General features: G+C 43.3%; 2 protein-coding genes and 1 long non-coding RNA gene across 3 annotated transcripts; 2 read left to right on the forward strand and 1 right to left on the reverse strand.

Annotated features, from left to right (window-relative positions):
• Positions 1-1,278: 1,278 nt before the first annotated feature.
• LOC127342788 (probable glutathione S-transferase GSTU6) lies at positions 1,279-2,266 on the forward strand. Its single transcript, XM_051368797.2, has one exon. The coding sequence runs from the start codon at positions 1,387-1,389 to the stop codon at positions 2,086-2,088; it is 702 nt and encodes a 233-aa protein (XP_051224757.1). The 5' UTR covers positions 1,279-1,386; the 3' UTR covers positions 2,089-2,266.
• Positions 2,267-31,327: 29,061 nt separating this feature from the next.
• On the forward strand, positions 31,328-33,421 carry LOC127342789 (uncharacterized). The gene is made up of 3 exons (XR_007876880.1): positions 31,328-31,472; positions 31,573-31,638; positions 33,118-33,421. It is a non-coding gene; the product is annotated as an uncharacterized lncRNA (long non-coding RNA).
• A 17,829-nt stretch (positions 33,422-51,250) lies between these two features.
• LOC127342790 (uncharacterized) lies at positions 51,251-53,400 on the reverse strand. Its single transcript, XM_051368798.2, has 3 exons — positions 53,120-53,400; positions 52,404-52,484; positions 51,251-51,908 (listed from the first exon to the last, which is right to left on the reverse strand). Exons 1-3 carry the CDS (start codon positions 53,279-53,281, stop codon positions 51,549-51,551), a joined length of 603 nt encoding a protein of 200 aa, XP_051224758.1. The 5' UTR covers positions 53,282-53,400; the 3' UTR covers positions 51,251-51,548.
• Positions 53,401-72,089: the final 18,689 nt, after the last annotated feature.

Consider the following 72,089-nt stretch of genomic DNA (forward strand, 5'->3'; position numbering starts at 1 on the left):
AGAAGAGGAACACAGACTTGGCGTTCCTCATGGGCGGCGGCGACATGGAACTGATGGACGAGGAGACGAGGAATTGGTACCAGGGCCACCGCAGCGACATCCTCCGAGCCACTCCGGCCAGTCCTTCGTCATCTCCACCGGCTCCTACCTCGTCTGCCTCACCATCTACCTCGTCGACTGCGGCTGCTTCGACGTCCACTGCCGCTGCTTCATCGTCGGCCGCCGCAGCCGCTTCGGCCGCGACGTGTGAGGAAACTGGTCCGTCGGACACCGCCGTGCCGGCCGGGACTGCCGACGAGCCTGTCTCCGTGTAATTTCCCTCCGATCGCCGATCTGTGGCTGATCCTTTTGCTCCTTTTGCCGATCAACTGGCCGTACTTGTAGCGCGGGACGGCGATTTGTTTGAATTTAAACTCTATCCGCCGAACTCCGGGTGGACGGCTAGAAATACGGTACTCCCCACGACTTATTTTCGTCCAATCCGGCGGTTGTTTCGTCCGGATTTGAGCGTGGGGAGCGCCAACGAGTGGGGATGCTCTAAGTCGGCGAAACCATGGGCTATTTCAAACTAACTAATTCGCTAGAAAAAAACTAACAACCAATTTAGCCTATTTTTACTTCGAAGCGGGGCTGATCAGGCGCCGGTTCGCACCCTTACCTGAAATCCAGCAAAGAAATCATGAGATGCTCGCGTACATTATCCATGTTGCGTTTCCTCAGTAGTAATTTGTAAGTATCATGGATAGTACTTACCTTTTAGTAATATATACTTCCTCCGGTTCTAGCAGTAGAGTCTCATCACTACACAGGTCGGCAGAGCAACAGGCAACAGTTCGCAAAGCATCCAAGCTGAAAGACTGGGTCGTACTAAAGCGTCAGATGTGACGCCGTGCTAGTCAACCTTCGGCTTCAGGGGATGGAGAAGCACTGACGCACGCGCGAACGTTCCGTTCACAGGAAGAAGATTATGTGCTAGCAGCAGGTGATCGGGAACGTCATGATCAAATTAGTGCCTCTTGAATCAAATTAGTGCCTTTAGTCTGCTTGGACAGAATTGGTTCCCCTGAACTTGTTTGAAAGAGATTCTTCTCCACCCATACGATGCATACACTTATTATCCAGGTTCGTTTCCTCTTTCAAAGATAAATAAGTACATATATAATATATTACGTCACCGCTGAGCGCTGATGCACCCATGTATGACCTCCCAAGGCTCTAGCAGCCGTAGCTTTGCACATGCAACGAACTGGTCAGCTTACCAAGCATTATATAAACAACAAGAAACGGAGCTACAAATGCAAATTCAGGCAAGAGCTAGCTAGCACATCAACAGCAGAGCTTACGAGAGCACCAAAGACGAAGAAGAGATAGCCGAGGAAGAAGACGATGGACAGTGAGGGAGATGTCAAGGTGCTGGGCACGGTGGTGAGCCCGTTCGCGCTCCGCGTGCGCATGGCGCTGTACCTCAAGGGCGTGAGCTACGAGTACCTGGAGCAGGACCTGTTCGACAAGGGCGAGCTCCTTGTCGCGTCGAATCCGGTGCACAAGAAGGTCCCCGTGCTCATCCACGGCGGCAAGCCCGTCTGCGAGTCGCTCGCCATTGTGCAGTACGTAGACGAGTTCTGGGCCGGCACCGCCTCTATCCTTCCCGTCGACCCGTACCATCGCGCCGTCGCTCGCTTCTGGGCAGCCTACGTCGACGACAAGGTGTTCCCTGCGTGGATAGGCATCCTGCGCGCCGCGACGGAGGAGGAAAGAGACGAGAAGCTCGCTGCCACGCTCGCGGTGGTCGCGCCCATGGAGGACGCCTTTACCGCGTGGTCGGATGGGAAGGCCTTCTTCTCGGGCGGCGACTCTGTCGGGTATCTCGACCTCGCCCTCGGGTGCCAGCTATTCTGGCTCGAAGCGCTGCGGTCGATGTTCGGCGTGACGGTCATTGACGCCGGCAGGACTCCGCGATTGGCCGCGTGGGCTGAGAGGTTCCTGGAGACGAAGGCGGCCAAGGCAGTGGCACCACCCGCCAACAGCATGGAGGAGTACGCCGGTAAGCTGCGAGCTATCTGGGCTGCTGCCGCAGCTGCCAAATAAGTACTTTTAAGATCAATGTGTGGCGTGGTCGCTGCGTCGAGGAATGTCTGAACTTTGCTCTGAAGGTTGTAATCGTCACCTCACGTTGCCCGGTAGTGTTTTGTGAATTTGACCATTTTTTATTTGTCTGTCCCATTTTATTACTTACACAATAAAACAGTTGTGCTTTTCATACCAAGTTTATGTCTCAGTTTATCTAGCTCAGAGGATTTTTCGTAACGTTTTCTTGAGATGAGTTAAATGCATAAATATTTAGGGCATGTACAATACGGTGACGTCAGTCTTCCCTTAGAGCTGCTACGTAGAATATTTGCTGAGTTGAAGGAAAGAGAATAGAGAAAGAGAATGGTGCCTTCCCTTAGTTAAGGGATGATCTCTTAGGATATTAGAGAAGACCATTTGCTCCATTGTACCACATATTTTCTCATAGCAACCTAATTTTTTACCAAATTTAATTATTTCTCATTAATTGCAAGGGATAACACTAAGAGATAATGCATTGTACACATTATAGTTATTATCTTCTCTACATGACGCGGAGGGCTAAGGGTACGTACAATGAGGTGATGTCAGTTTTTCCTTAGAGTTGTCACGTCAGTTTTTTCTTAGTTGGAGGAGAGAGAATGAAGAGAGAATGTTGTCTTCCCTTAGTTAAGAGATCATCTCTTAAGAAATAAGGGAATATTATTTTCTCCATTGTATCACATATGTCTTCCCTTAGCAACAATTTTTCTACCAAAATTTAATTATTCATATTAATTGCTAGAGATGGATGTAAGAGATAATGCATTGTATGACTTATATCTAATACTCCTTATTTCACAGTTTATTAGGCATGTGTGTATCTCTAGATCGTAAATTTGATCAAGTTAGCATTAGTTATATGTTATAAAAATTATATTATTAGAAAGTTTAGATGTTCTATTTTCTAATGATATAATTTAAATTATATAGGTCAAATTGGTGACATAGAGATACGGGAAAGACTAATAAACTGAGACGGAGGGAGTACCTTCTCTAGCTGATGTAGCGGGGTAAGGAAAGGCATGCCTTCTCTACGATTGTACATGACCTTATATAGCCATCCAACTTACCACAATGTTTTCTTGGAGGATTTCAACTCTTCAACTTTGAAACAGATCCATTTTAGTTTTTTTAGACGGAAGGCTCGAGCAGAGCCCAGTTTTAAATTAATATAGCCTCAATGGCAGCGTACATCACGAACAAACAAAGCATAGTATGGACATACACACATCAAAGTCATACAACCGACGAAAAACTAAAACACAAAGACATCTATGGCAAGCAAGTGCCCCAACACTGCCTAAGCTACCACCGGAGATACACGACCATGGAAGGAGGGCTGCTACTCGCTGTCCCTAATGGTCGAGTGGAGGGTGCGAATCCGGCCAATCACCCACTCCACAGCCTAGCGATCCTTCCTCCTAGCCACTGGCTTCCACACCTACAAGTACATAGACATTTTGTATAAACCATCTGCATGTTGGCGAGGGAACACCCCGTCAATCGTAAACTTGTTCCTAAGGTTCCACACCTTCCAAACAAAAGCGGTACATGCCATCCATAGAACCCGTTTGGACTGCCCCTCTTGTACACGAAGCATCCTAAAGATATCCGCGAAACAAGTGGAGTTCCACATGCATCCGAGCACTTCCTTAACTGCACTCCACATGAACTTAGCGAGGGGGCATGAGAAGAAGATGTGGTTATTCTCTTCCACCTCCCCGCAAAGGGCACACAAGCCCAAAGTGGGCCCCATACACGGCCTTATGTTATCATTGGATGGCAAGCGTTTTCTGGCCAGCTGCCACAGGAAGATACGCACCTTCCCTGGGACCGTGAGCCGCCAAAGGTCACTGAAGTGCTTGGAAGGGGTACCCTGGCAAAGCTTAAGGTACAATGAGAGAACTGAGAATCTCCACGAAGATTCTAGCGCCCAGGTGACCTTATCCTGCAAGTCCGAGATGGGGGGCACCGTGACCTCCCGCATGAGATTAACCCACTCGACATGGTCACCGAAGCCTAACTCGCGTCGAAGGGGAAGGTGCCAGGTCTCCCCACGGTGGGCAGAGTCAATCGAGGCCTCCTGCTCAGTCACAATGGCAAAGAGCAAGGGGAACCTATCGCACAGGGGTCTCGACCCCTGCCACCAGTCCCGCCAGAAGCTCGTCGTCTTGCTAGTATGCATTGTGTGTTTTGCCCCCAAGCGAAACAGGTGTTTGAGATTTTGGATAGAGTTCCAAAACTGCGAGCCCAGTCGGTGTGTGTTGATACGTCCATTTTGCATTACTATTTTATATCATAATTTACTGTTATTCATCGATATATTTCGTATTTAGAGGTGATACTTATGTTATTTCATCTATTTTGCATGTTTCATGATTATTGGAGAATCGCGCACCGGAGTCAGGATTCTGCTGGAAAAAGCGCCATCAGAATGCAATATTTCGGAAGATCAACAATTGACAGAAATTATATGAAAAATCCTATTTTTCCAGAAGACGAAGGGAGACAAAAGGAGGAGCCGAGGAGGGCCACCATGGGCCCCCCTCACAGGCCGGCGCGGGCCCTGCCCTGGCCGCGCCGCCAAGTGGGGAGGGGCCCCACACCCCCCTCTGGCCTCCTCTCATTCGCGTACTTCTTCGTCCCGAAAACCTAAACTCTAGAGGATAGTCGCGAAGAGTCACAGCCGCCTCTGCGGGGCGGAAAACACCAGAGAGAAAAGAGCTCTCCGGCAGGCTGAGATCTGCCGGGGAAATTCCCTCCCGGAGGGGGAAAGCGACGCCATCGTCACCGTCATCGAGTTGGACATCATCTCCATCGTCATCACCATCATCTCCATTATCATCACCGCCATCTCCACCGCTGCACGTCGTCACTGCTGTAACAATTAGGGTTGGATCTTGATTGTTTGATAGGGGAAACTCTCCCGGTATTGAATTCTACTTGTTATTGATGCTATTGAGTGAAACCATTGAACCAAGGTTTATGTTCAGATTGTTATTCATCATCATATCAGCTCTGATCATGTTCCATATGATGTCTCGTGAGTAGTTCGTTTAGTTCTTGAGGACATGGGTGAAGTCTAAATGTTAGTAGTGAATTATGGTTGAGTAATATTCAATGTTATGATATTTAAGTTGTGTTGTTATTCTTCTAGTGGTGTCATGTGAACGTCGACTACATGATACTTCACCTTTATGGGCCTAGGGGAATACATCTTGTATTCGTTTGCCAATTGTGTGGTTGCCGGAGTGACAGAAACCTGAACCCCCGTTGGTATATCGATGCAGGAGGGATAGCAGGATCTCAGAGTTTAAGACTGTGGTTAGATTTATCTTAATTACTTTCTTGTAGTTGCGGATGCTTGCAAGGGGTATAATCACAAGTATGTATTAGTCCTAGGAAGGGCGATGCATTAGCATAGGTTCACCCACACAACACTTATCTAAACAATGAAGATTAATCAGCTATATGAAGCGAAAGCACTAGACTAAATTCCCGTGTGTCCTCAATAACGTTTGGTCATTATAAGTAAACAAACCGGCTTGTCCTTTGTGCTAAAAAGGATTGGGCCACTCGCTGCAATTATTTATCTCGCACTTTACTTACTTGTACTTTATTCATCTGCTACATCAAAACCCTCTGAATACTTGTCTGCGAGCATTTACAGTGAATCCTTCATCGAAACTGTTTGTCAACACCTTCTGCTCCTCGTTGGGTTCGACACTCTTATTTATCGAAAATACTACGATACACCCCCTGTACTTGTGGGTCATCAAGACTATTTTCTGGCGCCGTTGCCGGGGAGTGAAGCGCTATTGGTAAGTGGAATTGGTAAGGGAAACTTTTACTGTTTGTGCTGATTTTATTTCTGCCTGCTGCTATAATTCATTATGGAGAGATCTTCTCTTGAATTTTTATTTGGAAAATCTACTACTACTGCAAAGGTAGTGGATGAGGCGCCAGGTGAGAAAGAGGTTCCATACAAAATACCTATGAAAATTATTGAACGTGTTGTGGATAACCGCTATGAAGGGGATGGAACTGTCCATCCTGGAGATCATTTACTGTTCTTACATGAATTATGCGGTTTATTCAAGTGTGCAGGTATTGCTATGGATGAATTTAGGAAGAAACTATTCTCTATATCGCTGTCTGGGAAAGCGGCGCATTGGTATAAATTACTGAATAATGGGGATTCTCTTGAATGGAATGATATTGTGCCCCTATTTTATTCTAAGTTCTATCCTCCAAGTGAAATTCACAAAGACCGGAACCGCATATATAATTTCTGGCCTCATGATGGAGAGAGTATTGCCCAAGCGTGGGGGAGATTGAAGTCTTTAATGCTCAAATGCCCCATTCATGAGCTTCCTGGTAATATTATCATTGATAATTTCTATGCAAGACTTTCTTTTCAAGACAAGACCTTGCTGGATACTTCTTGTTCTGGATCATTTACACGCAACAAAGAAGAGTTTAAAAGGGACCTTCTTGATCGGATTCAGGAGAATACTGAAGGATGGGAGAACAACAAAGGTAGAGAGTCAGGTATAAACTATGATTATAAATGCATTGAAGCTTTTATGGATACTGATAAATTTCGTAATATTAGTGCTACTTATGGTCTTGATTCTCAAGTCGTTGCAAATCTTTATAAATCTTTTGCCTCTCATTATGAATTGCCTAAGAAGAATTTTGATAAGTATCATGAACCGTATAAAGATAAAATTGATTCATCTATAAATAAATGTGTTGTAATTGAAACTGTTGATCATGTTATTCCTGAAGCTTATATTGAAAAAACTCCTTTCCCTGCTAAAATGAAGGAGTATTCTGTAATAAATAGTGCGGTTAATAAAAGTGAAAAGAAACCTATAGAACCTGAAGAGCAAATAAAAGTTGAACCTGCTGTTGCAATAGTTAAAGATCTTGTGACTGAAAATGTTGAAGATGGTCATATTATTTTCTGTCAAGATGCTTCTAATATTGTTTCACATCCTAATAAGTCTAGGAAAACTAGTGTTCCTATGCTATCTGTTAGAATAGGTGATCATTGTTATTATGGTTTATGCGATATTGGTGCAAGTATTAGTGCTATTCCTTATGAGCTTTATACGGAGATCATGCACGAAATTGGTTCTTGTGAACTTGAAGATATTGATGTGGTTATTCGGCTAGCTAATAGAGAATTTATCTCTCCAATTGGTATTGTTCGAGATGTGGAAGTTCTATGTGGTAAGATTAAATATCCTGCTGACTTTTTGGTACTTGGTTCTGCTGCTAGTTGATACGTCTCCGACGTATCGATAATTTCTTATGTTCCATGCCACATTATTGATGATATCTACATGTTTTATGCATACTTTATGTCATATTTATGCATTTTCCGGCACTAACCTATTAACGAGATGCCGAAGAGCCAGTTGCCGTTTTCTGCTGTTTTTGGTTTCAGAAATCCTAGTAAGGAAATATTCTCGGAATTGGACGAAATCAACGCCCAGGGGCCTATTTTTCCACGAAGCTTCCAGAAGACCGAAGGGAAGACGAAGTGGGGCCACGGGGCGCCGCCACACTAGGGCGGCGCGGCCCAAGGGGGGCCCGCGCGGCCCTAGCGTGTGGGGCCCCCGTGATGCCTCCTGACCTGCCCTTCCGCCTACATATAGTCTTCGTCGCGAAACCCCCAGTACCGAGAGCCACGATACGGAAAACCTTCCAGAGACGCCGCCGCCAATCCCATCTCGGGGGATTCAGGAGATCGCCTCCGGCACCCTACCGGAGAGGGGAATCATCTCCTGGAGGACTCTTCACCGCCATGGTCGCCTCCGTTGTGATGAGTGAGTAGTTCACCCCTGGACTATGGGTCCATAGCAGTAGCTAGATGGTCATCTTCTCCTCATTATGCTTCATTGTCGGGTCTTGTGAGCTGCCTAACATGATCAAGATCATCTATCTGTAATGCTATATGTTGTGTTTGTTGGGATCCGATGGATAGAGAATACTATGTTATGTTGATTATCAATCTATTACCTATGTGTTGTTTATGATCTTGCATGCTCTCCGTTATTAGTAGAGGCTCTGGCCAAGTTTTTGCTAGTAACTCCAAGAGGGAGTATTTATGCTCGATAGTGGGTTCATGCCTCCATTAAATGCAGGACGATGTGAGAAAGTTCTAAGGTTGTGGATGTCTTGTTGCCACTAGGGATAAAACATTGATGCTATGTCCGAGGATGTAGTTATTGATTACATTACGCACCATACTTAATGCAATTGTCTGTTGTTTTCAACTTAATACTGGAAGGGGTTCGGATGATAACCTGAAGGTGGACTTTTTAGGCATAGATGCATGCTGGATAGCGCTCTATGTACTTTGTCGTAATGCCCAATTAAATCTCACAATACTCATCATATCATGTATGTGCATGGTCATGCCCTTTCTATTTGTCAATTGCCCAACTGTAATTTGTTCACCCAACATGCTATTTATCTTATGGGAGAGACACCTCTAGTGAACTGTGGACCCCGGTCCATTCTTTTTAATCGAATACAATCTACTGCAATACTTGTTCTACTGTTTTCTGCAAACAATCATCATCCACACTATACATCTAATCCTTTGTTACAGCAAGCCGGTGAGATTGACAACCTCACTATTTCGTTGGGGCAAAGTACTTTGGTTGTGTTGTGCAGGTTCCACGTTGGCGCCGGAATCCCTGGTGTTGCGCCGCACTACATCTCGCCGCCATCAAACTTCAACGTGCTTCTTGACTCCTACTAGTTCGATAAACCTTGGTTTCTAACTGAGGGAAACTTACTGCTGTACGCATCACACCTTCCACTTGGGGTTCCCAACGGTCGCGTGCTGTACGCGTGTCACTAGTAAACATTGTCCTATCATTTTTGGTAGACCTTTTCTAAATACCTGTGGAGCTGTTATAGATTGCAAGAAAGAGAAAATTGTGACTAAATTTGCTGGTGAATCTTATGAGTTTAATTTCTCTAAATTCGCCAAAACTCCTTATAAAGCTGATTTGCCTAATAATGATTTTAGAGTTGAACAGTGTGCATCTATTGCTCTTGCTCCTAATAATCCTTTGCAGCAACATTTGGAGAATAGTGAGAGTGAAGTCTTTAGGGAAGAAAGAAATGAGCTTGATGAAATTTTCCTTCGTCAACCTATTCTTAAACATGACTTGCCGGTTGAAGATCTAGGTACAACACTACCACCAAAGGAAGATCTTGTTTTTGATTTAAAACCATTGCCTGATAACTTTAAATATGCTCATATTGATGATAAGAAAATATATCCTGTTATTATTAGTTCTAAGCTTTCAGAGATTGAGGAAGAAAGGTTATTGGAAATATTGAAGAAACACCGAGGAGTTATTGGCTACACTCTTGATGACTTGAAGGGGATTTCTCCCTCTATTTGCCAACATGCCATTAATATGGAAGATGATGCAAAGCCTTTTGTTGAACATCAGCGTCGTCCAATTCCTAAGATGAAGGATGTGGTAAGGAATGAGTTATTAAAACTTCTTGAAGCTGGTATTATATATCCTATTGCTGATAGTACATGGGTTAGTCCTGTGCATTGTGTTCCTAAGAAAGGAGGAATGACTGTTGTGCCTAATGATAATGATGAACTCATCCCTCAAAGAGTAGTTGTAGGGTATAGAATGTGCATTGATTATCGAAAAGTTAATAAGGTTACTAAGAAAGATCATTACCCTTTACCTTTTATTGATCAAATGTTAGAAAGGTTATCTAAAAATACTCATTTTTGCTTTCTTGATGGTTATTCTGGGTTTTCACAAATTGTTGTTAAAACTAAGGATCAAGAGAAAACCACTTTCACTTGTCCCTATGGAACTTATGCTTATAGACGTATGCCTTTTGGCTTATGTAATGCTACTGCTACTTTTCAAAGATGCATGTCTGCTATTTTTCATGGCTTTTGCGAGAATATTGTAGAGGTATTCATGGATGATTTTTCTGTCTATGGGAATTCTTTTGATAATTGCTTGCGAAACCTTGATAAAGTTTTGCAGAGATGTGAAGAAACTAACCTTGTTCTTAATTGGGAGAAATGCCACTTTATGGTTAATGAAGGAATCGTATTGGGACATAAAATTTCCGAGAGAGGGATTGAAGTTGATAGAGCTAAAGTTGAAGCAATTGAGAAGATGGCTTATCCTAGGGATGTTAAAGGTATTCGTAGTGTTCTTGGTCATGCTGGGTTTTATAGGAGATTCATTAAAGATTTCTCCAAGATTTCAAAACCTCTTACTAATCTTCTTCAAAAAGATGTACCTTTTGTTTTTGATGATGATTGTAAGGAAGCTTTTGAAACTCTAAAGAAAGCCTTAACAACTGCTCCTATAGTTGAACCTCCTGATTGGAACTTACCTTTTGAAATTATGTGTGATGCTACTGATTTTGCTGTAGGCGCTGTTCTTGGACAGCGAGTAGATAAAAAACTGAATGTTATTCATTATGCTAGTAAAACTCTTGATGCTGCTCAAAGAAATTATGCTACAGTTGAAAAAGAATTGTTAGCTGTAGTCTTTGCTTGTGACAAGTTTAGATCCTATATTGTTGATTCAAAAGTTACAACTCATACTGATCATGCTGCAATTAGATACCTTATGCGAAAGAAAGATGCTAAGCCAAGGCTTATTAGATGGGTGCTTTTGTTGCAAGAATTTGATTTACATATTATAGATAGGAAAGGTGCTGATAATCCTATTGCTGATAATTTCTCTAGATTGGAAAATATTGCTTATGATCCTGTTCCTATTAATGATAGTTTTCCAAATGAACAATTGGCTGTAATAAAGGTGAGCTCGCGAGACAGTCCTTGGTATGTTGATTATGCTAACTTTATTGTTTCCAAGTACTTGCCTCCAACCTTTTCAGCCCAGCAAAGGAGGAAATTCTTTTATGACTTGAGGCATTATTTTTGGGATGACCCACACTTATATAAAGAAGGAGTGGATGGTATTCTGCGAAGAGGTGTTCCCGAATATGAACAACAAGAGATATTGAGTAAGTGTCATTGTAGTGCTTATGGAGGACATCACGTCGGAGATAGAACCGCGCAAAAGGTTCTGCAATCAGGTTTTTATTGGCCAACTCTCTTCAAAGATGCAAGGAAGTTTATTTTATCTTGTGATGAATGTCAAAGGGTTGGTAATATCTCCAGACGCAATGAAATGCCTATGAATTATACTCTTGTTATTGGACCATTCGATTGATGGGGATTTGACTTCATGGGACCTTTCCCTTCTTCAGAAGGTAACACTCATATACTTGTTGCTGTTGATTATGTTACTAAATGGGTGGAAGCCATACCCACAAAAAGTGCTGATGGTGAGACTTCTTTAAGAATGCTTTTAGATATTATTTTTCCTAGATTTGGAGTTCCTAGATACATTATGACTGATGGAGGTTCTCATTTTATTCATGGTGGTTTTAGAAAAACTCTTGCTAAATATGGTATTAATCATAGAATTACTTTATCTAGTTTGCTTTATTTACTGTTTCTCAAATGGGTACTCCTGAAAATACTAAGTTGTGTGACTTCACAACCACAAATAATAATGATTTCTTATGCACACCTATTGCTCCGCCTGCTACTACAGCAGAATTCTTTGAAATTAAACCTGCTTTACTGAATCTTGTTATGCGAGAGCAATTTTCTGGTGTTAGTTCTGATGATGCTGCTGCCCATCTTAATAATTTTGTTGAATTATGTGAAATGCAAAAGTATAAGGATGTAGATGGTGATATTATAAAATTAAAATTGTTTCCTTTCTCGTTAAGAGGAAGAGCTAATGATTGGTTGCTATCTCTGCCTACGAATAGTATTGATTCATGGACTAAATGCAAGGATGCTTTTATTGGTAGATATTATCCCCCTGCTAAAATTATATCTTTGAGGAGTAGCATAATGAATTTTAAACAATTGGATAATGAGCATGTTGCCCAAGCATGGGAAAGAATGAAATGTTTGGTGAAAAATTGCCCAACCCATGGACTGACTACTTGGATGATCATCCAAACCTTTTATGCATGACTGAATTTTTCTTCGCGGAACCTATTGGATTCAGCTGCTGGCGGTACCTTTATGTCCATTACTCTTGGCAAAGCAACAAAGCTTATTGATAATATGATGATTAATTACTCTGAATGGCACACGGAAAGAGCTCCACAAGGTAAGAAGGTAAATTCTGTCGAAGAAACCTCTTCCTTGAGTGATAAGATTGATGCTATTATGTCTATGCTTGTGAATGATAGGACTAGTGTTGATCCTAATAATGTTCCGTTAGCTTCATTGGTTGCTCAATAAGAACATGTTGATGTGAACTTCATTAAAAATAATAATTTCAACAACAATGCTTACCGGAACAATTCTAGTAACAACTATAGGCCATATCCTTATAATAATGGCAACGGCTATGGTAATTCTTATGGGAATTCTTACAACAATAATAGGAACACACCCCCTGGACTTTAAGCTATGCTTAAAGAATTTATTAGTACACAAACTGCTTTTAACAAATCCGTTGAAGAAAAGCTTGGGAAAATTGATATACTTGCTTCTAAAGTCGATAGTCTTGCTGCTGATGTTGATCTTTTGAAATCAAAAGTTATGCTTAATGAAAATCAAAATAATAAAATTGTTACTACAGCAAATGCCATCCAAGTTAGAATTAATGAGAATATAAGATTGATGGCCGAATTGCGTGCTAGGTGGGAAAGAGAAGAAAATGAAAAAGAAGATAATATAGCTAAAGTTTGGACTATTACCACCACTAGCAATGCCAATGCTACACATGTTGCTGCACCTCCTACTATTAATGGTAAAAGAATTGGTGTTTGCAATGCTTCCACTTCTAATGCAAAGCGCGAAAAACTGCCTGAAACTGCTAAAACTGCTGAAACTACCTGTGATAAAACTGCTGAAATTTTTTTCAACATTGGGGATGATGATCCCATTGCTTTAGATTATAATGGTTTGGATTTTGATGATTGCCACATCTCTGAAGTTATAAAGTTCTTACAAAAACTTGCTAAGAGTCCTAATGCTAGTGCTATAAATTTGGCTTTCACGAAACACATTACAAATGCTCTCATAAAAGCTAGAGAAGAGAAATTAAATCGCGAAACTTCTATTCCTAGGAAGCTAGAGGATGGTTGGGAGCCCATCATTAAGATGAAGGTCAATGACTTTGATTATAATGCTTTATGTGATCTTGGTGCAAGTATTTCCGTTATGCCTAAGAAAATCTATAATATGCTTGACTTGCCACCATTGAAAAATTGTTATTTGGATGTTAATCTTGCTGATAACTCTACAAAGAAACATTTGGGGAGAGTTGATAATGTTCGCATTACCGTTAACAATAACCTTGTCCCCGTTGATTTTGTTGTCTTGGATATTGAATGCAATACATCTTGTCCCATTATATTGGGAAGATCTTTTCTTCGAACTGTTGGTGCTATCATTGATATGAAGGAAGGTAATATTAAATATCAATTTCCTCTCAAGAAAGGTATGGAACACTTCCCTAGAAAGAGAATGAAGTTACCTTTTGATTCTATTATTAGAACAAATTATGATGTTGACACTTCGTCTCTTGATAATACTTGATGTACACTTTCTGCGCCTAGCTGAAAGGCGTTAAAGAAAAGCGCTTATGGGAGACAACCCATGTTTTTACTACAGTATTTTTATTTTATATTTGAGTCTTTGAAGTTGTTACTATTGTAGCAACCTCTCCTTATCTTAGTTTTGTGCATTGTTGTGCCAATTAAAGTCGTTGATAGTAAGGTTCATACTAGATTTGGATTACTGCACAGAAACAGATTTCTTTGCTGTCACGAATCTGGGCCAAATTCTCTGTAGGAAACTCAGAAAATTATGCCAATTTACGTGAGTGATCCCCAGATATGTACGCAACTTTCATTAAATCTGAGCATTTTCATTTGAGCAAGCCTGGTGCCTCAATAAAATTCGTCTTTACGAACTGTTCTGTTTTGACAGATTCTGCCTTTTATTTTGCATTGCCTGTTTTGCTATGCTTGATGGATTTTTCGATTGCATTGACTTTCAGTAGCTTTGTGCAATGTACAGAAGTGTTAAGAATGATTGTGTCACCTCTGAATATGTAAATTTTGATTGTGCACTAACCCTCTAATGAGTTGTTTTGAGTTTGGTGTGGAGGAAGTTTTCAAGGATCAAGAGAGGGAGATGATACAATATGATCAAGGAGAGTGAAAGCTCTAAGCTTGGGGATGCCCCGGTGGTTCACCCCTGCATATATCAAGAAGACTCAAGCGTCTAAGCTTGGGGATGCCCAAGGCATCCCCTTCTTCATCGACAACATTATCAGTTCCTCTAGTGAAACTATATTTTTATTCCATCACATCTTATGCACTTTGCTTGGAGCGTCGGTTTGTTTTTGTTTTTGTTTTTGTTTGAATAAAATGGATCCTAGCATTCTTTGTGTGGGAGATAGACACGCTCCGCTGTTGCATATGGACAAATATGTCCTTAGGCTTTACTCATAATATTCATGGCGAAAGTTTCTTCTTCGTTAAATTGTTATATGGTTGGAATCGGAAAATGATACATGTAATAATTGCTAAAATGTCTTGGATAATGTGATACTTGGCAATTGTTGTGCTCATGTTTAAGCTCTTGCATCATATAGTTTGCACCCATTAATGAAGAAATACATAGAGCATGCTAAAATTTGGTTTGCATAATTGGTCTCTCTAAGGTCTAGATAATTTCTAGTATTGAGTTTGAACAACAAGGAAGACGGTGTAGAGTCTTATAATGTTTACAATATGTCTTTTACGTGAGATTTGCTGCACCGGTTCATCCTTGTGTTTGTTTCAAATAAACCTTGCTAGCCTAAACCTTGTATCGAGAGGGAATACTTCTCATGCATCCAAATCCTTGAGCCAACCACTATGCCATTTGTGTCCACCATACCTACCTACTACATGGTATTTCTCCACCATTCCAAAGTAAATTGCTTGAGTGCTACCTTTAAAATTTCTATCCTTTACCTTTGCAATATATAGCTCATGGGACAAATAGCCTAAAAACTATTGTGGTATTGAATATGTACTTTTGCACTTTATCTCTTATTAAGTTGCTTTTTGTGCGATAACCATGTTCCTGGGGACGCCATCAACTACTCTTTGTTGAATATCATGTGAGTTGCTATGCATGTCCGTCTTGTCTGAAATAAGGGAGATTTACCGCTAGAATGGTTAGAGCATGCATAATGTTAGAGAAGAACATTGGGCCGCTAACTAAAGCCATGATCCATGGTGGAAGTTTCAGTTTTGGACAAATATCCTCAATCTCATATGAGAAAATTAATAATTGTTGAATGCTTATGCATAAAAGAGGAGTCCATTATCTGTTGTCTATGTTGTCCCGGTATGGATGTCTAAGTTGAGAATAACCAATAGCGAGAAATCCGATGCGAGCTTTCTCCTTAGACCTTTGTACATGCGGCATAGAGGTACCCCTTTGTGACACTTGGTTAAAACATATGCATTGCAATGATAATCCAGGTAATCCGAGCTAATTAGGACAAGGTGCGGGCACTATTAGTATACTATGCATGAGGCTTGCAACTTGTAAGATATAATTTACATAACACATATGCTTTATTACTACCGTTGACAAAATTGTTTCTTGTTTTCAAAATCAAAGCTCTAGCACAAATATAGTAATCAATGCTTCCCTCTGCGAAGGGCCTTTCTTTTACTTTTATGTTGAGTCAGTTCACCTATTTCTCTCCATCTCAAGAAACAAACACTTGTGTGAACTGTGCATTGATTCCTACATACTTGCATATTGCACTTGTTATATTGCTTTACATTGACAACTATCCATGAGATATACATGTTACAAGTTGAAAGCAACCGCTGAAACTTAATCTTCCTTTGTGTTGCTTCAATACCTCTACTTTGAATTGTTGCTTTATGAGTTAACTCTTATGCAAGACTTATTGATGCTTGTCTTGAAGTACTATTCATGAAAAGTCTTTGCTTTATGATTCATTTGTTTACTCATGTCATTTACATTGTTTTGATCGCTGCATTCATTACATATGCTTACAATAGTATGATCAAGGTTATGATGGCATGTCACTCCAGAAATTATCTTTGTTATCGTTTACCTGCTCGGGACGAGCAGAAACTAAGCTTGGGGATGCTGATACGTCTCCGACGTATCGATAATTTCTTATGTTCCATGCCACATTATTGATGATATCTACATGTTTTATGCATACTTTATGTCATATTTATGCATTTTCCGGCACTAACCTATTAACGAGATGCCGAAGAGCCGATTCTTTGTTTTCTGCTGTTTTTGGTTTCAAAAATCCTAGTAAGGAAATATTCTCGGAATTGGACGAAATCAACGCCCAGGGGCCTATTTTGCCACGAAGCTTCCAGAAGACCGAAGGGAAGACGAAGTGGGGCCATGGGGCGCCGCCACACTAGGGCGGCGCGGCCCAAGGGGGGCCCGCGCGGCCCTAGCGTGTGGGGCCCCGTGACGCCTCCTGACCTGCCCTTCCGCCTACATATAGTCTTCGTCGCGAAACCCCCAGTACCGAGAGCCACGATACGGAAAACCTTCCAGAGACGCCGCCGCCGCCAATCCCATCTCGGGGGATTCAGGAGATCGCCTCCGGCACCCTGCCGGAGAGGGGAATCATCTCCCGGAGGACTCTTCACCGCCATGGTCGCCTCCGGAGTGATGAGTGAGTAGTTCACCCTGGACTATGGGTCCATAGCAGTAGCTAGATGGTCGTCTTCTCCTCATTATGCTTCATTGTCGGGTCTTGTGAGCTGCCTAACATGATCAAGATCATCTATCTGTAATGCTATATGTTGTGTTTGTTGGGATCCGATGGATAGAGAATACTATGTTATGTTGATTATCAATCTATTACCTATGTGTTGTTTATGATCTTGCATGCTCTCCGTTATTAGTAGAGGCTCTGGCCAAGTTTTTGCTAGTAACTCCAAGAGGGAGTATTTATGCTCGATAGTGGGTTCATGCCTCCATTAAATGGGACGATGTGAGAAAGTTCTAAGGTTGTGGATGTGCTGTTGCCACTAGGGATAAAACATTGATGCTATGTCCGAGGATGTAGTTATTGATTACATTACGCACCATACTTAATGCAATTGTCTGTTGTTTTCAACTTAATACTGGAAGGGGTTCGGATGATAACCTAAAGGTGGACCTTTTAGGCATAGATGCATGCTGGATAGCGGTCTATGTACTTTGTCGTAATGCCCAATTAAATCTCACAATACTCATCATATCATGTATGTGCATGGTCATGCCCTTTCTATTTGTCAATTGCCCAACTGTAATTTGTTCACCCAACATGCTATTTATCTTATGGGAGAGACACCTCTAGTGAACTGTGGACCCCGGTCCATTCTTTTCAATCGAATACAATCTACTGCAATACTTGTTCTACTGTTTTCTGCAAACAATCATCATGCACACTATACATCTAATCCTTTGTTACAACAAGCCGGTGAGATTGACAACCTCACTGTTTCGTTGGGGCAAAGTACTTTGGTTGTGTTGTGCAGGTTCCACGTTGGCACCGGAATCCCTGGTGTTGCGCCGCACTACATCTCGCCACCATCAACCTTCAACGTGCTTCTTGACTCCTACTGGTTCGATAAACCTTGGTTTCTAACTGAGGGAAACTTACTGCTGTACGCATCACACCTTCCACTTGGGGTTCCCAACGGTCGCGTGCTGTACGCGTGTCACTAGTAAACATTGTCCTATCATTTTTGGTAGACCTTTTCTAAATACATGTGGAGCTGTTATAGATTGCAAGAAAGAGAAAATTGTGACTAAATTTGCTCGTGAATCTTATGAGTTTAATTTCTCTAAATTCGCCAAAACTCCTTATAAAGCTGATTTGCCTAATAATGATTTTAGAGTTGAACAGTGTGCATCTATTGCTCTTTCTCCTAATAATCCTTTGCAGCAACATTTGGAGAATAGTGAGAGTGAAGTCTTTAGGGAAGAAAGAAATGAGCTTGATGAAATTTTCCTTCGTCAACCTATTCTTAAACATGACTTGCCGGTTGAAGATCTAGGTACAACACTACCACCAAAGGAAGATCTTGTTTTTGATTTAAAACCATTTCCTGATAACTTTAAATATGCTCATATTGATGATAAGAAAATATATCCTGTTATTATTAGTTCTAAGCTTTCAGAGATTGAGGAAGAAAGGTTATTGAAAATATTGAAGAAACACCGAGGAGCTATTGGCTACACTCTTGATGACCTGAAGGGGATTTCTCCCTCTATTTGCCAACATGCCATTAATATGGAAGATGATGCAAAGCCTTTTGTTGAACATCAGCGTCGTCCAATTCCTAAGATGAAGGATGTGGTAAGGAATGAGGTATTAAAACTTCTTGAAGCTGGTATTATATATCCTATTGCTGATAGTAGATGGGTTAGTCCTGTGCATTGTGTTCCTAAGAAAGGAGGAATGACTGTTGTGCCTAATGATAATGATGAACTCATCCCTCAAAGAGTAGTTGTAGGGTATAGAATGTGCATTGATTATCGAAAAGTTAATAAGGTTACTAAGAAAGATCATTACCCTTTACCTTTTATTGATCAAATGTTAGAAAGGTTATCTAAAAATACTCATTTTTGCTTTCTTGATGGTTATTCTGGGTTTTCACAAATTGCTGTTAAAACTAAGGATCAAGAGAAAACCACTTTCACTTGTCCCTATGGAACTTATGCTTATAGACGTATGCCTTTTGGCTTATGTAATGCTACTGCTACTTTTCAAAGATGCATGTCTGCTATTTTTCATGGCTTTTGCGAGAATATTGTAGAGGTATTCATGGATGATTTTTCTGTCTATGGGAATTCTTTTGATAATTGCTTGCGAAACCTTGATAAAGTTTTGCAGAGATGTGAAGAAACTAACCTTGTTCTTAATTGGGAGAAATGCCACTTTATGGTTAATGAAGGAATCGTATTGGGACATAAAATTTCCGAGAGAGGGATTGAAGTTGATAGAGCTAAAGTTGAAGCAATTGAGAAGATGCCTTATCCTAGGGATGTTAAAGGTATTCGTAGTGTTCTTGGTCATGTTGGGTTTTATAGGAGATTCATTAAAGATTTCTCCAAGATTTCAAAACCTCTTACTAATCTTCTTCAAAAAGATGTACCTTTTGTTTTTGATGATGATTGTAAGGAAGCTTTTGAAACTCTAAAGAAAGCCTTAACAACTGATCCTATAGTTGAACCTCCTGATTGGAACTTACCTTTTGAAATTATGTGTGATGCTACTGATTTTGCTGTAGGCGCTGTTCTTGGACAGCGAGTAGATAAAAAACTGAATGTTATTCATTATGCTAGTAAAACTCTTGATGCTGCTCAAAGAAATTATGCTACAGCTGAAAAAGAATTGTTAGCTGTAGTCTTTGCTTGTGACAAGTTTAGATCCTATATTGTTGATTCAAAAGTTACAACTCATACTGATCATGCTGCAATTAGATACCTTATGCGAAAGAAAGATGCTAAGCCAAGGCTTATTAGATGGGTGCTTTTGTTGCAAGAATTTGATTTACATATTATAGATAGGAAAGGTGCTGATAATCCTATTGCTGATAATTTCTCTAGATTGGAAAATATTGCTTATGATCATGTTCCTGTTAATGATAGTTTTCCAAATGAACAATTGGCTGTAATAAAGGTGAGCTCGCGAGACAGTCCTTGGTATGCTGATTATGCTAACTTTATTGTTTCCAAGTACTTGCCTCCAACCTTTTCAGCCCAGCAAAGGAGGAAATTCTTTTATGACTTGAGGCATTATTTTTGGGATGACCCACACTTATATAAAGAAGGAGTGGATGGTATTCTGCGAAGATGTGTTCCCGAATATGAACAACAAGAGATATTGAGTAAGTGTCATGGTAGTGCTTATGGAGGACATCACGCCGGAGATAGAACCGCGCAAAATGTTCTGCAATCAGGTTTTTATTGGCCAACTCTCTTCAAAGATGCAAGGAAGTTTATTTTATCTTGTGATGAATGTCAAAGGGTTGGTAATATCTCCAGACGCAATGAAATGCCTATGAATTATACACTTGTTATTGGACCATTCGATTGATGGGGATTTGACTTCATGGGACCTTTCCCTTCTTCAGAAGGTAACACTCATATACTTGTTGCTGTTGATTATGTTACTAAATGGGTGGAAGCCATACCCACAAAAAGTGCTGATGGTGAGACTTCTTTAAGAATGCTTTTAGATATTATTTTTCCTAGATTTGGAGTTCCTAGATACATTATGACTGATGGAGGTTCTCATTTTATTCATGGTGGTTTTAGAAAAACTCTTGCTAAATATGGTATTAATCATAGAACTGCTTCCGCTTATCATCCTCAAACTAGTGGGCAAGTAGAACTATCAAATAGAGAGATTAAATCTATCTTGCAAAAGACTGTTAATAAATCTAGAAAGAATTGGGCTAGTAAATTGAAGGAAGCACTATGGGATTATAGAACTTCTTATAAAAATCCCATGGGTATGTCACCTTATAAATTGGTTTATGGAAAAGCTTGTCATTTACCTTTAGAACTAGAGCACAAAGCTTATTGGGCTGTAAGAGAATTAAATAAAGATCCTAAACTTGCCGGTAAGAAAAGATTGCTACAATTGAGTTCTTTAGATGAATGGAGAAGTGAAGCTTATGAAAATGCTAAACTCTTTAAAGAGAAAGTTAAGAAATGGCATGATAGAAGAATTATTAAAAGATAATTTAATGGTTGGGATAAAGTCCTATTGTATCGGTCTCGTCTCAGATTTTTTGCAGGGAAGTTACTCTCAAAATGGGAAGGACCATATGTCATTGAGGAGGTGTATCGTTCAGAGGCGATTAAGATTAGTTCTCTCCAAGGCGATGCCTCACAAGTGGTGAATGGACAAAGAGTCAAGCATTATATCTCTGGAGATTCTTATAATGAAGATGTTGATGTTATTCGAGTGGTAACTCCGGAAGCTTTCATCAAAAGTCAAATTGACAGTCTGGCAGAGTTCAACTTTGAATAGGTAACAGTACTGGTAATAAAAAGTTCGCGTTTTACTTTCCGAACAATGTTTTTGCTATTTTTGGAAAATATGAAAAATTACGAGATCGAAACGGAGTGGAGGAGACGCACGAGGGCGTGCCCTCATAGGCCGGCGCGAGCCCCAGCCTGGCCGCGCTGCCCTATGAGGAGGCCACCTCGTGGCCCCTCTCCAACTCTGGTTCGACCTGGTACTTTCCTTTTGTCGCAAAAATTTATTCTATATAATCCCCCGGACCCCTGGAGGTCCGTATATCGTTTTCTCGACGTGTTTTGTTTCGAGCTGTTTTCTGCCAGGATCTGTCTTTGATCTAGAAGCACCATGGTCTTCAACAACAAGGGCAAGGGGCTTTTGGATGAAGATATTCAAGATCCCGAGTGGAAAGAGGTGGACGAGAGCGTCAAGGAAGAAGATGAAGAAGAAGTGGAGGAAGACTCGCGTGCATACCCGCGTGCTACCATCGCAAGCATCGAGGTGGTGGAGAACCCTTTCAGTACCAAGAAGAGCACGAGAATTCGCACCGGAGGGAAGGTTCCACGTCACTACTTAGCTCCAAAGACATCTCCTCTGGGCACCTACAACCCCTTCCGCAATCTAATTTACAATAGTCAAATTGAAAGGACTCCCAAGGCAGTATTGCCTAGCAATTGGGATATAGATCGTTCTAACACTGCAGGAAGGATGAAACCTGAAGCTGAAGAGTGGGGAAACAACTCTAAGAGTTGGAACTCGCCGGCGGACATACTCCTTAACCGCGTCGAGCACAATTCAGAGATGATCCGCAACCTCATGTACAAGATTGATGAGCTTCAGGAGCTTGTTGAGAAGCTTGTCAAGAATTCATCACCACCACCACCGAAGGAGTAATTCATCATCGGTATTAGCATCCCTTTGGTTTGTTCCAAGCTTGGGGGAGTGCCGCGGTATCACATCATCACTATCTTTTACTCCTCCGTTCTGAAATGTAAGATGTTGGGGATTCCACGTTCACTTTTTTTCACGGTACGGAATAATGTGAGTTTCCCGTTTTGCCCCTTATCGCGTCGCGCACGGACGCTTGTTCCCACTCTCACGGATAGGATCCTCGCTCCTGCTCTCCTCCCTTCGCTCCTCCAGGTCGCCGCGGCCACCTCCATGTCGCGCCCCACCTCCGGCGTCGTCTTCCTCTCGCGCCCCAGCGCCGCCTTGCTCCCCGCCACCCTGTATCCTCTCGGATCTCGCCTGCAATGACGCAAATGCTCGGAGGTCAAAGATCACATTTTCACGAGCCGGCGACGAGCTACTGGGAGAGGAGGCGCTAGATTTGCGTGCGCGATTTGCTGCTGGGCAAGGGGGTGCTGGATCTGCGTGCTCTGGCGACGATTTGGCTGGGTTCGCGGATCACCGTGAGAGATGGCGGTGGACTTATCTGGTGGGAGCCGCCGGTGCGGGGACTCGAGGCATCTTTCGTGGTAGACGACATCTCACACGGGATGGTGCTCTTCTCGGAGATCTTCTGCCAAATGCCAGCAGACCCCGGTCACAGCAGCACAGGTAAGCGGAAGCAGAGAGACGCCACTGGGAGCCCCAACGAGGTTATGCGGCCGTGTAGTATCTCGTATTGCTCGATCAAATTCAAGCTATCTCTGTTGTGGATTTCTGATCTGTTTGTCTCGGCACCAGGGTCTAGATTGCTCATGCCACCGCCGGTGGCCACCGACGTCGGCCGCTCCCGATCCTCCACGGACGGTTGCTTCTCTTGCTCCGCTCTCCCCGCCTCCGCGTCGATTGAATTCGGGATGTTTGATAAGCACGGGTTCATTTCCCCCATTGGGGAATCTGCGCCTGCTGCCACTGGGGAACCGTCCTCCTCGCCGCGGGACGGTGACTCTGATACGTCTCCGACGTATCGATAATTTCTTATGTTCCATGCCACATTATTGATGATATCTACATGTTTTATGCATACTTTATGTCATATTTATGCATTTTCCGGCACTAACCTATTAACGAGATGCCGAAGAGCCAGTTGCTGTTTTCTGCTGTTTTTTGTTTCAGAAATCCTAGTAAGGAAATATTCTCGGAATTGGACGAAATCAACGCCCAGGGGCCTATTTTCACACGAAGATTCCAGAAGACCGAAGAGAAGACGAAGTGGGGCCACGAGGCGGCGCCACACTAGGGCGGCGCGGCCTAGGAGCTGGCCGCGCGGCCCTAGCGTGTGGGCCCCTCATGACTCTCCCGACTCTGCCCTTCCGCCTACATATAGCCTTTGTCGCGAAACCCCCAGTACCGAGAGCCACGATACGGAAAACCTTCCAGAGACGCCGCCGCCGCCAATCCCATCTCGGGGGATTCAGGAGATCGCCTCCGGCACCCTGCCGGAGAGGGGATTCATCTCCCGGAGGACTCTACACCGCCATGGTCGCCTCCGGAGTGATGAGTGAGTAGTTCACCCCTGGACTATGGGTCCATAGCAGTAGCTAGATGGTTGTCTTCTCCTCATTATGCTTCATTGTCGGATCTTGTGAGCTGCCTAACATGATCAAGATCATCTATCTGTAATGCTATATGTTGTGTTTGTTGGGATCCGATGGATAGAGAATACTATGTTATGTTGATTATCAATCAATCTATGTGTTGTTTATGATCTTGCATGCTCTCCGTTACTAGTAGATGCTTTGGCCAAGTTGATGCTTGTAACTCCAAGAGGGAGTATTTATGCTCGATAGTGGGTTCATGTCTCCGTGAATCTGGGGGAGTGACAGAAGCCCCTAAGGTTATGGATGTGCTGTTGCCACTAGGGATAAAACATTGATGCTATGTCCGAGGATGTAGTTATTGATTACATTACGCACCATAATTAATGCAATTGTATGTTGTTTGCAACTTAATACTGGAAGGGGTTCGGATGATAACCTGAAGGTGGACATTTTAGGCATAGATGCATGCTGGATATTGGTCTATGTACTTTGTCGTAATGCCCAATTAAATCTCACAATACTCATCATATCATGTATGTGCATGGTCATGCCCTCTCTATTTGTCAATTGCCCAACTGTAATTTGTTCACCCAACATGCTATTTATCTTATGGGAGAGACACCACTAGTGAACTATGGACCCTGGTCCATTCTTTACATCTGAAATACAATCTACTGCAATTATTCTACTGTTCTCTGCAAAAAATCATCATCCACACTATACATCTAATCCTTTGTTACAGCAAGCCGGTGAGATTGACAACCTCGCTGTTTCGTTGGGGCAAAGTACTTTGGTTGTGTTGTGCAGGTTCCACGTTGGCGCCGGAATCCCTGGTGTTGCGCCGGACTACATCTCGCCGCCATCAACCTTCAACGTGCTTCTTGGCTCCTACTGGTTCGATCAACCTTGGTTTCTTACTGAGGGAAAACTTGCCGCTGTACGCATCACACCTTCCTCTTGGGGTTCCCAACGGACGCGTGCTGTACGCGTATCAAGCTCTTTTTCTGGCGCCGTTGCCGGGGAGATCAAGACACGCTGCAAGGGGAGTCTCCACATCGCAATCTCTTTACTTTGTTTTTGTCTTGCTTTATTTTATTTACTATTTTGTTTGCTGCACTAAATCAAAATACAAAAAAATTAGTTGCTAGCTTTACTTTATTTGCTATCTTGTTTGCTATATTAAAAACACAAAAAAATTTAGTTACTTGCATTTACTTTATCTAGTTTGCTTTATTTACTATTGCTAAAATGGGTACTCCTGAAAATACTAAGTTGTGTGACTTCACAACCACAAATAATAATGATTTCTTATGCACACCTATTGCTCCACCTGCTACTACAGCAGAATTCTTTGAAATTAAACCTGCTTTACTGAATCTTGTTATGCGAGAGCAATTTTCTGGTGTTAGTTCTGATGATGCTGCTACCCATCTTAATAATTTTGTTGAATTGTGTGAAATGCAAAAGTATAAGGATGTAGATGGTGACATTATAAAATTAAAATTGTTTCATTTCTCATTAAGAGGAAGAGCTAAAGATTGGTTGCTATCTCTGCCTAAGAATAGTATTGATTCATGGACTAAATGCAAGGATGCTTTTATTGGTAGATATTATCCCCCTGCTAAAATTATATCTTTGAGGAGTAGCATAATGAATTTTAAACAAATGGATAATGAGCATGTTGCACAAGCATGGGAAAGAATGAAATCTTTGGTTAAAAATTGCCCAACCCATGGACTGACTACTTGGATGATCATCCAAACCTTTTATGCAGGACTGAATTTTTCTTCGCGGAACCTATTGGATTCAGCTGCTGGAGGTACCTTTATGTCCATCACTCTTGGTGAAGCAACAAAGCTTCTTGATAATATGATGATTAATTACTCTGAATGGCACACGGAAAGAGCTCCACAAGGTAAGAAGGTAAATTCTGTCGAAGAAACCTCTTCCTTGAGTGATAAGATTGATGCTATTATGTCTATGCTTGTGAATGATAGGACAAATATTGATCCTAATAATGTTCCGTTAGCTTCATTGGTTGCTCAAGAAGAACATGTTGATGTAAACTACATTAAAAATAATAATTTCAACAACAATGCTTACCGGAACAATTCTAGTAACAACTATAGGCCATATCCTTATAATAATGGCAACGGTTATGGTAATTCTTATGGGAATTCTTACAAAAATAATAGGAACACACCCCCTGGACTTGAAGCTATGCTTAAAGAATTTATTAGTACACAAACTGCTTTTAACAAATCTGTTGCAGAAAAGCTTGGGAAAATTGATATACTTGCTTCTAAAGTCGATAGTCTTGTTGCTGATGTTGATATTTTAAAATTGAAAGTTATGCCTAATGAAAATCATAATAATAATATTGTTACTACAGCAAATGCCATCTAAGTTAGAATTAATGAGAATATAAGATTGATGACCGAATTGCGAGCTAGGTGGGAAAAAGAAGAAAATGAGAAAGAAGATTATATAGCTAAAGTTTGGACTATTACCACCACTAGTAATGCTAATGCTTCACATGTTTCTGCACCTCCTACTAATAATGGTAAAAGAATTGGTGTTGGCAATGTTTCCACTTCTAATGCAAAGCGCGAAAAACTGCCTGAAACTGCTAAAACTGCTGAAACTGCCTGTGATAAAACTGCTGAAATTTTTTCCAACATTGGGGATGATGATCCCATTTCTTTGGATTATAATGGTTTGGATTTTGATGATTGCCATATCTCTGAAGTTATAAAGTTCTTACAAAAACTTTCTAAGAGTCCTAATGCTAGTGCTGTAAACTTGGCTTTCACGAAACATATTACAAATGCTCTCATAGAAGCTAGAGAAGAGAAACTAGAACGCGAAACTTCTATTCCTAGAAAGTTAGAGGATGGTTGGGAGCCTATCATTAAGATGAAGGTCAATGACTTTGATTGTAATGCTTTATGTGATCTTGGTGCAAGTATTTTCGTTATGCCTAAGAAAATCTACAATATGCTTGACTTGCCACCATTGAAAAATTGTTATTTGGATGTTAATCTTGCTGATAACTCTACAAAGAAACCTTTGGGGAGAGTTGATAATGTTCGCATTACCGTTAACAATAACCTTGTCCTCGTTGATTTTGTTGTCTTGGATATTGAATGCAATGCATCTTGTCCCATTGTATTGGGAAGACCTTTTCTTCGAACTGTTGGTGCTATCATTGATATGAAGGAAGGTAATATTAAATATCAATTTCCTCTCAAGAAAGGTATGGAACACTGCCCTAGAAAGAGAATGAAGTTACCTTTTGATTCTATTATTAGAACAAATTATGATGTCGATGCTTCGTCTCTTGATAATACTTGATACACACTTTCTGCGCCTAGCTGAAAGGCGTTAAAGAAAAGCGCTTATGTGAGACAACCCATGTTTTTACTACAGTACTTTTATTTTATATTTGAGTCTTGGAAGTTGTTACTACTGTAGCAACCTCTCATTATCTTAGTTTTGTGCATTGTTGTGCCAAGTAAAGTCGTTGATAGTAAGGTTCATACTAGATTTGGATTACTGCACAGAAACAGATTTCTTTGCTGTCACGAATCTGGGCCTAATTCTATGTAGGTAACTCATAAAATTATGCCAATTTACGTGAGTGATCCTCAGATATGTACGCAACTTTCATTCAATTTGAGAATTTTCATTTGAGCAAGTCTGGTGCCTCTTAGAAATTCGTATTTACGAACTGTTCTGTTTTGACAGATTCTGCCTTTTATTTCGCATTGCCTGTTTTGCTATGCTTGATGGATTTTTCGATTCCATTGACTTTCAGTAGCTTTGTGCAATGTCCAGAAGTGTTAAGAATGATTATGTCATCTCTGAACATGTAAATTTTGATTGTGCACTAACCCTCTAATGAGTTGTTTTGAGTTTGGTGTGGAGGAAGTTTTCAAGGATCAAGAGAGGGAGATGATACAATATGATCAAGGAGAGTGAAAGCTCTAAGCTTGGGGATGCCCCGGTGGTTCACCCCTGCATATATCAAGAAGACTCAAGCGTCTAAGCTTGGGGATGCCCAAGGCATCCCATTCTTCATCGACAACATTATCAGGTTCCTTCCCTGAAACTATATTTGTATTCCGTCATATCTTATGTACTTTGCTTGGAGCGTCGGTTTGTTTTTGTTTTTGTTTTTGTTTTTGTTTTTGTTTGAATAAAATGGATCCTAGCATTATTTGTGTGGAAGAGAGACACGCTCCGCTGTTGCATATGGACAAATATGTCCTTAGGCTTTACTCATAGTATTCATGGCGAAAGTTTCTTCTTCGTTAAATTGTTATATGGTTGGAATCGGAAAATGATACATGTAGTAATTGCTAAAATGTCTTGGATAATGTGATACTTGGCAATTTTTGTGCTCATGTTTAAGCTCTTGCATCATATACTTTGCACCCATTAATGAAGAAATACATAGAGCTTGCTAAAATTTGGTTTGCATAATTGGTCTCTCTAAGGTCTAGATAATTTCTAGTATTGAGTTTGAACAACAAGGAAGACGGTGTAGAGTCTTATAATGTTTACAATATGTCTTTTATGTGAGTTTTGCTGCACCGCTTCATCCTTGTGTTTGTTTCAAATAAGCCTTGCTAGCCTAAAACCTTGTATCGAGAGGGAATACTTCTCATGCATCCAAAATCCTTGAGCCAACCACTATGCCATTTGTGTCCACCATACCTACCTACTACATGGTATTTCTCCGCCATTCCAAAGTAAATTGCTTGAGTGCTACCTTTAAAATTTCTATCCTCTACCTTTACAATATATAGCTCATGGGACAAATAGCGTAACAACTATTATGGTATTGAATATGTACTTATGCACTTTATCTCTTATTAAGTTGCTTGTTGTGCGATAACCATGTTCTTGGGGACGCCATCAACTACTCTTTGTTGAATATCATGTGAGTTGCTATGCATGTTCGTCTTGTCTGAAGTAAGGGAGATTTGCCACTAAAATGGTTCGAGCATGCATAATGTTAGAGAAGAACATTGGGCCGCTAACTAAAGCCATGATCCATGGTGGAAGTTTCAGTTTTGGACAAATATCCTCAGTCTCATATGATAAAATTAATTGTTGCTACATTCTTATGCATATAAGAGGAGTCCATTATCTGTTGTCTATGTTGTCCCGGTATGGATGTCTAAGTTAAGAATAATCAATAGCGAGAAATCCGATGCGAGCTTTCTCCTTAGACCTTTGTACAGGCGGCATAGAGGTACCCCTTTGTGACACTTGGTTAAAACATGTGCATTGTGATGATAATCCAGGTAATCCGAGCTAATTAGGACAAGGTGTGGGCACTATTAGTATACTATGCATGAGGCTTGCAACTTGTAAGATATAATTTACATAACACATATGCTTTATTACTACCGTTGACAAAATTGTTTCTTGTTTTCAAAACCAAAGCTCTAGGACAAATATAGCAATCAATTCTTCCCTCTGCGAAGGGCCCTTTCTTTTACTTTTATTGTTGAGTCAGTTCACCTATCTCTCTCCACCTCAAGAAGCAAACACTTGTGTGAACTGTGCATTGATTCCTACATACTTGCATATTGCACTTGTTATATTACTTTACATTGACAACTATCCATGAGATATACATGTTATAAGTTGAAAGCAACCTCTGAAACTTAATCTTCCTTTGTGTTGCTTCAATACCTTTACTTTAAATTATTGCTTTATGAGTTAACTCTTATGCAAGACTTATTGATGCTTGTCTTGAAAGTACTATTCATGAAAAGTCTTTGCTATATGATTCATTTGTTTACTCATGTCATTTACATTGTTTGGATCGCTGCATTCATTACATATGCTTACAATAGTATGATCGAGGTTATGATGGCATGTCACTCCAGAAATTATCTTTGTTATCGTTTACCTGCTCGGGACGAGCAGAAACTAAGCTTGGGGATGCTGATACGTCTCCGACGTATCGATAATTTCTTATGTTCCATGCCACATTATTGATGATATCTACATGTTTTATGCATACTTTATGTCATATTTATGCATTTTCCGGCACTAACCTATTAACGAGATGCCGAAGAGCCGATTCTTTGTTTTACGCTGTTTTGGTTTCAGAAATCCTAGTAAGGAAATATTCTCGGAATTGGACGAAATCAACGCCCAGGGGCCTATTTTCACACGAAGCTTCCAGAAGACAGAAGAGAAGACGAAGTGGGGCCACGAGGCGGCGCCACACTAGGGCGGCGCGGCCCAGGAGCTGGCCGCGCGGCCCTAGCGTGTGGGCCCCTCGTGACTCTCCCGACTCTGCCCTTCCGCCTACATATAGCCTTCGTCGCGAAACCCCCAGTACCGAGAGCCACGATACGGAAAACCTTCCAGACGCCGCCGCCGCTAATCCCATCTCGGGGGATTCAGGAGATCGCCTCCGGCACCCTGCCAGAGAGGGGATTCATCTCCCGGAGGACTCTACACCGCCATGGTCGCCTCCGGAGTGATGAGTGAGTAGTTCACCCCTGGACTATGGGTCCATAGCAGTAGCTAGATGGTTGTCTTCTCCTCATTATGCTTCATTGTCGGATCTTGTGAGCTGCCTAACATGATCAAGATCATCTATCTGTAATGCTATATGTTGTGTTTGTTGGGATCCGATGTATAGAGAATACTATGTTATGTTGATTATCAATCAATCTATGTGTTGTTTATGATCTTGCATGCTCTCCGTTACTAGTAGATGCTTTGGCCAAGTTGATGCCTGTAACTCCAAGAGGGAGTATTTATGCTCGATAGTGGGTTCATGTCTCTGTGAATCTGGGGGAGTGACAGAAGCCCCTAAGGTTATGGATGTGTTGTTGCCACTAGGGATAAAACATTGATGCTATGTCCGAGGATGTAGTTATTGATTACATTACGTACCATACTTAATGCAATTGTCTGTTGTTTGCAACTTAATACTGGAAGGGGTTCGGATGATAACCTGAAGGTGGACTTTTTAGGCATAGATGCATGCTGGATAGCGGTCTATGTACTTTGTCGTAATGCCCAATTAAATCTCACAATACTCATCATATCATGTATGTGCATGGTCATGCCCTCTCTATTTTTCAATTGCCCAACTGTAATTTGTTCACCCAACATGCTATTTATCTTATGGGAGAGACACCACTAGTGAACTGTGGACCCCGGTCCATTCTTTACATCTGAAATACAATCTACTGCAATTGTTCTACTGTTCTCTCCAAACAATCATCATCCACACTATACATCTAATCCTTTGTTACAGCAAGCCGGTGAGATTGACAACCTCGCTGTTTCGTTGGGGCAAAGTACTTTGGTTGTGTTGTGCAGGTTCCACGTTGGCGCCGGAATCCCTGGTGTTGCGCCGCACTACATCTCGCCGCCATCAACCTTCAACGTGCTTCTTGGCTCCTACTGGTTCGATAAATCTTGGTTTCTTTCTGAGGGAAAACTTGCCGCTGTACGCATCACACCTTCCTCTTGGGGTTCCCAACGGACGCGTGCTGTACGCGTATCAGACTCCTTCGACAAGATTGCGCCGCCAGGAGCTGCTGCTGCCAATGCTACTAGCCCTGGCGCCACTCCTATCCCTACCCCGTACTAGTCTGCTCATTCGGCTGCTGTGACGAAACATGAGCCTTCTTCCACAAGCAAACGATGGCGTGAAGCCCAAGTGCACAACCTCTCGGAGAGGGTACGGACCTGATTAAATACTTTGGTCTTGCTTGAAATATTCTTTTTCTGGCAGCCATTGCTGAGTGCTAACCCTCGCTTGGATCATCTGACGGAAGCAGAGGAGGAGGGACATGATCAACGAGAAGATGAGGGCTCTGCAAGAACTCATTCCCCACTGCAACAAAGTACAGTAATTCCGATCTCTCTGCAAGCTCTGTTAGGATATTATGATCACAGTTCTTAGCAGTGACGATCGGTCTGATGATCACTGTCTTTTATTTACAGCCTCCATTCTAATGAATAGAAGGCCATTGTTCATATCAGTTCTGGCCATTAAAATTAGCAGATCATTATATTAAGTGATTAACATTGTTGGAAGCAAGTGGTTTGTTACAAACATTTATGGATTGTGTCTGATTCTAGTTTGAATAAGTTGCTACGCTATTTTTGATGGAAACTGTTATGATCTACTTAAGGTGATTGCATTATGGAGTAAACTTTTCATGTTCATTGCTCATTGATATTCATACTTTTCATCTGGTTGCTGTTATGGAGTAAACTTTTCATGTTCATTGATATTCATTCTTGTATAGTCTTCGAGTTACTTATGTGAAAAATCAGTTTTGCTCCCAATTTTCTCTGTTCGGAGTAGTAGCTTTACTGAGAACAAGCGTGTTTATTACGGAGTATAAATGTGGGGTTGTTTATATCCAGATGTGCTCTGGATCTGCTCTCTTACTGCAGTTATGTTCAAATATATAGACATTGGTTTGAGTAGGCTGCTTGATGCTTTGTGTAGGACATTTTCTATACCTTAACCCAAATATCAAATGCTCCATGTATATTTATTTCATTTGCTACTGTCCATGTCTTGACTTCACCTTTCTACTTTTCTAATCATCACTAACTGAACCTTGTGTGCATCTGTCGGTTTGTTTGTATCTGAGCAGATTTACCTCAACGCCTGTGCGTATTTGAGTCTGGTACTGAACCTTGATGATTAATTAACTTAACTGGTTGTTTGGATTTCTCGTGCCGCTACTGTATTATTGGGAAGTGATGTGAGATTGCAGAGTGAACTAGTTCAATAATCAGACCCAAAAAATAGAAAAAAACGACTAGCCGGTAACTTTACCTATTTTATTGCAATCTTCTACTCCTGTTATTTATGTTTGAGGCTATGTATCTTGTTAGCAGGGTATTATGTTCGAGTATCTCATGATTTATCATGATTGTACTCTAAACTGTCCAGACTAAAGATCTGGTATTGTCCGTCTAAAGATCTGGTTGCTTTCACATGATAACTTAGTTTATTTTTACTATCTAGACTGAGCATTTTCTGGGATTGTCTTTGTGTCGCATGTTACACATATACTCCAGACTGAGTATGTAATTTCTGGGAGTACCTGATAGAATTAGAGTCAATTTGAGTTAATTGTCCTGTCTGAAACCTACTCCAGCTTGCCTGTAATTTAGGAGTACACAATAATTTCAGTAGATGCAGTTTGTACACAAGGAAAAATAGCACAATACAGCACAATATCATGTTCTAGCACATCCATTTCTTCATCTACTCCAGCATTTTGTTCATCTACTTGTTCATCGGGTGGAGTATAGTTGAGGTCCCAGGAGTCCGTACTGATGTGGGTCAGCAATTGTTGCAGGGCCGGAGGAGAAGAGCACAACCACAACGATCTGCGTAGGGCTGGAGGAGAAGAACACATCGAAGTGGCAAAGATTGGTATCTCGGAGAGATACCGAAAACATCGATCCCTCAACCACGCCGGAGGAGCCGTACGTGTGATGAATTCGGGGAGACGGAATGGCGCAGAACTCATCCGATTTGGCCCAGAGAACTCACATCCATGGCCGTCCACGAGGTCTGCAGCCACGGGCGTATCAAGCTGAGGAGGTGCAGTGACGGTGTGGCCTGGATGCCCAAGGGAGCTCGTGAAGCAACTGACCATTATTCGTTGCCTTCCAAGCAGCCGTTGATGGAGGCCACGTTGGAGGCGGGAGCAGCAACACGCGGAAAAGCGTGCGACAACCCAGACATGGTCTCGAGCACCATCTGCATCAGCCTGGCAGAGGAAGAACGCTGTGCCAATCAGCCCTCATCGAGGAAAGCGCTGCACCATCCGCCCTCCAACGGTAGAGTCGGACCTTCGACGGGCGAGAATCCCAGCAGCAGCAAGCCATCAACTAATGCAGCGGCGGGAGTAGCAAGCAGCTGGCTAGGATGCGCATCCAGCATGGCCTCACCGACACCCTGATACGTCTCCAACGTATCGATAATTTCTTATGTTCCATGCCACATTATTGATGTTATCTACATGTTTTATGCACACTTTATGTCATATTCGTGCATTTTCTGGAACTAACCTATTAACAAGATGCCGAAGTGCCGATTCTGTTTTCTGCTGTTTTTGGTTTCAGAAATCCTAGTAACGAAATATTCTCGGAATTGGACGAAATCAACGCCCAGGGTCCTATTTTGCCACGAAGCTTCCAGAAGACCGAAGAGTCAACGAAGTGGGGCCACGAGGCGCCCAGACTACAGGGCGGCGCGGCCTAGGTCTTGGCCGCGCGGCCCTGTCATCTAGGGCCCTCGTGTGGCCCCCTGACCTGCCCTTCCGCCTACAAATAGCCTCCGTTGCGAAAACCCCAGTACCGAGAGCCACGATACGGAAAACCTTCCAGAAACGCCGCCGCCGCCGATCCCATCTCGGGGGATCCAGGAGATCGCCTCCGGCACCCTGCCGGAGAGGGGAATCATCTCCCGGAGGACTCTACGCCGCCATGGTCGCCTCCGGTGTGATGAGTGAGTAGTCTACCCCTGGACTATGGGTCCATAGCAGTAGCTAGATGGTTGTCTTCTCCCCATTGTGCTATCATTGTCGGATCTTGTGAGCTGCCTAACATGATCAAGATCATCTATCTGTAATTCTATATGTTGCGTTTGTTGGGATCCGATGAATAGAGAATACTTGTTATGTTGATTATCAAAGTTATATCTATGTGTTGTTTATGATCTTCCATGCTCTCCGTTACTAGTAGATGCTCTGGCCAAGTAGATGCTTGTAACTCCAAGAGGGAGTATTTATGCTCGATAGTGGGTTCATGCCTGCATTGACACCTGGGACAGTGACAGAAAGTTCTAAGGTTGTGTTGTGCTGTTGCCACTAGGGATAAAACATTGATGCTATGTCCAAGGATGTAGTTGTTGATTACATTACGCACCATACTTAATGCAATTGTCTGTTGCTTTGCAACTTAATACTGGAGGGGGTTCGGATGATAACCTGAAGGTGGACTTTTTAGGCATAGATGCAGTTGGATGGCGGTCTATGTACTTTGTCGTAATGCCCAATTAAATCTCACTATACTCATCATGATATGTATGTGCATGGTCATGCCCTCTTTATTTGTCAATTGCCTAACTGTAATTTGTTCGCCCAACATGCTGTTTATCTTATGGGAGAGACACCTCTAGTGAACTGTGGACCCCGGTCCAATTCTCTTTACTGAAATACAATCTACTGCAATACTTGTTCTACTGTTTTCTGCAAACAATCATCTTCCACACAATACGGTTAATCCTTTGTTACAGCAAGCCGGTGAGATTGACAACCTCACTGTTTCATTGGGGCAAAGTACTTTGGTTGTGTTGTGCAGGTTCCACGTTGGCGCCGGAATCCCTGGTGTTGCGCCGCACTACATCCCGCCGCCATCAACCTTCAACGTGCTTCTTGGCTCCCTCTTGGTTCGATAACCTTGGTTTCATACTGAGGGAAACTTGCCGCTGTACGCATCACACCTTCCTCTTGGGGTTCCCAACGGACGCGTGTTGAACGCGTATCAAGCAGCTTTTTCTGGCGCCGTTGCCGGGGAACTGAAGAAAATCTACACCACAGAGAATTGCCTCCCACGGCAACAGCTCTTTTTCTGCCGCCGTTGCCGGGGAGATCAAGACACGCTGCAAGGGGAGTCTCCACTTCTCAATCTCTTTACTTTGTTTTTGTCTTGCTTAGTTTTATTTACTATTTTGTTTGCTGCACTAAATCAAAATACAAAAAAATTAGTTGCTAGTTTTACTTTATTTGCTATCTTGTTTGCTATATCAAAAACACAAAAAAATTAGTTACTTGCATTTACTTTATCTAGTTTGTTTTTTTACTGTCTTGCACTCTATATTAAAAATACAAAAAAAAAATTAGTTACTTTTGTTACCATGTCTAGCTCTGAACCTGTTATTTCTTCGCCTGAAGAATTAGTCTTCACTTTCAAACAAGGGGATGAGGAGAGTTTTAAGGATGCTTGGTCTAGAATTTTTACTTCTTATCGTAAAACTGAACCTCAAATGACTCTAAGTTTGCTCCTTAGTAATTTTTATTTTGGTCTTATGGTTCGCTATAGATATGCTTTGGATACTTTAGTGGGAGGATATTTCCTTCATTGCAATGGGGATCAAGCTTTTAATGCCATAAAGAAGTTGGTTGCATCACATGATTCAGCTAATAACTTTGATTCAGCCCTCACTAGCATATATAGTAGATTAAACAATCTCGAGATAAGTACATCTCGCTTGGATGATAACTATTGCCACGTTCGTAATCGTCTTGAACAAGTTTTAGTGAACTCTAAACTTTCATTGTGGGATCCTACCGTTAAAATTGTTATCGGTGATCGAACTCTCCATGCCCACTGTGATATTATGTATGAATTTTGCCTTATGCCTGAAAGCATTTATAAATCTTTGAAACTTTGGGGAGTCGATGAAGGAGGAGAAGAAATAACTCTCATTGATAACTCTATTATAATTCCTAAGGGAATAGCCGCAGGTGTGCATACAACCATTCTTGGAAGAACAATATCCATTGATTATCTTGTTGTTGAATGTGTAGGGACAGGAAAAATCACACTTGGAAGATCCCTGCTGAAATTATTGGGAGCAGTCATTGATGTGGGAGAAGGCACTCTGAAATTCACCTCTATACCGGGGGGAAATCATATATTTCCTAAACCAAAGGGAAAGAAAAACAATAAGAAAGGTAAGGGTAAAGCCCAAGGTAAGGTTGACACACCATCTCTTGATAATACTTGATACACACTTTCTGCGCCTAGCTGAAAGGCGTTAAAGAAAAGCGCTTATGGGAGACAACCCATGTTTTTACCTACAGTACTTTGTTTTTATTTTGTGTCTTGGAAGTTGTTTACTACTGTAGCAACCTCTCCTTATCTTAGTTTAGTGTTTTATTGTGCCAAGTTAAGCCGTTGATAGAAAAGTTCATACTAGATTTGGATTACTGCGCAGAAACAGATTTCTTTGCTGTCACGAATCTGGGCTGTTTTCCCCTGTAGGTAACTCAGAAAATTATGCCAATTTACGTGAGTGATCCTCAGATATGTACGCAACTTTCATTCAATTTGAGCATTTTCATTTGAGCAAGTCTGGTGCCATTTTAAAATTCGTCAATACGAACTGTTCTGTTTTGACTGATTCTGCCTTTTATTTCGCATTGCCTCTTTTGCTATGTTGGATGAATTTCTTTGATCCACTAATGTCCAGTAGCTTTATGCAATGTCCAGAAGTGTTAAGAATGATTGTGTCACCTCTGAATATGTTAATTTTTATTGTGCACTAACCCTCTAATGAGTTGTTTCGAGTTTGGTGTGGAGGAAGTTTTCAAGGATCAAGAGAGGAGTATGATGCAACATGATCAAGGAGAGTGAAAGCTCTAAGCTTGGGGATGCCCCAGTGGTTCACCCCTGCATATATCAAGAAGACTCAAGCGTCTAAGCTTGGGGATGCCCAAGGCATCCCCTTCTTCATCGACAACATTATCAGGTTCCTCCCCTGAAACTATATTTTTACTCCATCACATCTTATGTGCTTTTCTTGGAGCGTCGGTTTGTTTTTGTTTTTTGCTTTGTTTGAATAAAATGGATCCTAGCATTCACTTTATGGGAGAGATACACGCTCCGCTGTAGCATATGGACAAGTATGTCCTTAGTTTCTACTCATAGTATTCATGGCGAAGTTTCTTCTTCGTTAAATTGTTATATGGTTGGAATTGGAAAATGATACATGTAGTAATTGCTATTAATGTCTTGGGTAATGTGATACTTGGCAATTGTTGTGCTCATGCTTAAGCTCTTGCATCATATGCTTTGCACCCATTAATGAAGAAATACATAGAGCATGCTAAAATTTGGTTTGCATATTTGGTTTCTCTAAGGTCTAGATAATTTCTAGTATTGAGTTTGAACAACAAGGGAGGCGGTGTAGAGTCTTATAATGTTTACAATATGTCTTTTATGTGAGTTCTGCTGCACCGGTTCATCCTTGTGTTTGTTTTAAATAAGCCTTGCTAGCCTAAACCTTGTATCGAGAGGGAATACTTCTCATGCATCCAAAATACTTGAGCCAACCACTATGCCATTTGTGTCCACCATACCTACCTACTACATGGTATTTTCCGCCATTCCAAAGTAAATTGCTTGAGTGCTACCTTTAAAATTCCATCATTCACCTTTGCAATATATAGCTCATGGGACAAATAGCTTAAAAACTATTGTGGTATTGAATATGTAATTATGCACTTTATCTCTTATTAAGTTGCTTGTTGTGCGATAACCATGTTCACTGGGGACGCCATCAACTACTCTTTGTTGAATTTCATATGAGTTGCTATGCATGTCCGTCTTGTCTGAAGTAAGAGAGATCTACCACCTTATGGTTAAGCATGCATATTGTTAGAGAAGAACATTGGGCCGCTAACTAAAGCCATGATCCATGGTGGAAGTTTCAGTTTTGGACATATATCCTCAATCTCAAATGAGAAAATTATTAATTGTTGTTACATGCTTATGCATAAAAGAGGAGTCAATTATCTGTTGTCTATGTTGTCCCGGTATGGATGTCTAAGTTGAAGAATAATCAATAGCGAGAAATCCAATGCGAGCTTTCTCCTTAGACCTTTGTACAGGCGGCATAGAGGTACCCCTTTGTGACACTTGGTTAAAACATGTGCATTGTGATGATCCGGTAGTCCAAGCTAATTAGGACAAGGTGCGGGCACTATTAGTACACTATGCATGAGGCTTGCAACTTGTAAGATATAATTTACATGATACATATGCTTTATTACTACCGTTGACAAAATTGTTTCATGTTTTCAAAATCAAAGCTCTAGCACAAATATAGCAATCGATGCTTTTCCTCTATGGAGGACCATTCTTTTACTTTCAATGTTGAGTCAGTTCACCTATTTCTCTCCACCTCAAGAAGCAAACACTTGTGTGAACTGTGCATTGATTCCTACATATTTGCATATTGCATTTGTTATATTTCTCTATGTTGACAATATCCATGAGATATACATGTTACAAGTTGAAAGCAACCGCTGAAACTTAGTCTTCCTTTGTGTTGCTTCAATGCCTTTACTTTGAATTATTGCTTTATGAGTTAACTCTTATGCAAGACTTATTGATGCTTGTCTTGAAGTGCTATTCATGAAAAGTCTTTGCTATATGATTCACTTGTTTACTCATGTCATATACATTGTTTTGATCGCTGCATTCACTACATATGCTTTACAAATAGTATGATCAAGATTATGATGGCATGTCACTCCAGAAATTATCTGTGTTATCGTTTTACCTGCTCGGGACGAGCAGAACTAAGCTTGGGGATGCTGATACGTCTCCAACGTATCGATAATTTCTTATGTTCCATGCCACATTATTGATGTTATCTACATGTTTTATGCACACTTTATGTCATATTCGTGCATTTTCTGGAACTAACCTATTAACAAGATGCCGAAGTGCCGATTCTTTGTTTTCTGCTGTTTTTGGTTTCAGAAATCCTAGTAACGAAATATTCTCGGAATTGGACGAAATCAACGCCCAGGGTCCTATTTTGCCACGAAGGTTCCAGAAGACCGAAGAGTCAACGAAGTGGGGCCACGAGGCGCCCAGACTACAGGGCGGCGCGGCCTAGGTCTTGGCCGCGCGACCCTGTCATCTGGGGCCCTCGTGTGGCCCCCTGACCTGCCCTTCCGCCTACAAATAGCCTCCGTTGCGAAAACCCCAGTACCGAGAGCCACGATACGGAAAACCTTCCAGAGACGCCGCCGCCGCCGATCCCATCTCGGGGGATCCAGGAGATCGCCTCCGGCACCCTGACGGAGAGGGGAATCATCTCCCGGAGGACTCTACGCCGCCATGGTCGCCTCCGGTGTGATGAGTGAATAGTCTACCCCTGGACTATGGGTCCATAGCAGTAGCTAGATGGTTGTCTTCTCCCCATTGTGCTATCATTGTCGGATCTTGTGAGCTGCCTAACATGATCAAGATCATCTATCTGTAATTCTATATGTTGCGTTTGTTGGGATCTGATGAATAGAGAATACTTGTTATGTTGATTATCAAAGTTATATCTATGTGTTGTTTATGATCTTCCATGCTCTCCGTTACTAGTAGATGCTCTGGCCAAGTAGATGCTTGTAACTCCAAGAGGGAGTATTTATGCTCGATAGTGGGTTCATGCCTGCATTGACACCTGGGACAGTGACAGAAAGTTCTAAGGTTGTGTTGTGCTGTTGCCACTAGGGATAAAACATTGATGCTATGTCCAAGGATGTAGTTGTTGATTACATTACGCACCATACTTAATGCAATTGTCTATTGCTTTGCAACTTAATACTGGAGGGGGTTCGGATGATAACCTGAAGGTGGACTTTTTAGGCATAGATGCAGTTGGATGGCGGTCTATGTACTTTGTCGTAATGCCCAATTAAATCTCACTATACTCATCATGATATGTATGTGCATGGTCATGCCCTCTTTATTTGTCAATTGCCTAACTGTAATTTGTTCACCCAACATGCTGTTTATCTTATGGGAGAGACACCTCTAGTGAACTGTGGACCCCGGTCCAATTCTCTTTACTGAAATACAATCTACTGCAATACTTGTTCTACTGTTTTCTGCAAACAATCATCTTCCACACAATACGGTTAATCCTTTGTTACAGCAAGCCGGTGAGATTGACAACCTCACTGTTTCGTTGGGGCAAAGTACTTTGGTTGTGTTGTGCAGGTTCCACGTTGGCGCCGGAATCCCTGGTGTTGCGCCGCACTACATCCCACCGCCATCAACCTTCAACGTGCTTCTTGGCTCCTACTGGTTCGATAACCTTGGTTTCATACTGAGGGAAACTTGCCGCTGTACGCATCACACCTTCCTCTTGGGGTTCCCAACGGACGTGTGTTGAACGCGTATCACACCCCGAAGCCCGGGATCCTGGACGCAGCCGGCAGACACAGGAGGTGCTGAAAGAATGGGTGGAGCCGGGACTGAAGGCCGAGCGCCGGCGTTCTGGCAGCAGGCGTGGAGAGATGGTGCGACGGGGCGCCCGGATCCGGTCACGGCGACTGCAGAGAAGCTTGAATGGAGGATATCGTGGTGGCGGCGGCGGCGGTGCTGGACAGGGGCGGAGGTGCTGGCTGGGGGCCGGAGGTGCTGGACGGAGTCGGAGGTGCTGGCTGGGAGAGGACCGGCGGAGGTGCTGGACGAGGCCGGAGGTGCTGCATAGGGCGGTGCTGCTGCAGGGGCCGGAGGTGCCGGCTGGGGGCGGAGGAGTGGCTGGGAACCGAACGCCATCGAAGACGATGATGCGGGAAGACGATCGCGATCCAGATTGAGGAGGGTACAAACGTAAATTTGCACATTTTTCACCTGGTCGGAAAAAGTCCAAAACGTCTTACATTTTAGAACGGAGGGAGTACTTTTTACTATCAAGTAGTGTCATATCATGAGTAGGGAAGTTATCATATAAGATGGGCTGCAGTGTGGAAGTATCTCTCCCTTAGTTGGTTGTCTATGTATCCCTTGGTGTGAGTTATCGTTATGGAATATTAATGAGAAGTTTTATCATTTACATATTGCACATCTTATTTTAGTTTGCAATCTCTATTATATGATTGATCTTGTTATTAGTATTGGTATCACTTTGGGAGCATTGAATAAATCTATTTGGTTTTGGCAAACTTAGCATTGGTCAATAGCAACAACACTTTGAGGTTTAAGTAGAAAAGAGAAATACATGTAGATATGTTGTTTCATTGTCTTTCTTTCTTGTTAGCTCTTAGCTTATTATTCTGAAGTTAAAATTGTTTGTGCTTACATGGAAGATGCATGATTGTTTCTATCACATGTATACTTGTTTGTTTCCCTCAACTCTTATGCTTGCTAATCAACCTTGCTAGCCAAAAACCTGTACTGAGAGGAAATGCTTCTCGTGCATCCAAACCTTAACCCAAACCTATGCCATTTGTGTCCACTATAACTACCTACTACATGGTATTTCTTGCCATTCCAAGTAAATACTTCGTGTGCTACCTTTAAACAATTCAAAATTTATCATCTCTTATTTGTGTCAATGTTTTATAGCTCATGAGGAAGTATGTGGTGTTTTATCTTTCAATCTTGTTGGGCAACTTTCACCAATGGATTAGTGGCTTCATCCGCTTATCCAATAATTTTGCAAAAAGAGCTGGCAACGGGGTGCCCAGCCCCAATTAATTAACCTTCATAATTTTACAAATAGACACTCCTCCATGGTATGTGATTGTTGGACGGCACCCGAGGATTCGGTTAGCCATGGCTTGAGAAAGCAAAGGATGGGAGGAGTGTCATCTAAATAAAACTAAAATAAAAAGACACTCCTTCATGGTATGAGAATGATTGGAAGGCACCCGAGGATTCGGTTAGCCATGGTTTGTGAAAGCAAAGGTTGGAAGGAGTGTCAGCCAAAAATAAATTTCATGGGAGCCGCTCTTCGAGAGTTTGTCTGGCAAGGGGGTTAGAGTACCCACTACCATTCGTTGACAATAACAAACACCTCTCAAAATTTTACTTTTATGCTCTCTATATGATTTCAAAACTGAAAAAGCTCTAGCACATGATTTAATCCCTGCTTCCCTCTTCGAAGGGCTTGTCTTTTACTTTATGTTGAGTCAGTAAACCTATTTCCCTCCATCTTAAGCAAGCATTTGAGTTGTTGTGATCAAATCATTTATATAGTGATCTGCTTAATCATGCCGTTTTACTCTTCCTTGTTTAGTACAAGTTTTATCTGAATGAATATAGCTTTGAAAGTTATCAATGATTATGAGGAGATTATTATGATTGAGTATGCAAGTTGTGCCATATAAGCTTTAACTTAAGAGCGCTGCTCGATAGATAAGTACAATCTGTTAATTGTTCTCTGACCAAGAACGAAGTTTGCCATCACCAACTATGATTTCTTATGCACCTTTATTTGTGATTACCTTCTACTTGTTTCAAGTTGAATTATATGAGGAAGTTGTTCACTAGAATGTCTTGTGTGAATTAATATGATGCTTCTTGTCCATATTTTGTTTATCGACTCTTCACTCCATAAACATGTGGTCCTGTTTACCGAGTTCAGTTTCGCTTGGGGACAAGCGAAGTCTAAGCTTGGGGGGAGTTGATACGTCCATTTTGCATCACTATTTTATATCATAATTTACTGTTATTCATCGATATATTTCGTATTTAGAGGTGATACTTATGTTATTTCATCTATTTTGCATGTTTCATGATTATTGGAGAATCGCGCACCAGAGTTAGGATTCTGCTGGAAAAAGCGCCGTCAGAATGCAATATTTCGGAAGATCAACAATTGACAGAAATTATATGAAAAATCCTATTTTTCCAGAAGAAGAATGACACGCGTACAGCACGCGACCGTTGGGAACCCCAAGTGGAAGGTGTGATGCGTACAGCAGTAAGTTTCCCTCAGTTAGAAACCAAGGTTTATCGAACCAGTAGGAGTCAAGAAGCACGTTGAAGGTTGATGGCGGCGAGATGTAGTGCGGCGCAACACCAGGGATTCCGGCGCCAACGTGGAACCTGCACAACACAAACCAAGTACTTTGCCCCAACGAAACAGCGAGGTTGTCAATCTCACCGGCTTGCTGTAACAAAGGATTAGATGTATAGTGTGGATGATGATTGTTTGCAGAAAACAGTAGAACAGTATTGCAGTAGATTGTATTTCAGTATAGAGAATTGGACCGGGGTCCACAGTTCACTAGAGGTGTCTCTCCCATAAGATAAACAGCATGTTGGGTGAACAAATTACAGTTGGGCAATTGACAAATAAAGAGGGCATGACCATGCACATACATATTATGATGAGTATAGTGAGATTTAATTGGGCATTACGACAAAGTACATAGACCGCTATCCAGCATGCATCTATGCCTAAAAAGTCCACCTTCAGGTTATCATCCGAACCCCCTCCAGTATTAAGTTGCTAACAACAGACAATTGCATTAAGTATTGCGCGTAATGTAATCAGTAACTACATCCTCGAACATAGCACCAATGTTTTATCCCTAGTGGCAACAAGACATCCATAATCTTAGAGATTTGTCACTTCCCTGCATTCACGGAGACATGAACCCACTATCGAGCATAAATACTCCCTCTTGGAGTTACAAGCATCTACTTGGCCAGAGCATCTACTAGTAACGGAGAGCATGCAAGATCATAAACAACACATAGATATAAATTGATAATCAACATAACAAGTATTCTCTATTCATCGGATCCCAACAAACACAACATATAGAAATACAGATAGATGATCTTGATCATGTTCGGCAGCTCACAAGACCCGACAATTAAGCACAATGGGGAGAAGACAACCATCTAGCTACTGCTATGGACCCATAGTCCAGGGGTAGACTACTCACACATCACTCCGGAGGCGACCATGGCGGCGTAGAGTCCTCCGGGAGATGATTCCCCTCTCCGGCAGGGTGCCGGAGGCGATCTCCTGAATCCCCCGAGATGGGATTGGCGGCGGCGGCGTCTCTGGAAGGTTTTCTGTATCGTGGCTCTCGGTACTGGGGGTTTCGCGACGAAGGCTATTTGTAGGCGGAAGGGCAGGTCGAGGGGCGTCACGAGGGGCCCACACCCTAGGTCGGCGCAGCCAGGGCTTGGGCCGCACCGCCCTATGGTTTGGCCACCTCGTGGCCCCACTTCGTTAGCTCTCCGGTCTTCTGGAAGCTTCGTGTAAAAATAGGACCCTGGGAGTTGATTTCGTCCAATTCCGAGAATATTTCCTTACTAGGATTTCTGAAACCAAAAACAGCAGAAAACAGCAACTGGCACTTCGGCATCTTGTTAATAGGTTAGTTCCAGAAAATGCACGAATATGACATAAAGTGTGCATAAAACATGTAGATATCATCAATAATGTGGCATGGAACATAAGAAATTATCGATACGTCGGAGACGTATCAACGAAGGGAGCCAAAAGGAGGAGCCGAGGAGGGCCGCCATGGGCCCCCCTCATAGGCCGGCGCGGGCCCTGCCCTGGCCGCGCCGCCATGTGGGGAGGAGGCCCACAACCCCCTCTGGCCTCCTCTCCTTCGCATACTTCTTCGTCCAAAAAACCTAAGCTCCAGAGGATAGTCGCGAAGAGTCACAGCCGCCTCTGCGGGGCGGAAAACACCAGAGAGAAAAGAGCTCTCCGGCAGGCTGAGATCTGCCGGGGAAATACCCTCCCGGAGGGGGAAATCGACGCAATCGTCACCGTCATCGAGCTGGACATCATCTCCATCGTCATCACCATCATCTCCATCATCATCACCGCCATCTCCACCGCTGCACGTCGTCACCGCTGTAACAATTAGGGTTGGATCTTGATTGTTTGATAGGGGAAACTTTCCCGTTATTGATTTCTACTTGTTATTGATGCTATTGAGTGAAACCATTGAACCAAGGTTTATGTTCAGATTGTTATTCATCATCATATCACCTCTGATCATGTTCCATATGATTTCTCGTGAGTAGTTCGTTTAGTTCTTGATGACATGGGTGAAGTCTAAATGTTAGTAGTGAATTATGGTTGAGTAATATTAAATGTTATGATATTTAAGTTGTGGTGTTATTCTTCTAGTGGTGTCATGTGAACGTCGACTACATGATACTTCACCTTTATGGGCCTAGGGGAATACATCTTGTATTCGTTTGCCAATTGTGGGGTTGCCGGAGTGACAGAAACCTGAACCCCCGTTGGTATATCGATGCAGGAGGGATAGCATGATCTCAGAGTTTAAGGCTGTGGTTAGATTTATCTTAATTACTTTCTTGTAATTGCGGATGCTTGCAAGGGGTATAATCACAAGTATGTATTAGTCCTAGGAAGGGCGATGCATTAGCATAGGTTCACCCACACAACACTTATCAAAACAATGAAGATTAATCAGCTATATGAAGCGAAAGCACTAGACTAAATTCCCGTGTGTCCTCAAGAACGTTTGGTCATTATAAGTAAACAAACCGGCTTGTCCTTTGTGCTAAAAAGGATTGGGCCACTCGCTGCAATTATTTCTCTCGCACTTTACTTACTTGTATTTTATTCATCTGCTACATCAAAACCCTCTGAATACTTGTCTGTGAGCATTTACAGTGAATCCTTCATCAAAACTGCTTGTCAACACCTTGTGCTCCTCGTTGGGTTCGACACTCTTATTTATCGAAAATACTACGATACACCCCCTATACTTGTGGGTCATCATGTGTCTAAAATCAAGTCCTTATCCCTCAGGTACTTGTTCCGTAGGATCTCCTCCCAGAGGCCTTGCTCCCCCGTATAGAGCCTCCAGATCCACTTGACCATAAGATAGGCGTTCATGAGCCTTGTGTCAACAATGCCAACCCCCCCAAGCTCTTTGGCTTGCAGATCGCCGACCACCTCACCCAGTGGTATTTCCTCTTGGTACTATTGGCTTTCCAATAGAAACGTGATCAGTGTCTATCCATAATGCTATGTGGACCCTCCCCCAGGAGGCAAACCGCCATGGCATGCAATGACAAGTTGAATAGGCAGGCGTTAATTAGGGTCAGCCTAGCCGTAGAGGACATGAGTTTCCCCATCCACGGATCGGTGTGCTTGCCTACATTGGTCGCAAGAGGACCCCAGTCCGCAGTCGTGAGAGCACGATCACTAATCGGCAGCCCTAGGTAGGAGAACGGAAAGGATCCAAGTTTGCAGTTCAGCATATGCGCGATCCTGGACCCATCCTCCTGATCCATGCCTAACACCATGACCTCACTTTTGTGGAAGTTGATCCTCAAACCAGACATGCTCTCAAAGCAGAGCACAATGTACTTTAGATTGGCCACCACCAAATCATCCGGTTGGATCATAATAATAGTATCGTCAGCATGTTGCAAGTGAGATACCCCCCAGGAATCAAATGTGGGATTACCCCCGCACTATGACCCCCCCTCTAGCTTTATCCAAAATAACAGCTAGGGCTTCGACGACATAGTCGAAGAGGATAGGGGGGTCACCCTGGCGCACCCCGCGCCCATTGCGAAAATAGTTCCCAATTTCTCCATTAATGGAGATAGCAGTGTGGCCTCCCGGGACCAGACTTAGGGCCCTGTGCACCCAGGAAGGCTCGAAGCCCTTGCCCATAAGAACCTCCCGGAGGAAGGGCAAGTTCACCCGGTCATAGGCTTTCTCAAAGTCCAATTTTAGGAAAACTCCCCTAAGTTTCCTGGACTTGGATTCATGGATGATCTCTTGGAGGGAAATAACTCCCTCATGGATGTGTCTCCCTTTGATAAAAGCGGATTGGGAGCGACTAATGGTCCTGTGCGCGATAGGGGATAACCTAGTGGCATAAGACTTGGCAACAAACTTAAAAATCACATTAATCAACACAATCGGCCTAAATTGTCTAATGCCCTCCGCCCCGGAGATGTTAGGAATAAGGGTGAGGACTCCGAAATTTAGCCTAGCAATGTCTACCCTCCCAAGGGCAAAGTCATTGGCGATATCCATGATCATGGGCTCCACCAGGTGCCAGAACCGCTTGAAGAAGGCGACCGGAAAGCCATCCGGCCCCGGAGCCGTGTCCACCTTCATACTGGCAAGCACCGCATCGATTTACTATCCTGAGAAGGCAATCATGGGGCTATCATTCTCCTCGTCTGACACTTTCCCTGATGCGTGCCAGAAAGAAGAGGAGAGGCGAAAGAGGCTGGGTTCGCCCGCAGTCCCCATGAGGGCACGATATAAGTCATAAATATGCTCTTGAAGCTCACACGGCTTAGCAATGATCCCCGTATCAGTGACTCGCCGCGTGATCGCACACTTCTGCCGTCTCCCACTGGCAAAAGCGTGGAAGAACGCGGTGTTCGCATCCCCTTTAGTGAGCCCGTTGACCCTACTGTGTTTCCGCCAGTATTCCTCCTCCACCTTGGAGAGATGGGTGAGCTGGCCCTCCAGGTGATATCGGAGAGCCCACCCCTCGCCATTCAGGCCGGACGAGTCCTCCTCGGTGTCCAGGGCCTGCATATGTGACGGGATCTCAGCTTTAAGCTCCCAGTTCTCCTTGGTGAGATTGGCTCCCTAGCCTTTTAGAAATTTCCTCAAACCAGCCAAAACCCGTTGTCAGCGCTCAATAGGGTCGTAGCAGGTCACCAATTCTGCAACTAACTCGTGCCATTTGGAAGAGACAAGTTCCCCAAAGTCCGATCTCTCCAACCACCCCTTTTCGAAGAAGAAACGGGGGCTCCGCTTCCTAAGTTCGGGGCTCCGCTTCCTAAGTTCCTCCCCGGAACTTAGGATGAGCGGGGAGTGGTCAGAACCAATAATGGTGTCTGCCACCAGGGAGCACAGAGGGAAGAGAGTCTCCCACTCTGCAGTCATAAAGACCCGGTCCAGCATGCAACAAACCGGGTCTAACTGACGGTTCCTCCGGGTATAGCGAGCCCCGGTCCTACGGATCTCCCGGAGTGCGAGGTTCGAATACACTCATTGAATCTATGGACCCTAGGCCAGTCGATGTTGTCATTGTTCTTGTCCTCTGATCCCCTAATCAGATTGAAGTCACCGCCCACCACAAGAGGTAGTGGGCATGCCCCCACAGCATACGAAAGCTCGGAAAGGAAATCCCCAGATCTCCTATGACCTGACGGGCCGTAGACAACAAACAATGACCACTCCTTGGAGGTATCTAACTGACGCACATCAACACACATAAAGAAAGCTCCAGAGCCCCAACCCAGGACATCAATGGCATCTTCGTTTACACCCAACAACATCCCTCCTGAACATCCAATCGCCGGAGAATGGTGCCAGGCGAATTTGCTTAGAGGATCAATACCCCGGAGGTCCACAGGGGAGAAAGACGACTTCATCGTCTCCTACAGCCCCACGAAATCCAGGTGCTCATGGGTAATAAACTCCTTTATTTGGGTACGGCGCCCCGGTCTGCCATACCCGCGGATGTTATAGAAGCCCGCATGCATCAAAGCCTACGCGCCTTCCTCCGTCCAGGACGGGCCGCCAAACTAGCCTTCGTCTTGCTACCCAAGTTGGCGCGGGTTCCAATTTAGTTCTCATACTGGTCATAGTGTCTTATTGTACGTTTTCCCCTTGTAAGGTGTAAATAGCTAATCTAAACGAAGCTTGTGAGTCATCTCACAGTGATTGGCTATTTCTGGCCGTCCGGTCCGGTTCCTCGTGTATTCTGACAGTGGATTTGTGATAATACATTTTTATCCTCATGAACGGTGTTTTGGCTTACTGCTTGGCACACCAAGATCTAGCTAGTACCGGTGGGTCTGGCTGCTTGTAGGCCCACCCGGCAACGTCTAAGCAAATTTCTTTGTCGGGTGCACGTTTGTGTGAGCTGGGTATGCAAAAAAAAATCCTTGTAGAAACCCTAGCGCCAATCTCCGCAACCGTCGGCCACCCAATCGTTGTCTCAAGCTTTTAGGGAAGAGCAAGGCCAAAGGACCACACTTGAGGAGTCTCTCTGAACTCACTAAAAAAACGTGACAATGTTCGTGTTATGGCTGAAGTGCTTATAAATGAGAAGGTTGAATTTGGGGTTGATCATGCTAGATTACTTGAGGACCATGAGAAACTCAAAAGGCCCACAAAGCCTTGGAGAGTGGATTCTCTAACCTCTATGAGGTCATACCCTTATCAAGGAGTGGCATAGTGAGAGTGAGTGAGCATGAGTAACCTGCCATGAAGACCAATTTCATAGCATCAAACTTTAGGGATAATGAAGTTCAAAGGAAAAGTCGGTGGAAACTACAATCTTGAAGCCTATAATGCATCCCTCGGAGAAAACTATGAACATGAAAAAAGAACCAACTAGGCTCAGAGAAGGGCAAGACAAGCTTCCATAGGAGACAAATGACTTTATCTCATAGGATTGTCCTTTCAAGGATGTCTAGAACATGAGGATGTTCATCCATGGCTACTAATGTTCCAGATCTCATAGGATGGTGGCTAGGCAAGGTCACCCCCACAATTCTTTGGCTTTTAGCACACTCTCGTATGGTATATGTAAATTTTCAGAGATGAGCACCACATGAACTGTATCTTAGATACACTAGGTATTTATTATAGTATCTGACCTTTTTATTAAGATTTCTTGAATCTTATTGGATGGCCGTGAAAGGTTTTGGGACCTAGGGACATGGTTGTCTCACAACAACATTGTATCTAAGACAAAAGACATTTGTCACACCCCTCTCTTCATTGACTTTGGGTCATGTAGACAAAATGCGACGTGATGTGTTGAGACAAGTCATGGTGGAAGTAATATAGCTAGTAACATGCAACTAGGTGCATTGCGAACTTCCACTATGGCTAGACTAAGAGATGGTGCCAAGGTGAAACATTGAGGCGTTAATGTGCTAATTATTCACATTCACACACAAACATTTAATACTGAAGGGAAACGAGAGGGATATAAAACCCATTGATTCTTAATCTTTCGGTTTAGCAAGCATCACACTAAGACCTTTTATACTAAGGATTATTTATATGATTTACATGGTTCATAATTATGTAAAAAAATAATTTAACAAGGTGAACTTCCAAGTGACGGGTGGGAGCGGCAGTGGTGACTAGGAGAACATTGCTAGAGGAGCGAGATTGCATAGGGAAAGAGATGGCTGCGCAAAGGTTACTAGTAGCAGTACGCACCCAATCTAAGGAGATAGCAAACAGACGCTTTTTAACGGTATGGTGCGTATTGATTTTCAAGAAAATAAATAATATTCCCTCGTTAATTGTCTATTAAAATTGTATGTATCTACATACTAAAACACGTCTAGATACGTGCAAGTCTTGGTAAATATGTGACACTTAATTTGAAACGGAGAAAATTCATGTGGCACGGGCCGTGAGTGTTGAGGGTTTGCATAGTCATACTGCAAACACCACATGAATTTCCTCAAATAAACATGAATAGCTAAATCGCATGGTCTAGTTTTTTTAAAGAAGGTAAGAATTGTTTCTTTTTGAAGTTTCACACAGTTTTGTAGAATTTTAATCACTGTTGTTATTTGTTTTTGTTTACAATCCTCTAGTATTTTCTATGGTGGCACTTGCATTTTCGTTTGTGCAATTACACTCAACGCTTTTTCGTCATTTTTAATCTATGCTTTTGTATCTACTGCAATTGCACTTTTTATTTTGGCAATTAGTACAATTTAATGGTGAGGCACAAAACTGGTTGAAATTTTCAACAAAAAAAATCTGCCACATGCCTGCTAAGCAGGCCAAAATAAATGTTCTAAGTTTCAAGCATAACAGAACTGAAATTCTCACAGATGGCACATGCTGATGAAATGCTACCGCGTGATAATTATTTTCTGCTACGACTGTCGTACATTGCTTTACCCTATGCATTGTACACATAAACTCTTTCAACATACCACAATGCAATTTTCATTTACATTAAGTATCTTCATGTGAAACATTGTTGGGATATAACTTATAAGGCACGACTTATAGGATAGAAGCATACATATAGATTATACTCTCCAAACAGGCTTCACAAAACAAAATAACTGCAAGAAACTGAAAGAGAATCGCCAAATGTGCGACTACAAACAAGCTCACACTGTGCATGAGCTTTAGGGGAAATACAGAACATACAAAAGCCAGGGATGATACTGGTACGCGATGCTGCCTGGTTGTGCATGCAACATCTCGCTATGAACCACCTTATTAGTAGTACCCGTTCCCGGCGCTGTCTGAAACCATGTCCATGGAGGTATCATTCGAGCTTGCAGAGTTGGCCTCTCGGTTTTGCCCTGGTGAGTTTGTTTCAGTATTCCGTCCTCCATTACCAGCACCTTGGGTCAAATGATAATTCTGGAGGCTCCTGCGGACTGGGCTTGATAGCGCATTTGAGAATAGACTATTCTTTGACTGGTCACTGAGGGTGGGTCTAGGAGCATGCCCGGCTGTTGCTTGTGCATACAAACCAGCTGAGGGTTGAATACTTGAAAACTGATTTGCACTCGTGGGATGCGGATGCCCTCTTGGGGATACAAGTGCATCAGTACCTCCATAGTCAATCTCATGCTATAAAAGAAAACAACAATAAACCAATATGAATGGCCAGCACCATTAGAACCAAATGCAACAGATAGTAGATAACAGAGGGGCAAACAGCAATCATCTATACTCTGTCAAGTTCATACTTCATAGATAATGCATGGCAATTAGTCAGCACAATTTATGTTCTTGATATATCTAATCCTGATCTCTCATCTCACAGGTCACCCTCATCAGAGGTACATTGTGTAAAGTCTTCTCTAGTGGAGCATAGGTTGTGACTTAGGAAACCTGATTCTACTCAAGGAGGTCCACAACAAACAAGACTACTCAATTGCTTCAGAATCATAATCAAATGTATAGAAAGGTACATGGCTTGCATAACATAAAACAGTGTATTTATCCTATGTAAAATGGAAAAAAAATCTTGTCTGAGTTTGCTATATGTGGTGAAGAATCTATAAAGAAATTCGATTTTGAAAAAAGAGGAGCACCATAAACAAGGGAGCGCTAAGATCGCACCTGGATATGAGACATTATGTCAGCTACAGTAAGCCTCGACTCCTCCTCATGCTTCCTCACCATCCAATGGTGGAGCTTTTCCTGTATGTTTTAATGAAATTTAGCCAAAAGGTAACTTTCCAATACAGAAAGATAACACAACAACTGTATGATACGCAAGGTGAGCACATGAGAGAGTTTGTAAGGGATTCTAATAGTATCACAGATGAAACTGCATATTCTTTCACCTATAAAATACACACGTGTTGCGATAACAATTGCTCCCATATTTTGTCTAGAGAAGGATGGGTAATAATTCTAAATCTAACATATTTCTCCAAACCTACAGATGCCCAAATCGTACAATTTCATACTCTTGTACCCTTGCGTGATGGTAAAAGACTATAACACCAGTTAACCGTGACAGAGCCGGGATTAACACAGTATCCAGTTTAGAACAGAAGGGATCACTATAAACAGCCTAGAGAAGGACACAGCACAATAAACATTGAATAATTGGCATTTCTTCCACCGAGACTTTGGTTGCACATCTAATTCTTAGAGGTTATCATCTGAGGAGGGCTTAATATCTCTGTATTCACTGTCAAGCCCAAGCAATGCCCTGACAGACCACCAGACTAAACCAGAATTAGAAGCTACACGCGGAACCGATCGGAATTCCATGCGGCAACCGACCGACGAGAGGAATTTGAGAGAGAGATAGAAGGATTACTAACGAGGGCGTGCCGCTCGCCGGACTGGAAGGAGAGCTTCTGCTGCGCCATGGCCTGGGAGTAGAGCTGGGAGAGGGAGTTGGCGGCGCCGCAGAAGCTGGAGTAGAGCGTGCGGTCGGCGTCGTCCAACCGCGGTGCAGCGTCCGTCTTCCTCTTACGGGACATCTCCGCCGCCGCCGCCGCCGCCGGAGATCCGCTGCACGAGCCGGAGGCGACCGAGGAGGGGGGTGCGGAGGAGGGTTTGCTGAGAACTGTTCCCCCCCTATTTCTTTCCTTTGTTCTACGGATGTGATGTGCGGTGCGGGCCCCTTTCAAATCAAAATCTCGTGTGTTTCGGTTTTGGTTTGGACAGTGCTGAGCGTCCCCCGGGGGATTTGATCCCCCGATCCCCCGGGTCGCTAGCCGTCCGATAACACTAATCTGACCGTATATTGGGTCAACGCTCTCGTGCGGACTCGGAAAGCAAAACGAAAAAGCAACTCACGAACGCATGTGCCTTCAGGGACTCCCGCCGCGTACCAATGTAGCGCTTCGGCCGCGCCGGCAGCGCCGCCGCGCACGCCGGCAACCTCACAGCGCCGCCGCCACGCCGGCAACCTCACCTCTGGCGCCGCCGCCACGCCGGCAACCTCACCCTCTGGCGCGCCGCCCACGCCGGCAACCTCACCGACAGCGCCGCCGCCCACGCCAGCAGACTCGCCGGCGATGTCAACTTCTTGGTAGCAAACTCGTCGCTCTTGGTAGCACCTCCGTCCCTAACTCCGGCGAGAAGTCCGCCTTGTAGCATCCCAACTCCGGCGAGTAGCAAACGCCGGCAAGGATGGTAGCATTGATGCCATCCTTTTGTAGCATCTCCGCTCGCCTATGGTAGCGCCGGCGCCCTTCTTTTGTAGCATCTCCGCTCATCTATGGTAGCGCCGCCGCCCTCCATTTGTAGCATCTCCGCTCGCCTGTGGTAGCGCCGCCTCCTTCCATGGTACTATGGTAGCAGCAGCGTCCTTCTTTGGTAGCACATCTGCTCGCCTATGGTAGCACCGACGAAGTATGCTGGCAGCAACTCCGTCCGCCAACGGTAGCAACTCCATCCGCCGACGGTAGCAACTACGCCCACCGGTAGCAACTCCGCCCGCCGCTAGGAGCATGTGGCGCCCTTGCTTGCAGCACCTCGATGGGCGGCGCGTAGCTTGCAGCAGGTGGTGGAGGTCGAAAGAGGCGGCGGCCGCGCACAGATCCGGAGCTCGGCGTGGGGCGGACGAGGGCGTTCCGCTGCATGCGGATGAGGTCGGGAGAGAGACGGCAGCCGCGCGGCGCAGGTGGAGGCGGAGCTCGACGCAGCGCGCAAATATCACCTTGTCGCGACGGCCGCATGGATGCTGCCTGCTGCAGCGGGAGGAGGGCGGCGGCCGGCGGACGGGTGCAGTGAGATACGGAGTAGCGGGGAAGAAGATGATACTACTACTCGGTGAAGAGATAAGGCTGGAGGTTTTGTTTTAATGGATAGAGGGCCCCACCCATGTGCTATGAGCACGGAGCCAGCAAAAGGTGGACGATGGGAACGGTTCATCCCCCGGGGGATCTGTAGCTTTTTCCTTTTGGTTTTGGTTTTGGTTTGGTATTGATGAGGTGGAGAACATGTACTACCAGTTTGCTTCCCTGTCTAACAAAATCTAAATTTTGGCAAATCCATTATAAGGGAGTGACCAAATTTGGTAGTAAAACTAGATGATTTCCAGTCATGCAAATAATGCATATTACCACTGCTTTATTTTTTTAGCATGATTCTATTGTCCTATAGATGAAAATTGTAGGAAACCCAACATAATTGCGCGTGTATGTTTATCCATAGCAAAGCTCATAGCAAAGCTTGTGTGGGACGTTTGACCCGTCATAGGAAAATCACTTGGATTTCCCCACATTTCTCTATGTATGGCAAGAATTTATTAGAAAAATAATCATACAATATTGGAACATAAAGACGTTCAGATATGGACATATTACATTGTTTCTTTAGTTGCCGATATTTATGGATTTTCGAATAGAATGTCATTAATGAGCTTTTACCTACTTGTGTCGCAGCAAAATGAGCATCCAGCCTACAACTATATGGTACCAACTAAAGATATATTTAGTTTCAGCACATAAAACAATGAAATTGTGTTCTCTCAAACCTGGTAAAGGAAAATCAAGAAATACACAATGACACATATGTTACCTCTATCGATAATTATCAAGGTTTTTTCTACTATCATCCATGTATCGAGATTTGAGATGTTTATTTTAAGAATATCCATGTATGAGTGTTGGTAAACCTTCGCTATGTTTAATGGTTGTTACTAGGGCTCGAGTGACATAATTTTAGTACTGAACTTATATTGTTTTATCATATAGATGAGATTTTGCAAGGGGTATTACTTATTATGATGTTGAACATGTGAATCCCTAAGGTGACAAATAGGGAAAAACAAGGGGAATATGTGATAGTTCGAGGATATTGTGTGTTCAGTAATCTTAATGCTTTGTTTCAGGATATTCGAAATAATATACCTTAATTGCTTTTAGTGCCAAGTTGGCCCCGATAAAATAGGCAAGCGGGATAAAAAATATTATGCAAATTTTCTTTATTAGTATGCATAACTATATTTGGATCACACACCGACACACGACTGAATTAGAGATGGATTCTATGTTAGTTGGATTATATTATATGATCAATATCATTCATACAACACCCCACTACTACCTCATTCATATACTTTTAGTCACTGAAATTTACACATTACTACTTTCGGTGAAAACTAGAAATTTGCTGCTATTGCTTACTACTTGTCTTTGCTGCTTTGAATCAACTGCTATAAAATCGTCACTTTCTTTGTGAGTTTATTGATATACATGGTTGAGAGTGACGTCTCAAATGCTAAAGTCTCATTGATATTCATGTGTTCTCCTTGAGTGGAACTATAAATTTGGGTAATACTTCCCATCGAAGATTTTAACGACCCCATATACTTGTGGGTGAAAGGACATGGATGCCACCTAGAGGGGTGAATAGGCGATTTAAATTTTTTATGAACCAGGCTTAACAAATGAGGAATAAAACTAGCGTTTAATTTTTCAATCACAAAACCTATACACCTAGTGTTCACCTATGTGCACCGACAACTTATGTTAAGCAACACAAGCAACTATGTGATAGCAAAATACAAAACTTCAAGATGAAGGCTATCACAAAGTAAACTTCATAAGTAAATAGCTCGGGTATAGGAATAAACGAGGTGACGCGAAGACGACGATGTATCCTGAAGTTCACACTCTTGTGAGTGCTAGTCTTCGTTGGAGCGGTGTGCAGGACAAAACACTCCAAATGCTACGAAGGCCTCACTGTATTCTCCTCGACCCTTACCACCAAAGGGTAAGACCTTGATCCACTATGGAACCTTAAGGGCGTTCACCAAACCCAGCACAAAGCTTGGGGCTATCTCCACAACTTAATTGGAGGCTCCCAATAAATCGCCACAAAGGTCTTGCCCTTGAAGAATCTCCACAACTAAATTGAAGTCCCCAAGAACACCACAAAGACCACTAAGCCGGCTAGGATCCAAACACCCAAGAGGAACAAGCTCACGAAGTAATATACTAACGAACTTTCACCTCCACGTATCACCGCGGAGAAGTCAACCCGATGCACCAAATGCAATGGCAGGAACACCACAAAGATGCTCAAATCCTTCACTCTCAAATTCCAACAAAGCTACTAAAGCTATTTGAGGAATAAGAGAGGAAGAACAAAATAAGAAGAGGAACACCAGATTTCTCTTCAAGGTCTAGATCTAGTGATTCCCTCACAAAGAGGGGGATTTTATTGTTGCAAATATAGATCTAGATCTCCTCTCTCTTTTCCTCAAATATGAGCAAGAATCATGGATGGATTTGAGGAGAGGGAGCTCTAAAGATGCAACAATGGTGGAGATCTGAGAGGAGAAGAATAAGTAACCCAAGAGAGAGGGGGAAAGGATTTAAATAGGCACCCTATTATTTCTGCCCGTTGGGGACCTAATCCAAGCATAGGCTGGTAGTAGCATCCTTTGGCGTGTACTACTGACGAGGTGAATCCTCGGCAATGCCCACCATGAGGGGCTTAGGGTTAGCGAAAGGCGACGATGGAGATTCCGGGAACAAGATGGCACACGATGTACCCAGGTTCGTGTCCCCACGGTGGAGGATCGCTACGTCCTGCTAGCAATCCAGTATAAGAATATATATATATATATAGTGTGCCGCCGTAGACGGATTGTATCTAGTCTAGTTCTAATTTGTGGGTATCATCATATGGTGTGTTGTGTTTTTGGGTGCCCCAAGGGGTGCCCCTACCTAACTTTATATATGCAACCAGGCTGGGGTTTACAAGAGTCCTAGTCTATTACATATTGGAGCCCTCTATCTTATAGTCCATGTCGATATTACGTGTGGGTCCAGCTTGTCGAGTCCTTATGCTAGTCCACCTCCATAATCCACACCGGGTATAGCAATGTCAGTTACCCAAAGGATAGTACTGACATCAGTAGCCCCCGAGTTTCTAGGAAAATCGAAGACTTGCGTAAAGAATCAAGCATTAGGAATATCACCTCCAAGTGTCTTGCACAGTCGAATAATGTTGAATCTGCTTGATGAAGAGTCAAAGTTATTTTATATCGGGTGCGCAACCAGTGCTCCCGATGGGAGTACCCCCGAGTAGTCTATAGGCAGGTGCTTGCAGCCGCGCGTAGACTCAAGTTGCACTACTCGAAGAACTTGATGAAAATGTCAATGTTTTTTAATCCGCGTACTCCCGATGAGAGTATGAAGCCAAAGTTTTCGGATCCTTCTTCTCCGATGTTGAAATCTTCTATCGGGTGTGCGTGGGGAAGTACTCGAGCCATCTTGTAAACTGAAAAGAATATGAAGAGATGTGAAATATTGTTACTGAGGAAATATTGTCTTTGCGACTTATAATGATTTTGCGACGTATAATGTTGATGGCGATGATAGGATCCATTGCGTGGTCACCATATGTCGAGCCTTTTCGTTAGCCTGCTGCCCAAGGTCTCTGTCGGACGAGGATCAACAGCAACTCACGTCGCATGTGAGGTGTCAGACGCTCGGAGTCGAAGATATATATTGAGGTGCATACCCCGTCATCTTGATAGTTTTACTTCGCAGTAACCGAGTAATCGGGGTGTATTTGTGGTAACGATGTAATGGCACAACCCCAAGTATAGGGTGTATTTGTTGTAATGATGTAATGTCGCAGCCCCGAGTATTCGGGTGTGGCGAGAGTAAATAATAATTGAATTTTGAAAGAGGACCCCTTAGTTATTTTATTGGGTGCGATGTAGCCGATGTGGAAATAGGTCGTGCGGTGGACACAGTCGATGTAGTCGTGCGACGTCTGGCCGGAAGTAGTCGATGCGGCGGATGCAATCGATGAAGAGGATGCAGTCGATGTGGCGGATCCTCGACGAACGAGCCCCCGAGTGTGTTGATACTGCAGTGTTGGGTCCACGACGGTTGCGTGCCGGCCAGATGTGCAAAACCGATGACACTTCTCCTATGTTCTTCTTCTTCTTCCTTTTTCTTTTGCCTAGGAAACTCGGCTGCGACGAGATGGACATATCTGGTTGGGGTGGTTGTTGATGTTGTACAATGTAGCCGCTAGAGTAGCGTTGCCATTGTTTGAGCGCATACTCGATTTTGCCAAGCTCCTAGTTATTTTCTTAGAGTGTAAAACTAAGAATTGACTTCCGAGCATTCCCGTGAATGTCTTTTCCTTGGAACTTGTTGCTGCGATTGTGTTGGCTTAGATCCTGACCAAAGGCAGCTTCAATCATCGTACCGTGCCCAGCTTTTGCTGGCTTGCTGCTCCGTTCTTGGGATTTGATGCACTGGTCGATGTCTTGCTAGGATCAGTGTGAGGCTGAAATAAATACTTATCGATCTGATACTGTAAACTCATCTGTTCCTAACTCGGGCCGGGTAACAAGCGCGTAGCCCCAATACGCGGAGCAGCCCAGCATCGGGACTCTGCGAAAGAACCTGACAGAATGACTCAGAAGTAATTGAATCGGCAACCATCGATCGCTGCTTTTCTTAGAAGACTTGCGTCATAGAAAACTTGATTGGAGCAGGGCAAGCGCAAGAAGGGTCATCAACAATTTTGATCGTGGGTAGCCTTCTTCTTCGGGACGCTCAACGACGAACTCGCGCTGCTTGTTGATGATGACAGAGTTGAGCGCTTCAAGGTGCATGGGCTGTCGTAGATCTGAAGTGCTATAGACGTGATTCAGATGTTGTTGATGATGAAGGATCCCGCCCAGATGAAAAAATCCAGCCGGCACGCTTCCCACAGACGGTGCCAATTAACGAGGTGGCTCCTCGGCAATGCCCACCATGAGGGTCTTACGGTTAGCGGAAGGCGGCGATGGAGATTCCGAGAGCGAGATGGCACACGATGTACCCAGGTTCACGTCCCCGCGGTGGAGGATCGCTACATCCTGCTAGCAATCTAGTATATGAATATATGTGTAGAGGGTACCGCCATAGGCGGATTTCTAATCTAGGGGTATCATCGTATGTTTCTATGTGTGTTTTGTTTTTGGGTGCCCTCAAGGAGTGCCCTACCTGGCTTTATATCAACCATGCTAGGGTTTACAAGAGTCCTAGTCTATTACATATTGGAGTCTTCTTTCCTGTAGTCCAAGTCAGTTATACGTGCGAGTTTAGCTTGCGAGTCCGTATGCTAATCCACCTTCATAATCTGCACTGGGTATAGCAATGTCAGGTACCCGAAGGGTAATGCCCACATCAACTACCGCCCTGGTTGCGTGGGCAGCCAAAAGCAGCGAGGAAACTCAGCAGGAGAGCGGGCGGGAAAAGTGCTAGCGCATGTTGGGGCGAGCGAGCACACGGGGAGCCAGTGCGAGCGTGTGCGGCTCGGTCGAGCGAGTGCGAGCGTGGCGCGCGAGGCGGCGGCCTGGGTACGGGATGGTCGCAGCCTGGTGTAGGCGTGGAGCTGGGCCAGCCCGGTACTATTGGCAGGGGGAGGCCCGATGCCACCGGAATTGGTGCCAGTGTAGCTCCCGGTATTTTGCGCGCGAGGTACTGTGAGCGGGGAGGGGCCGAGTGTTAGCGTCCCGGTACCACCGGCGGTAGTACCGACCGGCCAAAACTGTTTCTGCCTTTTTTCTTTCAAACCAAAGAAGATGCAAACTTGTAAATGCAATATCTCGAGATGGGATAATCCAAATGAGACAAAACCAATTTCATTGGACAGAGGACGACAAGAGCTACCGAACAAAAATCCAAAATCGAAAATGCAACAAGTGATATATGCGGAATTCATTTTCGATGAATTAGAGCTTGTCATGGAAATATCCACAAGCTCTAAAACACCACATGGATAAGATCCAAATAACAACCAAGAAAGATAATGCAAGGATGCAACGTTTTGAGATCTCTCCGAATGATACGATTGAGTTACTCACTCGAGAGCCCTCTTGATAGTACGGGCACGACCACTATCCTATAAACCAGTCTCCCAACTAAACCATGAGATCGGTAAGAAACAAACCCTATCAAAAGAGAATCTTAACCTTGCGCATTCCACTTGAGCTTGATGATGATGTTGATCGCAACAAGATGGAACACCTTTCTTGATTGTACTTGCTTGATGAAGTCTTGCGGATCGCACCCCCACACTCCACTATGGGAGAGCTCCTTCTTCAGTGCATCTTCACATATCCATGAACACCATATAAATGACAAGTTTCAAGCATATGATCTCTTCAAGTTGGCTCATCTTGAACTTGCAATTTATTTCTTATTATTGCAACCTTGAAGCCAACATATGGTTCAAGCATTACCTATAGACAACTTGTACAAATATAACTTAATGCAAACATTACTCGATAGAAATTGTCATTAATTACCAAAATCACACATGGGGGCTCTATGCTCTTTCAGTGGGCATCATACATGCATCCTTGTGCACCCTTAAATAAAGTTGTAACAAAGAAAAAATAGTTGACCATAGCCAATATGATCTATGTGGGATCGATTCTCTTATTTTAAAACTAGCTACACCTACCTATGCACTTGCAGTTATCAAGCTATTTTCTGGCACCGTTATCGGGGAGCTAAGCGCTATTGGTCTTTTGTTTTTAATTTTTTTTTGCTAAAGTTTGCTTACTAGTTCAGCTTAATCATTATGATTGAGCTTGGACTTATGAATAATCTCGATCCTAAAGAGTACCTTGGTATGTTCAATGGCTCCTATGTTAAGGAATACCCAAGGGACACTACTATCCACTATGAGGTTAATCCTCAATTACTAGTACTCCTGCACAAAAGAAGGTTTGCATGAGATGATATTTCTGAAGACCCATTTGAACATTTGCCTTACTGTAAAGATATATGCTAGATTTTTAAATTGGCAAACTATACCGAGAAAGAGGTAATGCTAAAACTATTTAGTAAAACTCTTACTAATACTTCTCTCTCTTAGTATAGAACTTGTCCATCAGAGTTTTTGACTACATGGGAGAAGTTATCCAATGCATTCATATCCCACTTTTATCTGGAACGTAAAGTTGGTGATGGGAGACGGTTAATTCAGAACTTCAAGAACCACCCAGAAGAAGGCCTTATAAGGGCATTTGTAAGATATAAAGATCCAATATATAAATGTGCTCTCCATGGTTTACCAAATTGGTATGTTCTACATATTTGTTATGGAGGACCACAAGAAGAAAACAGAATTGATCTAGACTTAGTTGCAGCTGGATATTTTATGGATTGTTCCATTACTAACGCTTGGGCACTTCTAGATAAAATGCGCCGCAATAGAGAATATATGTTCAGTGATTTAGGTAGTGAGGGTGGCCTATAAATAAATTATGATTGTCTTCATGCTTTTAATAAAACTGGTGAAGTAGAAGAATTGGTTGGTGATCTTTTTTATACTGATATTTTTTTACAAGTACTTCAAGCTTTACAGAACTTGTGGAGCTACCTAAGGACTGGCTTCACTTGACCCACCACCTCCAAAACCAGTGGAGAAAGTAAATGTTGTCCTTGCAACACCAATTAAGAAGCTGAAAGAGATACCACCATATGTTGCGCAGAACATGCAAAAACATATTATGATAGCTCAACTTGCAGAATAAAAAGGAGGCAGAGGAGAAAGCCCGCAAAGAAGTAGAAGAAGCAGGAAAGTTTGAAGAACTAGTTATTAAAGAACATATAGAAGAAGTAGAGAATGAGATCACAAAGGAGGAGGTAAAAGCTATGTTCGCATTGCAATGTTGTTGAACTAGATGAAGAAACCTCAAGTTATGTCACATGCAAGGTAAAATCGAATGTGGGTAAGTGTGGTGACTCTGCATACCACTGCATGTTGTAGTATGCCAGTCGTTGATATAACATTCACGAAGTACCATTCCGCAAATATTACATCCCTCAGAGTAGTACAACAGAACATAGCAGGTCCATAACTCATTCATTTAATATTACAATCATCATACACATATCATCTCGGAGCTCCTCTTGGGTCCTAAGAGGAATACTCCTGGGTTCGAGGTGAACCCAACTTAACTTACAATATAGAAGTCTCATTAAGTTATACATTTATTCTCTCGAGCAGCTAGGTATTAAGAGTTCGGGCTGCTCGGCTACTACTACTACTCGGTGCTTCTAGGCTTGATCTCCTTCGGAAGCCTCCCCGGTTCCGTAGACTATAAGGTAGTCTACGCCTTCAACACCTCCCGAGAGGTCTGGTTCTTCATAGCCGATGATCTCGGCTCCTTCAGGGTTGTTGTAGTCCTCCTCCAGACGATTCAGACAATCTAAGCAAGGGATTTAAGAGTGGGATGAGTATGAGCGTACTCAACAAGTTCATTATAGATAAGAGGTGTTTAATGCACTAGCTACGATATTAGACCAGAAAGTCTAATACCAATGCAGGTTTTGATAAACATTTCTTCAAGAGGTTGCTTTTATTTCAAAGAGCTATGTCCGCCAGCCTTCACCGGTTTACTAGAACTTCATCGAGCTCCTTTCCGGCCGCGTTCGCAGTTCCATATCCCGGAACAGGGAGTGACAGGTCACAGTTCTTTACACTCTGCAGAGGTGTGTTGCTTTACCCATAAGAGATCTTAACCTTGGTGCCAACCGGGCGTACTCCCCGTCCACACTTCCTTTGGTGTGAGGCCCGGTATAAGGTCATAGCCAATCATATTCCTCCGCTACCTCATACACCCACCCTTTGTTGCAAACCCCGACCCTGGGTCCTCGCCGGTCCCATTATTCCTGTAATTTCAGGGTGGACCCCGACCACGACAACAGTTCTGGGCTCTACCATAAACTCCTTCGCCGGCAGCTGCAACCCATCATAGACCGCATTACCATGGGGAATTAGAGTGGGATCCCCACCCTCCGGTTGTTCCGCAAGACACAACTGCTACGGTAAGCATTGCATTACCGTGGGGAATTAGAGTGGGATCCCCACCCTCCGGTTGTTTCGCCAGACACAACTGCTACGGTAAGCGCATCCGTTGATGTACGAGAGGTGGAAATACAATTGACTAGTACGTCCCATTCCAGATCTTATGGTTAACACGGTTATTACGGCACAAGAATCACTGGCGACATTTGTTGTTTAATCCTAGATGGATATAGACCCTTGCAATGGAACCTCCACCATATCAACACAATCCATGGTTCCATTGCCAACCACATAGTCATATTCATAGTTATGAAAATAGTGGTTTTGGTTTTTATGCAATAGTGATAACCATAGTACTTTGCAAGTAATTTGATAGAAATACACAAATGACATGAGCAAGTGATGAACTTGCCTGAACACTGCAAAGTGTTGCAGTTGGATGGTGTGGACTGACCCTTGTCCTCTGTTGCTGAAAAATAGCATCATTGTCCGATAAGGGCAATGGTTAAAGAAGCATTTATGCATGATTCCAGTTTTAGGGTTTGTTCCCCCCTTTCCGATGTCTTATCATTTCATGTGAGAGGTTAATACTAAGAATAATTTAAGGATACTCTGTTTAGGGTAAAATACAACCTTGAAATGTTGTCAAGGTGTTTTTTAGAGTCCAAATGCATTAATGGACTTATTTTTATTATTGAAAATAATATGTGTGATTTAAATAATTATTTAAATCATCAAATTAAAACTTATTCTTAGTTGTCTTCAAAAATTCTCTTTGATATTTTATTTAGATAGAGAATTTTATGCTGACCAATTTTCATATTTTAATTATTTTTTTAGAGCTATTAAACATTTTCTATTAATTTTCAAAGTTTCAGCATTTTATGAATTTGTGAAATGTCTAATATGCCCTTGGGCCCCACCTGTCAGGTGGCCCAAGGGGTTAGGTCGCACCCGAGCCACCCTGTGGGCTCGGTCGGCCCACTCGCTCGCTCCTCTCTCCTCCTCACCGAAACCCTAATCCTCTCGTGTCTCTAGCGATCAAAATCGCCTCCGCCGTCGCCGCTTTAATTCCGCTGTCTCCGGCCGTCGCCGGCGACGAGATGCTACGGATCTGGTCCGCCTCTCGACGGCGGACCTGATGGTCCGCATCGATCTGACGCTCGCTGCTTCCTCGACTCGCCCCCAACGCCACCGCTCGCCTGCCATGATGTGCCGCAGCGATTTCGTCGCCGCCGACGCTCCTGGCGTCATGGCGCGGCCGTGTGCCTCGCCGTGGTGATTCAGGCGTTGTGGCGAGGTGGTGCCTGGCTAGGCATGGCCTGGCGCTGCCGTTCGCCCGGCGTGTGCCGCCAAGGCCGTACCCTTCTCCGATTAACTTGTAAGTTCACACCGCCTCCCTCCTTCTCTACTACCTGTTCTTCCTCTTCTCCTTCCTTTCTAGCCTAGCTCTGGCCACTGGCCTACCTCCACTCATGGATGCGCGGCTATGCAGTGATGCTGCTGCTGCTTTACTTGTGTTGCTGTGTTGTGGTGTTGCTGCTACCTACATGTGCTGTGACTGCTAGCTGTGGTGCTTGCTCTATTGCTATGCATATGCTGCTGCTGTGCTGCTATCATGGCCCTTGCTTATGAATTCATGCTTGTGCTTGTCTTCTTTGCTTCCTGTACCTCTGTTCTTGATGCTATTTCATCTAGATCATCAAGTGTATTCAATTACTTGCCCTGGCTTGATTGATGTGTGTGATCCTTGCAAATTTGCAAGAACCAGTGCTATCTGTGTAGTGCTCTTGGGCTTTTCTTCACTGTAAAGCTCAGTTTAGCTTGTGTATTGGCTAAATAACTCCACATCTTGTTGGTGTGCTACTGGTTACAATTATATTTCATGTATTTGATTATCTGTGATGCAATGGTTGGTTAATTTGTGGCTTTGGATGATCCTGTGATCATCAGGGCTTCCTGTTGGCTTATAAATTTGTATGGATTCATTTCAAATGCTGTTGTTGCTTGTGGATCCAGCTCCTCACCAAGTACTGGTGGTTGATGTTGCTTGTGAAAGCAAAACTAGTGGTTGATTGAGGAATTTGCTACCTCTGGATGTATCTGTGTGTGTGTTGTTTTATTTATCTATGCTTGTCAGTGAAGCTTGGCTTCCTATTTGTCGCGACCCCAGAGGTCAGGGCTAGACAAACCCAGATATCAGATCTGGCATAAGCCTAACCTAGATCTCTAGGGTCTACAGGGTGAGAATCGGTAACACAACAGTGACTCTACGACTCAAAGCAAATATATTACAACTCTTAGCAGAGTTAAGATCCAAATTTATTACACGCAGAGGTCACTGACCACAATCCAACAAGCAACGGAAAGCAAATTATGTTATCTATATAACAAGACTGCAAAGGGCCTAAGAGGCCATAACATAAGGCGACGTCCCAGCCCATAAGTCTCAGGCTGCCGCCTGAGGAACTCCGAACTACTCGTCGACGTCAAGGTAGAAGCCGCCATCAGTTGGAAGAACTTCGTCTGAAACAAAGCATGCAAGGCTGAGTACAGGGACTCAGCAAGACTTAGTACAACCTATTAGCAAAGCGGGTATGCGAGGCTTTATGTGGAGCTTATTTTGCGGAAAGCCAATTTTCCTTTGTAAATAGGAGGGAGCAGAAGCTCGTCTATTCAGACCATTTTCAAAAGGGGTAAGAGAGCGATATCAACTCTAGCTCTAAGATCATCATGTTGAATCCACCGAATCTTCATCATTACCTGAACCTATCACCTAGGATCACCCCTCGACACCCTGAGAAGGGATCCTTATTCACACATAGATATCAAGTTTTACGATCAGGTTCAAGTTGTCTATGATCATCACGTCCTTTCCCAAGTCGTCCGTAACCGTGGACACGGCTTTTCGAAAAGATTTACCCTGCAGGGGCGTACAACTTTACCCACACGCGCCGACCGACTCTTAGTGCCACTATATTAACACACTTCCTTGGTGTGCCGGCAGAGGGTGGTCGACCAAAACCTTTCCCTTACTTCGCCTATCCCATGAGTCAAACTAACTGGGGAGCTCCGTCATCGTAGGTAGCCATTCTTCGAGGCGGTCCTGGTCATTGTGCGCAGGGGATCCAGTTCAATGCCAACAGCATCCTTCACCCCGGCCACGCCCTGTATGATGCACTTTGAAAACCTTTTCCACCTTTCCCCCATGCGTATGGCAAATGGAACTCGCAAACTAATTGACTCATGGGTAAGCTAGGTAAGTTCGGGCCAAGGGGTTCCCATGGGCCCCGTGTGGTTGTACGCTCAGTCTTGGTTCCGAAGGCGAGAACTCAGGTCCTAGTATCGGCGAGAACGAGTCAAATCACCACATCCCCATGTGGCGGCCCATCCAAGCCTTTAGCATGTTTATTAACATCATCACTGATCTTACCACGTCATCCTGTCAAACTAGGTTCATTCGTAGCTCTGATTCATCAACCGGATGGACCAGACTTCAACAGCTAAGCATGGCTAAGCATAACACATATACGGCTCTAGCGATGCGAACAAGCTCAGACCTAGTTTTGCTGGGAGCGGTGGATCAGTAACTCTGGGCTACAAGGATGGAATATGCACACATAGGATATCTAGAACTGCCGATAAAACATATTTGAAGCGGATGCAATATGTAAGAACCAGAAGTAAAGCATTTCGAAACCATATATGAACCAGGTTAGGGCTTGCCTTGTCCCTCGTTGTTCTGGTGCTGCTCTTCGGGGGCGTTGATCTCAGGCTCGCGTTCGGTCCCTATCGAGAAGAACCAAATACCGGAAAGGAAGAGCACAATCAAGACAAGGTACAACGCAATGCACATACAATATGATGACATGTCATATTAAAGGGGTTTGGGTAACCCTAGGTGCATCGACTAAAAATTAAGGGGGTTCGGCATCGATCCCGACATATGAGAGGGGTCAAATTAGGGTTTCTTCTAAGGCTCATATTTAATTGGTTCAAAGATGTATGAAACATGGATAAACAACTAGGATTTGTTTTTCTGATCATTTTGATATATAATTTTATATTTTTCTGATTTAAAATGAATTATTTATGAATTTCCCAAGTTTAATCATTTTAAATCAATTTCAGAAAATTATATAAATAATAATAAAGTTGGACCCACATGTCATAATATTATTCTTTTCTAAAATATTTATGAAATTATTAAAATCCTGACAGATGGGGTCCACATGTCATATTATTTCTATTTACTGAAATTACAGAAATTAATTACTAGAAAAACAGAAAATGGGGAAAACTGATTTATGACGTCACGCTGACGTCCATGGCTCTCAGGGAGCTCGGGTGAGGTTGCAATCCCCCGATTCGGGACGCAATCGGATCGAGTGTGAGGGGGGAACGGCTCCTGGCGACGCGGGCGACCTAATGGAGGCGGCGCCGCCCACGATTGGTCGCCGGAACTTCACCGGAGACGAAGCTCGACGGCGGCCGGGGCAGGTGGTGCATGGAGGCGTTGCTACAGAGCGGTAGAGGGGGAACGGAGGGCACCACGAGGATCGCCTTCTCACCCTGATGCCGATGGAGGTGACGGCGACGGCCGGGGGAGCTCACCGGCGGCGAATCGACCGGAGGCCGGGGCGGCAGATGTTAGGATTAGGGTTTCACTGGGGGCGTGGGAGAGCGCGGGGAAGGGGGAGAATGGGCTGGGGCTTCCGGGGCGGCGGCGGCATGGCTATTTATGGCCGCCGGGGGGCAGCGGCGAGCATCTCCGCGCGGCCGAGCTCGCAGCTGCTGCCAGCGAGCTGCTTGCTCGAACGGAGGAAGGGGATGATCCCGAACATTTTGCAGAAAACCCCCTGCGGGGTGAGTTGGGCTGGTGGTGGGGTGCGGCCTGGGCCTCTTGGGCCGTGCCAGGGAGAGAAAAGAGAGAAAGGGGATGGGCTGCGCCCAGGGAAGAGAGAGGAGGGGTTTCTCCCTCTATTTTTTTCTGGTTTTTATTTCTCATTTCAAATTCAATTTTCAAATCTGTTTTGAATTTGGTTTGAACTCAAATTTCCAGAGAATGTATTAAACACACATGGCCTTATTGAATGACAACAAGTCCATGTTGCCTAAAATTAAAAACTTGAGAGAATTTGAGTGAGAAAGAAAAGAGAAGGATTTGCATAATTAGAAAATTGAGATGCAAATTTTGCTCAAATGCAAACTAAATGCATGAAATGCACATGATCACTCATTTATTCAAATAAACAAGGTTGGGATGTTACAACTCTACCCCCCTTACAAGAATCTCGTCCATGAGATTCCTAGATTTTAGAAAAGAAGGAAGGGTACTCAGATCGTAAACGATCTTCTCGTTCCCAGGTTGCTTCTTGCTCAGAATGATTAGACCACTGAACTTTCAGGAACATGATGCTCTGACGTCGAGTTTTACGCTTGGCTTCATCAAGGATACGAACAGGATGTTCTCGATAGGTTAGATCCTCTTGGAGGTCAAGAGTCTCGTGATCAACACCACGAATAGGATCTTTGAAACAAAGCTTGAGTTGAGACACATGGAAGACATCATGAACTTCAGGAAAGTTGGAAGGTAACTCCAACTTGTAAGAAACATTACCACGCTTGGCAAGGACGCGGAAAGGACCAACATAGCGAGGTGCTAGTTTGCCTTTGATACCGAAGCGACGGACACCCTTGAGAGGAGTGACCCGAAGATAAGCTTGATCACCAATTTCATACTTCACTTCTTGATGATGGCGATCATAATAGCTCTTTTGACGTGACTGAGCAGTTTTCAGACGCTCGCGAATGATGCGAACTTGATCTTCTGCTTCATTGATTATATCTAGTCCAAAGAACTTTCTTTCTCCAGTTTCGGACCAGTTCAAAGGAGTTCTACACCTTCTGCCATACAAAGCTTCAAAAGGTGCCATGCCCAGGCTAGATTGGAAGCTGTTGTTATAGGTGAACTCGGCAAATGGAAGGCACTTTTCCCAATCTTTACCGAATGATATAACACAGGCCCTGAGCATGTCTTCAAGAATTTGATTCACTCTTTCGGTTTGACCACCGGTTTGAGGATGATAGGCTGTGCTAAAGGAAAGACGAGTTCCCATAGCTTGTTGAAAGCTAGACCAGAACTTTGAGGTGAAAAGACTTCCACGATCAGAGACGATCTTCTTAGGAACACCATGAAGAGTGACTATCCGTGAGATATACAGATCTGCTAGTTGACTAGCTTTTATGTCTTCTCGGATAGGAAGGAAGTGAGCAACCTTGGATAGACGGTCAATGACTACCCATATAGCATCTCTTCCATTTTTGGTCTTGGGGAGACCGGTAATGAAATCCATGCCAATTTCATCCCATTTCCACTCTGGAATTGATAGAGGTTGGAGAGTGCCAGTAGGTCTTTGATGTTCAGCTTTTACGCGACGACAAACTTCACATTCAGCAACAAACTTAGCGATCTCTTGCTTCATCCCGGACCACCAGAATCTTTGGCGGAGATCCCGATACATCTTGGTACTACCAGGATGGATAGAAAGGGGTGAATCATGAGCTTCTTTAAGGATTAGCTCTTTGAGATCTGATTTATCCGGCACAACTAGACGCTTACCGAAATAAACGGTACCTTGATCATCAATGGAGAAACACTTAGCAACTCCGCTAGCAATGTTCCTCTTGATCTCGGTAATGCCAGAATCTTGCTTCTGAGTCTTATTGATCTGGTCTTCAAGAGAGGGCTTCACCTCTAGATTAGCAAGGAATCCACTAGGAACAATCTCAAGGTTGAGTTTTGCAAGTTCCTCATAGAGAGAAGGTTGCGCTTGCTTAACCATCAGATTGTTGCAATAGGACTTCCGACTTAGCGCATCAGCAACGACATTGGCTTTGTCGGGTTTATAGTTGAGACCCAAGTCATAATCTTTGATGACTTCCAGCCATCTTCTCTGTCTGATATTCAGATCCGGCTGGGTGAAAAGATACTTCAGACTTTGATGATCTGAGTACAACTCGCAACGATTACCATAAAGGTAAGGTCGCCATTGCTTAAGAGCATGGATCACAGCTGCAAGCTCGAGATCATGAGTAGGATAATTGAGCTCATGTGGTTTCAACTGTCGAGAGGCATAGGCCACCACATGGCCATCTTGCATCAACACACATCCGAGCCCTTGGAGAGAGGCATCGCAATAGACAACGAAATCTTTGCTTGTGTCCGGAAGGACGAGCACAGGAGCAGTAGTCAGCTTGGTTTTCAAAACCTGGAAACTTTCTTCAGCCTTTTCTGACCATTCGAACTTCTTGTCTTTCTTGAGAAGATCGGTCATTGGCTTGGCAATCTTAGAGAAATTCTCAATGAATCGGCGGTAATAACCCGCCAGACCGAGAAAACTCCGAATCTCCTTAGCTGACTTAGGTGTCTTCCAGTCAAGAACGGCTTGAAGTTTATCTGGAATGACTGCAACACCTTTTTCAGAGATAACATGACCAAGGAATATGAGCTCTTTTAACCAAAACTCACATTTGGAGAATTTGGCGTAGAAACGGTGCTCACGAAGTTTAGTTAGCACCAGACGGAGATGTTCCTCATGTTCATCTTCGGTTTTGGAGTAGATCAGAATATCGTCGATGTAGACCACGACGAACTTGTCAAGATACTCCATGAAAACAGAGTTCATGAGCCGCATAAATGTGGCTGGAGCATTTGTGAGGCCAAAGGACATGATAGTGTACTCGTAAAGACCATAACGAGTTGTGAACGCTGTCTTTGGAATGTCCTCCTTGCGGATTTTGATTTGATGGTACCCTGATCTCAAATCCATCTTTGAGAAGACTGTAGCACCGGACAACTGATCAAAAAGATCATTGATTATAGGAAGAGGGTATTTGTTCTTGATTGTCACTGCATTGAGCGGACGGTAATCAACAAACAGCCGTGGAATGTTGGTATCTCTCTTCTTGACAAAGAGTACAGGGCAACCCCAGGAAGAAGTACTGGGTTGTATGAAGTTCTTCTCTTCTAACTCCTCTAACTGCTTCTTCAGTTCAACCAACTCTTCCGGAGGCATACAATATGGTCTCCGGGAAACAGAAGGCGATTCAGGAACTAACTCAATGACAAAGTCCACACTTCGATCAGGTGGCATGCCAGGTAACTCTTCAGGAAAGACATCTGGAAAGTCACGGACCACCAGACATCGGAGATTTCTGGTTTAGGTAGGGCTTCAATGGCATACAACTCGGCTTCAGGGGTAAACCTTGCTGACGGAGGTTCCGGGAATCAGGATGATGATCAAGTGAAGATCAAGTTGTAGTTTAGGAATTCCATTTGAATTGTAATCTTCTTTATTTTGCTTATTTCTATTTATTCCAATTCATGTAATATGTTGTAATATTTCAAATTGCATTTATGGATATTGTAATTGACAATGTATCATATGTGATTATTAATAAAGCTCAAGTTTTCCTTAATGAGCTTTGTCTAAGTGC

Source organism: Lolium perenne, chromosome 3, assembly GCF_019359855.2.
Source record: "Lolium perenne isolate Kyuss_39 chromosome 3, Kyuss_2.0, whole genome shotgun sequence".
NCBI classification, from domain to species: domain Eukaryota; kingdom Viridiplantae; phylum Streptophyta; class Magnoliopsida; order Poales; family Poaceae; genus Lolium; species Lolium perenne.

Bases quoted from the DNA above. Each gene is read 5' to 3' on its own strand.
- LOC127342790 (XM_051368798.2), bottom strand. From the start codon at position 53,281: ATGTCCCGTAAGAGGAAGACGGACGCTGCACCGCGGTTGGACGACGCC. The intron at 52,485-53,119 runs GTTAGTAATCCT...TAAAACATACAG, and splicing joins CCGGCGAGCGGCACGCCCTC to GAAAAGCTCCACCATTGGAT. The intron at 51,909-52,403 runs GTGCGATCTTAG...TTTCTTTTATAG, and splicing joins ACATAATGTCTCATATCCAG to CATGAGATTGACTATGGAGG.
- LOC127342788 (XM_051368797.2), top strand. From the start codon at position 1,387: ATGGACAGTGAGGGAGATGTCAAGGTGCTGGGCACGGTGGTGAGCCCG.